At 43.2% G+C, this 56,165-nt stretch overlaps 1 protein-coding gene across 1 annotated transcript; it reads right to left on the bottom strand.

Annotated features, from left to right (window-relative positions):
- Positions 1 to 18,226: 18,226 nt before the first annotated feature.
- On the bottom strand, positions 18,227 to 55,221 carry LOC136718199 (potassium/sodium hyperpolarization-activated cyclic nucleotide-gated channel 2). The gene is made up of 8 exons (XM_066695845.1): positions 54,055 to 55,221; positions 46,074 to 46,497; positions 41,125 to 41,286; positions 36,016 to 36,234; positions 28,168 to 28,314; positions 27,791 to 28,031; positions 23,745 to 23,909; positions 18,227 to 19,785 (listed from the first exon to the last, which is right to left on the bottom strand). The coding sequence occupies exons 1-8, from the start codon at positions 55,197 to 55,199 to the stop codon at positions 18,827 to 18,829; spliced, it is 3,462 nt and encodes a 1,153-aa protein (XP_066551942.1). The 5' UTR covers positions 55,200 to 55,221; the 3' UTR covers positions 18,227 to 18,826.
- Positions 55,222 to 56,165: the final 944 nt, after the last annotated feature.

Below are 56,165 nucleotides of genomic sequence, written 5' to 3'. Positions count from 1 at the left end.
TGTAGGTGTGTATAGGCCATTGAGGTAATAAGAAACAGAATCGATCCTTCCCTTGGATGTTCCTGGTCTTCCTACACAGGCACAGATGAAACGGGCTGCACTGTCCTCTCCCCTGCAGAATTTCAAAGTTCATGTCCCCTCGCTCCAAAATCGCCTTCCTCTCTTTAGGACCAGGACAGACTAGTCTTTTGTGAGAACAGGCTGATGTGTGAATTGCTTTCCTCCATGCTGTGTCTGAGCACACTGTGCGGCTTGTTCAGGCCTGTGTTAAATATCAGGGGAAACCTGTAACAAGAGAGGGTCTTCATTTGGCAAATGCCCAATTAATTAATTAACTCGGTTAATTGGCTAAATTGGTCAAAACTTGAATGTGTTCTATGAGCGATTACTTCACGATCCCTGTAATGTCTGCAGATAATATTTCAATTGTCATTTTAGATTTACTCAGATCCCTACTAAAAGCAATGCGGATGTTAAAATTAATTAATTAGTTAATCAAGCATTAAAGTTTGCCCACTTCATTGATTGGTGGACTCTTACTATTGCCATTAGCTATACTGAAAACTTAAGTGTACAGGATATGTATACAAATATTTAATGTAGTACTTTTATTCAATATAGCGATTTTGCTCCGTATATTAGAGATGTAAGATTATACAATTTAGCTGAGTTTGTAGTTTTTTTTTGTTTTGTTTTTTTATAGTTTTAGTTTATTGAGTTTCAAGATAAGAAAATCAATGTATTATACTGAGAGTATAAGGGTTTAGATTTGGGGTCAAGGATGTGGGCTCATAGACGACTGGAAGAAACACTTTGAGATAGAGTACTCTGTAGAGAGCATTTTGGGGGCTAATTGAGGTCCATTTCCTTGGCAGTGTGCAGCACTTTCTGATGGTTACATTAATGTGCTGTAAGGATCCCGGCAATCCATCCCAGCCTAGCGCAGCTCCCACTGACGCAGTCGAACAGCTCTCGTCATCATCAAGGGAGAGCTATGCAATCAATACGACTGACTCATCCCAGAGCCAGGCAGGCATGTGCTCCTCACCAGCCTTTCATCCTTTGACTTTGATTGGTTGGTTGATACATAAACATAACAAACAGGAGAAAAAGCCATCGGTATTGCAGTTAGTTATTTTTATTTTTGGGGAAGGAGAGAGAGATCAGCAGAGAGTGTCTGAAGTGAAAAGCTGTCCTAACCATTTTGATTAGTTGTCAGGCTGTGCCATTAAAGCCATAGGAGGTGTCAGCACCTCAGGGCACTTCCAGGAAAGGGTTAATAACAAGCCCTGGGCTCAGGGGCCGGTCTGTGATAAGTTGAGTGTGGCGGAGAGTTGGCAGCTCTAATACAGCCTGGCAATAACGCACAGTCAGACCAGAGCTGCCCAAGAGTGAAGTCTGTTGGATGGGCAGAAGACTGTGGTGGCCCAGGATCTTCAACTGGTTTGTCTAGAAGAATTTGAGGAGGCCCTTTTGCTTCTTAGACTTGCAGTCATTATTTTTCCTTGCCAGATTGCTGTAGGTCTTCATCAGCGGGAAATGATAGAGGCTTTGACCTATTATCCAAGGTGTCATTTAGATCAGGGGTTGAACAAAGACCAATGGACTCAAGGCCTGGAGTAGCCCATGGTACCTATTTGGGGAGAAGATAATCCTATCTTTTTCTGTCAGTTGTCCCTTCACGCCATCAGTAAATGTTGTATCACTTGCATGGCTACACAAGCCATCTTGAGTGCAGTGAAGCGCATAATCTGGAAGCTGTGCATTTCTACAGGACCCCAAAGTCGTTATTCTCGGCTCTCCCTGGTGGGGGATAGGGGTGGCTCCCTGAGGGGAAGAAGCTCAATGCTCCAGAAAAACAGGACAACGAATCCAACTGAAGACATCAGAGTGAAGTAAAACCCACAAGACAGAAGTAAATGGTTTTTGTTGTGCATGAGAGCTCAGTTTCTCTCCTGTTTCTCCCAACCCCCCCCCAGTAACAGGACCAGACAGTACCAGCCCGGTTCTGTTGTAAGTTGGGGCTGCTGGTCCTACAGAATCCAGTCAGGAAAGCAAAAATTGGTTAGGAGGGCCTGGCCTGCCTCCTCCCTGAACTGGAGCAGCTGTCCTTCTGCTGACCTCGTCTCAGCGCGACTGCTCTCACACACAGACACCTGATCACTGATTCAGCACAGTGGCTGTCTGCAGACTCCCAGTAGTGAGAAAGATTTGAGAGAGAGAAGATATTTTTGAGACTGGGGCTGGTGTGGTGTGTGTTACCTGTGAGGAATGTGTTTGAGATGCACGTGTGTGAACTTGTGTAAGCTTAGGCAAGTGTTGAGCTTGTGAGGCAAAGCATTCGTAAGAGTTCACGGAGAAAATAAGTGTGCTGAACTGTGTTTGTACCTCCATTGAAATCTATTACTTAAACAAAGAAATCGACAAGAACCAGAAGGAAAGACAAGCAACACCGATTAATATGCCAATACTCTTTTTTTTTTTTTTTTTATTGCACAATGATTACTGCATTTCGTTTTTGTTTTTTTTCCAGGACGTGGTTGATAAGATTACGGTTGATTCGTTGGCTTATTTGAAAGACAGGTGTTGTACCCTGTGGTCGTCTGACCCCCCCGAGGAGTGCAGCCAGACCTAGACATCAGTGCAGACAGCGCAGGGGCTTCACAGTGCAAGTTTTGTGACAGTACTCTGGGTAACAGTACAGTTCTGCAGGGGCAAGAGCAGGAAGTGGACCACAGGGGAATGGGAATGCTGGGATTATGATATTAACAGGTTTACAAAACAACAACCTCTAACTCCACCTTATTGATAAATACTCCCAGCATTTACTTCAAAGTATTGAATTCCAACCCCCACATCTATGATATCCTCTGACACTGTGCTGATTAGGTTTCCCCTGAATCCTGCCACTGCAGAAGAGAGTTTCCCGCCTGCAACCTAATAGCAACCACTATGTCCCTTGTTGGTCGTGCCCCATCCCTCAACTGGAAGAAACACAGCCTCCCATGATGCAGTTCAGCTTTGTTTTTCAAGTGGGTCCCAAAGGGCAGCTAAAGCAAAGGTACAGGTACACGTGACTCAGAACAGACAAGACACCCCGCAAAGGAGGGAGAGAGCTTGAACCGCCAGACTACTAAACACAGTATTAAGACACAGGATTGCAGTACAAAGCCGCTGCTTTTTCTTTTCTTTTTTAACACAGTTTACAGGAACACTATTAGTGACAGCGCTGCCAGGCCCTCTGTGAAGAACCGTCACAACCCTTGGCCGTGAAAATAATCATCCCACAAACATAGAACTATCATATTTATCGCCCAACACAGGACTTATTAGGAAAGCCAGCCAGGAGGGGTTTAGTTCTTGTTCACCCAGCAGGAGAGATTTGGGTGCCAGGATGCCCACAAGATCAGCATGATGCTCCTGCGCAAACTGACTGCCCCCAACTTCTGTGCTGGGTCTCAGTTCCTCCCTTAGGTTTCCATTTTTTTTTTTTTTTTTCAACTGGATCCCACCCCCCACCTTGATACTGCACTGATATCGATACAGACTGCATATACTACACAATGTGCCCCACAAGTGCTGTGTACACCATATCACAGCTGTACTGTCACATTGACACGCCCACACAGAGGATTTTTGTTTTGTTTGGGGTGGGGGGCTCCAAATATCACAGTTTTTGCACATATTGTCTTTAAGCAGATTGCAATCAAAGCTAATTATCAATGTGGATCTGCAGCTTTTTATTTCCTCATCCCCTCACCACAACACAACCCCAGGCACTAGGTATATACAGTACACACAAGTTGGGGCACATTGTAAGAAAAAAAATAAATGTATATATAATATATAAATATATACAGATATGCAAGAAAACCTGATTTACATTTGACAGTGACACCTAAGAAATTGATATATATTGTATACCAGCTGTGCCTTTTCAGTGGATTTACAAACACTACTGGGTGATGGTAGCAGCCAATTGGGGACTCTGTGCTGGTCCCAGAGAGCAACAGTCAGGTTTATAATCACTAAAGACTAATACACAGCGGTACTTTAGCCATTGATTCAGTTAAGCTCAAGTGGGAAATAAAGGAAGTAGCAAAAGACACACAACTCAGGACCATGAGCAGATACAAATCTAGATGTTTTCTCTAGACAACAGAGACCCACTGATATTGCAGATATTGCATTCCTTCCCAAACTACCAATTAATTAATTGAATAAATGATTGGCTTAATTACAATTTCCACACATTCCAATTTTTGTACTGTTATCGTTCTATATAATTCCCTAGAAACTCCTACAGGACTGTGGCTCTCCAGGAGCAGAAGTGAGGACCATCGCACACACAATCACCAATTATATTCAATCACTCATAGAACATGAAACAATACAATCCACATAGCAGCTCAAAGAGGGCAGATTCTCGAAGAAATACATTGAATGAAAAAAAAAAAAAAAAGACGGGCATCCAATCTCGGCATCAATTGACTGACTTTTTACGTCGGTTTTATTAAAGGTGGTTTTGAAAAATGAGCTGGCATTCGCTTTTGTTTTTATTCAACGTGAAAGCCACTGAATCTCGAAGATAAAAGGAGATCAACACATCACAGGATGGTAAGGTAGTTCAGCTTTGGGGGAAGGTACCCTTTGAGGATAAGAGACTTGGGACTTCAATCCTAAAATCTGGATGATGGTACGAGCTGGGAAACCAAGAACTGAATCAAAATCGATAATTAGATGTAAGAGCCCTTTGAATGTTATTTTTTGAAAGTGTTTCTATACTACGTCAATGTGAACAGACATTTTCTCATCCTTATTTTTCTGTTTGTGTAACTGACAAAACAGCACTGAAAGACCGAACTGGTTTCTGATCACATACCTGCAATCACTGGGAAAGATCCATTATGTTGCATTTGACCGATGGGATCCAAGATCTAAGCCTTGCTGGAGTCCAGTCAAATCTCATGCTGCTATGGGACCCTGACTGCCCGAGAGGTCGGTGGGGAACGTGGGGGTATATTTGGGGTAATAAGCATTAGACAGCAGCACTGAAGAGAAAGCAGAGATACAGTGGACTCATTACATTGCTTCAAAAGGACTGTAACCAAAATATATATTTATTAAAAAGAACGAAAAACAAACAAACAAAGGTGTCGGCCACTCAGCATTTTTAAATCACGCTGAAGCCATTAGTCAGTGATTTTTCACCTCAGAAAAGGTTGAAGCCGTTTCCCTCTGTTGCAATTGGTGTCGATTTAGCTCAAGATTGTCTTCACCTTGGATTTCTTTAACAAGATATTTCCTCAAAGTGATCTTTTGTATTTATTTTTTAAGCCAGTGCTCTCCATGAAATAAAAATGAAGTGCATTAGGCACACTGGGCATCCTTGACCCCTTGTGAAGGTGAACGCCTACTTAGCACACGCTGAGCACACAGTTTTGACATTTCTACACCCTATGGACACCTCAGTGCCTGACAGACGTGTGCACATAGATTAACCCTGTACTCGCCAATTAAGGGGAGATTATAAATACAATTCAGCAGCTTTTTGGAAGGTGCTTTGCACGTACAATACACTACTGTGCCCGAATTTAACAGCGTCTACATTTATGTTTAGTTTGTTTTTTGCAGAGCTCAGTTAGAAATGGAAAAAACCAAGGTGGTATGAAAAGCAATATGACTTAATTCAACATACAAACTGCTGACAAGGTGGTTTTCTTAATTAGACACGCTTATAAATAAAAACATGATGGCTACTGGTTATAACTGCAAGGCATTTTCAATGAGGGCTGCTAGTGCAGAGCTCTCACGTACGTTTTGAACATCATCCAAAATCGTAGCTGAAAAATGCTAAACTAAATATGGCCCGTCATTAAATTAAACAAAATTCTTCAGCCTCATAGACAGCACAAAGTTTGTCCTTCCCTCCTTATGAAACAGCAGCCTTGTTGTTGTTCCACCCAAACCTTTTTTTCACATTTATTAAGTTCCTATCGCATCACCTCTGAGAATAACAAGTGCAGTATGGCGTCGTTGTTGTTTTGGGGGCAATACATCTCAATTAATGATACACACGCAAACATCTCTGGGAAAAGATAGCCAAGCTGGAGAAAAATCTCCCCTGTGGTTTGCGGAAGCCGGATCCCAGCTGTCGTGACACTTTAAAGTAAATCGGTGATATTAATGAAAGCATGGGGAGGGTGATGATGTTGATGTTGTTTGGGCACCAGAGAAATAAAAATAAATCCCTCCCCACCCCTCATTAAATTAATAAATATCCCTTTTTAACTTCCACCCATCAAGCTCACTGACAGGAGATGCAGTAGTGAGTAAAACTGGCAAAAACCAGTGTAGATAACTTTGGACAACTGTACAGCTTTGCACACAGGCATCTAACCCCCAAAACTACCACACTGCAATCAAACATCACTTTGTTTCCCCTTTTTAATCAGTTTTACCGTCTGTGTTTGTTTTGAGTTTCATTTACAGTGCATTTTATGTTTTTATTACCAACCATCATCATTTACATACATTCAGCATAAAAAGGCTACAGATATATTGCGATTATAGCTGTAATGGTTATCATAGGTCATTATGAATTTTCTTTTTATCGGTTATATCCCCCCTGCCCCCAATAGCTCCCCACCATTTAAGAGTCTCCAATACAATGACCAGATATAATTAGTATAGCAACAGTTCCATAAAAATACAGTGACATTCCCACTATGGGTTGATAAAGTAGAGCGTCACAATATCATTTAAAGCATTAAAATTCTCCACTTGCTCATCACACATGAACACACAAACCAAATACTACTCAGAGAGATTTCGAACAAATCAACTACTTTTTTTTTTTTTTTTTTTAATAATTTCCCACAGGCGTTCAGCAACCAAAACAAAATTGTAGGCGCCAAACTAAAAACAAATCAGTGTTTACCATTTGCAACAGACAAAACTGTTCTGTAATGTCTATATATCTAAAGGAATCAACTTATTTTCTACTTAATGACATAAAGAAATGTCTACATTATAACCTAAAGAAACAACACATTTCAAATATTGATTGGGAGTGCAAACCTACATCTGTTCCATTAAACGTATTCTCCATGTATTGATTTCAATTCACTCAAGCTATAAAAAAAGGTTTCTTTATTAACTCACTTACAAAAATATACCTATAAAGGCTATAAAATAAGTTTTCGAAATATGAAAGTATTAAAAGAACACAAGATCTACTACGGAGGTGCACGAGGATATAAGGAAAAGCTGGAACTCCCTAAGGATTTAGGAAATGTTAGGATTATTAGATGCACACTCCTTGCTAAACCAAAGCACACAAGACATATTCCTAGTTTAAAGGGGGAAAAAACTGTACAACCTGCTTTTGCACAGCAATGAAGACAATACAGAATTCAGAAACACATAGGCAGCGAAGCCGTGTGTACAGCATGGGAAATTAGTGTGTTATCTTAGTTTGTTTCCTAAAAGCAGACTAAAACAAACTAACAAAAACACTAACCCACCATTTATCAGTGCCACCCCAGATCTGTAACCATTACAAGGATGGGGGGCCTTTAATTTGGGCATATTTAGTGTGTAGGGATTGGCTTTTTCTTGTTCACAAAGCCAACCAAGATGCAGTTTCTTAATGGGAAAATGTCATCTCTCTTTCCCTCCATCACCTGCCTGATGCTCTGCTCCTGGGATAAAAAAGCCCTTTTAAACCACAGCATTTTTTGTGTCTGAACATTTCATTAACCAGGTTCAGGAGCGTTAAATATCGGCTCCAGTCCTGTTCTGGGCTGATTTATTCCACTTGCTTTGACCATTCGTTTTCTCCAAGCAAGCACAACCGGACAGACTGACAAAGGTAAATTATGATCCACAACCTCTTCCCAGCTCCTTCCCTGGAAGCCACATCTCTCACATAGGGCAGGGCTGGCGCTCTAATACCTGAACTGTCAAGAGGAAATAAAACCCAGGAAAGAGGCTATAACCTGGCATAATTCTATTAAATTAAATTAACTACTTCCCTTCTATTTATAGCACTGCAGAAAATAGGTGCCTATGGATGGTAAACTCATAAATGTCTAATATATATATATATATATATATATGTAATTGTAACCCACCACTGCTTTAAGGCTGCAAGGTGAGGTACTCATCAAGGTCTGGGTCCTAAGGAGACTGGAAGGCTCGATCAACAGAATAATTAAATAAATTCTTATTTCATTACTTTATTTTTCCTATTATTAAAACTCACTTTTCACAAAAGGTTCTTCACATTTAATTTCAATTGCTCACAGCAAATATACAGATAAACCTATTGGCCAGCATGTAAAATAATAACAATAATAATAATAATTTAGAGAAGATTAAAGATTTAGAGCATAAAGATTTAGAGAAGACCTGTTCAAAAAGAGGTAAGTGCTAGTAACAAGGGTTTACCAAGTTCCTCGTAACACAATCTGTCTGGCTGTTGTTGCTCTCTGCACTTCTGATTTCAGGGGGCTGACTCTCAAGAACCTCCTTTTCAGGCTCAATCTAAGGTAGGGGTGAGGTAGCAGTATTGACCTCCTGCTCTGGCATTTCAATTATGACATGGTCTTGAGAGAAATTATGTGCAGATTCAAGCACAATTTCAGGAAGACTGGGATTCAAAACATCTGGACCGCATTGTTCACTCCTTGAGATACATTGGGGGGTGACATTCTCTGACCTCCTTTATATGGTATGGCCAGGACGGCCAGTTGAAATTTGTGGAATTGGTCTCGGAAAGTACATTTCCTCATCCTCACTCATATCTGACATTTCTTCATCTTAGTTTCCTTTCCCTTGGAGGATTATTCCTAGCTCCTAGATCTCGCAGTTCCTCCAAAGGTAGGAATCCGCAGGGCAGAAGTAGATCTCTGTGGAGAGTGGGATGTGGGCCTCCACCCTTCTCTTGCTTGATGACATAGACCGGACTATCAGATATTCTTTCCATGACAACATGCACAGCACGCTCCCATCTGTCTGCAAGCTTGTGTTTCCCTCTTATGTTGACATTCTGGACCAAGACACGATCTCCTGGGAGAAGCTCGGCCGCAAGGACATTTACATCGAACCTTGTCTTGTTCCTTCTCCCATCTTCCTGGAATTTTCAGAGGCCAATTCGTAGCTTTCTTGTACTCGCTGTCTGAGGTATTTCACATATTCCGAATGTGTCTTAAATCCATTCCTCTTGGGCTGAACACCAAGAACAAGATCAATGGGCAATGCAGGTCATCTACCAAACATAAGCGCATATGGAGAGTAGCTAGCTGTGTCATTTCTCGTGCAGTTATATGCGTGGACAAGAGGTTTGACAACGTCTCTCCAATGGTAATTATCTTTCTCCTCTAAAGTTCCAAGCATACACAGGAGTGTTCTATTTAATCTTTCGACTGGGTTTCCACGAGGATGGTATGGTGTGGTTCTCACTTTTCCAGCTCCAATTAAACTGCACAACTCCTTGATGGTATGAGATTCGAAATCTCTTCCTTGATCGCTGTGGAGGTGACTAGGAAACCCATAATGCACAATTACATTTTCCCATAGTGCTTTGGCAATGTTTCTAGCTTTTTGGTCCTTGGTTGGGATGGCTACTGCAAATTTTGTAAAATGATCTGTGATTACAAGAATATTCCTAGTATCCCTGTTGTCAGGCTCAAGAGATAGGTAGTCCATACAAACCAGTTTTAGAGAATAGCTGGTAAGGATATTCTCCATCTGAGCCGCTTTCAGTGGATGGGCTTTCCTCCTGACGCACCACTCACAAGTGCGGCATCTCTCCTCAACATCCTGAGCCATTGTAGGCCAACAGAATCGGGCACGAGCAAGAGTGAGAGCACGTTCGGAGCCAAGATGGCCAATCTCAGCATGAGCACCCTGGAGGGCCCTCTCCCTGTACTAACTAATTGATGAATTACCTTTCCACGGTCTGTGCTTCTTCTGAAAAGTACTCCGTCTTTGAGCTCCAATCTTTTCCACTCCCTATTTGACTTCTGGTGAATCTGCAGCCATCTCTTTAAAACTGGGCTTCTTGTTCTTTCCAATGAAATTAAGCACTAATCGAATTTTAACATCTTCTCTTTGAGATTTTATCCAGTCATCATGAGTCATTCCCAGGTGTTTTGACCAGCCCAATTAAATGCTTCTGGAATGGCAGGGTCATCCAGTGCTAAGTACTCTGCAAAGATAGGAAGTTCTGGGCTTTGTAAGCCTCTATCAGTGGATGAAATGACAGAGTGTTGCTGACACAGGGCAGGAAGCATGTCTTCATTGTCCTCTGGGGAGTGACCTTGGGGACGTCTGGACAACCCATCTGCATCTTGATTAGTTTTTCCAGCTCTATACTTGATGTTAAAATGGCAAGTAGACAAGGCCGCAAGCCAGCGGTGCCCCCCTGCATCCAGCTTGATGGTGGTCAACACACAGGTAAGAGGACTGTTATCTGTTAGCACAGTGAATTCAGCACCATAGGGGAAATCATGGAACTTTTCACAAACTGCCCATTTTAGGGCCAAATACTCCAATTTATGGGTCGCATAGTTCTTCTCACTCAGTCCTCTACTGGCATTGGCTATCACCTGAAGTTTTCCATCTTGCTCTTGGTAGAGAGCTGCACCCTTCACAACAGGCATCAGTATGTAAAACATAAAGGAGTTCTGGGTTTGCAAAGGCAAGGATGGGCGCTGACATCAGCTTGTCTATTAGAGTCTTAAAGGCTGTTTTGCACTCTGCTGTCCACTGTGCTCCAAATGGCAAATTGGCATTAAGAGGAGGTGGTGGATGGTCTCTCTTGTAGATCTGTCCCCTCTTCCTGGGTGGAAAGTATCCTGCTGTAAGACAGCTGCTCTTCACACTAGCCTCTTGAGGAGGTTCAGTGGTCAGGAATGGACTGTTGACTTTTTCTTTGTCCTTCTTTGATAAGGACACAACCTGTTTTCACAACTCTGCAATGCCGTTCATGAGCTGTTGGGTCTCATCTGTTTTTTTCTTACTTAAAGAGATGCTTGTTTCCTTGTCATCAGAAGCAATGCCATATACTGTGTGAGCATGTGCAGCAGCCCTAGAGATCCCCGGGTTGTTTCTTCATTTTATCCAAATTTGCCAATCTTCTTCTGTTCTAAGTAGGAGTAACAGCTCTGGAAATGGTGGTGGGCTGCTTTTTGGAGACCAATGATTAATGTCTGATCCCAACATCCACTACAGAACTGTCTCAGGAGGTGCTTGTTTGAGTCTTCAGCAAGAACTCCCCCTCTAGAAATATCTTTGTTTAGAAGAGTCTGTAGTCGTTGCACCTTCTCACCAGCATTTTGATTTGAACTCAGAAAAGTTGCAAACAGTTCTTCTCCGTCTTCTACCACCCCAAAGGCAGATTCAAGCTGGCTCAGATATGCACTGGCTGGTGAGGTCAAGCCAAGCTGCTTGACGATATCAACAGCTGGACTCATCAGACTCTCCAGGATCCTCCTCACCTTCTGAGCATCAGAAACAGCAGTGTCACATATTAGCAGCTCTACCTGTGTGCACCAGGTATCATACTCCACTTCTCCATTGGGATTTGGTGTCCTCCCTGTGAATCTTATTTTGGTGCAGGTGTGGTGTGACAGACTCAATCCTGATAACATGATCCGCAACAACCCTATGCACACATGGGGGATTGAAGACACTCTCATCAGTGTACAATGGGCTAGGATCGAACTGCACTCTTGCAGGGGGAGATCCAAACATGGCAGGGGCCTTCTGAAGACCTGTGGTGATTTAGGGTTCTTGATCTGCATCTGCTTTGGTGTCAAGACTCACTGAGGGGGTCTGAAACGTGGTATGAGGATTAGCATCACTGGTCACCAAGGTGGTCTGGACTATTCTTGAGACAGATCTTTCAGAGACATATTGGATTAAAATCCTACCTCTGGGTTGGTCTGGGTCATCAAGGATCCTGACACATTTGTTAACCTCTCCACTTACTTTGAAGTACTCAAATATTTCTTGATCAGAGTAAAATTGGTTAACCCCTGTCACAATTAAACAGCTATTACTATGCAGGTTTTGACTGTTGCAGAGATCCATTTTCCTTAAAATGTGTTAACTTTTTCTACACAACTAAAATAATCAATTTACTACTGGGGTGAAGTAATAAATTAACAGTATTACAGTATTAAGCCTCACCAATCTCTTGGCTAGCTCACCACAATTAAGTATGTAACCCACCACTGCTTTAAGGCTGCAAGGTGAGCTACTCATCAAGGTTTGAGTCTTAAGGAGACTGGTAGGCTCGATCGACAGAATAAATAAATAAATAAAATTATTATTTCATTACTTTCTTTTTCCTATTATTAAAACTCACTTTTCACAAAAGGTTCATCACATTTCATTTCAATTGCTCAAAACAAATATACAGATAAACCTACTGGCCAGTATGTAAAATAATAACAACAACAACAACAACAACAACAACAACAATAATAATAATAATTGAAGATCTCATTTAAAACGTAATATAAAGTAGCAACAAAAATCTCTTTGAACTGTCCCTGAAAAATGTACCACACATTAGCAGTGATGGTCAACCAGGCAATCGTCCATCCAGCGATGAGATAATGACTGTAGGTGGTCAGCACGTAGTGGACAAGAAGACTAGAGGCATCGTTGTATAGTTCCAGTAGGAGGGGGTACACAAATAAACAGTCTGCACAAAACGTACAGCACAATTAATATCAGTAATTTCACAACTATAACAGCTTTTCTTTTGTTCTTTAACTACTTACATTAAATCAGTCACACTAAACAAATAAATATGTAAACCTAACCAAACACAGTTCTCTCTCTCTCTCTCTCTCTCTCTCTCTCTCTCTCTATATATATATATATATATATATATATATATATATATATATATATATATATAGCTTTAACTGCTCTGTGTATTATATACACCACATTCAAATATCAGTATCCACCTTTGTTAATTAATAACACAGAGCTCATAACTTAATGCAAAGTGCTAGATCAGCTTTTAAGCAAGACACCATTTTACTGTATGTGCGCACACTAGCTCCCTAGATTACTAGCTAGTAAGGTGGCATTTGTTTTCTTACTTCACTCTCAATTCATTAAAAAAAAAATTACACTACAACTCAAGTTTCATAAGGTATATAAAAACCATCTTGACTGGTTTTAACATATGAACTAACAGTACATCAAATAGTCTACATTGAACAATAATCAAATAATGGTGGAGAGCAAAACTGAGATTCTTAACTTATTTTGGGAAGAAAAACAAAGGGAAAAAATATATAATTCTAGCAAAATTAAAATACCACTTTTCCACAAATAATTAACTGTGGAAGATTTAGTAGATAGTTACAATTAATCTATTAATAATAATCTTTTCTTCTCAGTCAATCAGCGACAGTCATGTATTCACCACTCAAGTTAAATAGAGAAAAAACTAAAATGGCTGATCAAAGAAAAACGATGCTTCGCCGTCAAGAGGTCGCCAATTAATTCTAACTCCCCTCGAAAAGTATTAAGCGATTATTAATAAGGAACAATCTAAAAAGTGTAAAAATAACCTGTTACATAATACATATTTTTTATTTATATCTTAAATACAATATAAATGCATCAATGTGTATTGTAAATATGTGAGTTTACCGTTCAGAATACAACTGCTTTGTACACAGTATAAATTGAATGCATGATAAACTTACAACGGTCGCCCCCCCCCCCGATCCCCGGCACGAAATAAATATAGACAAGCACCTACACAGAACTTCCTATATATATATATATATATATATATATATATATATATATATAAAACTGGGTTTTGCCACAGTTTCTGTCCGCAGTCTTTCTGAGTAGTATTGGGGTGTTTTTTGGAGCACACTGTTATTGCCATGACGATAACTCACATGATATGTACAAGATAGAAATCACCTCAAGGGGCTTTTGTTGATTTATCATTTCCCTTTTGTTTTGTTTTTTATAAACATTTTTGATAATATATTGCACTTGAAATATCTGAAGATGCTTAAGAGAAGAAAAAAAAGGAAACAAACTTTAAGCTACGAACCAGAAAATATGAACTAAATTAAATACCACAATTAGCAAACTGCAAGTTCGGCCTGTACTGCAACACAAACAAGTGGATATATATTTTTAAGACGGCCATTGAAAAAGCCGTTCAATTTCATTTGAAGTCACAAATCAGAGTAACTTGGGTTCAATCATTTGAATGGTATTTGTTTTCTTATTACATTTCAGAATTATTTAATTGGCAAGTATCTATCTATTTGTAATGCAAAGCAAATGTATTCACATCAATCCAATTACCGGCTTGAATAAAATTAACTAGCATTGATTCCTCAAAGAAGATAAAAAAGACCACTTGTTTTGTTACATTGCAATTTTAAACTCCATGCCAATAATCAATTTTAATATTGCACCTTCTGTTTTGCTCATGAGATAGATGTACAGTACTGTGTCCTGCAGGCAAGCTATGCATCTGGAAATACAAGAAGCTTTTAAAGCCAGTTCTTCTACCTCCTGTGATTACCAGGGTTTACATCATCCCCGTAGTGCCGTTATTAAGGATTTGAGAAGGATTTCATATTCAGATTTCAATGCAAAACAGCATGCGATAAAAACAACCCTGGCTTGCAATACAGAAGAGATTCAACCTTTCCTTTCCCAGGTAGCTTCACAGCAAGAAAATAAGTTTCCTTACAAGTCAAAGGAAATTGCAGATTGTTTGACAGCACCTCATGTGATCCTAATTCGGTTGTGTCCATCAATTGCCAAGTGTAAATTATTGAGAGCAGGCAATCTATAATATCAACAAATAGCTGGCATTCTCTGTTTTGTCCCGATTAATTCAATATTTCAATATATCCCCCCTACCGCCCATATGAGAGTCAGCTTCAGGATTCTCTATGGTAATCCGCAGGTTATTGCTCTAGTCTTTTGTCTCCTAGGCTCTGAATTTGGTCACCCAGTTGGCAGTAGTTTTGATAATTCAGAGGCAGAATTAGATCTGCCAAGGTGTTCAGATTCACCTGGAACAGATACTGATTATGAGAGAGGAAAGGCTTGCTTGTTTTTCAACCCCAACACAGACGCAAAAAACATTTAAAATAAATACATAAATAAAACACAAATAAATACATAGCAGCTGTTTCAAGAGGTTGAGATGATTTCCAAACATACATAGATCCACCCCTCCCACTCCCACTCCCCCACACCAAAATGCGATTCACCTCTCTGTGGGCATCAAAAGTCCTGGGAGCAGCGGACAGCACGGCAAGTCTCTGAGGGTAAAGATCAGACTCGGGTCCCTTAAAGCGATGCTCAACAGAAGTCAAGAAAAGTCCCAAAAGAAGAAAAGTGCCTGGTTGATGACCTAAACCTGTACCCACCCCTTACAAAATAAAATAAGGAAGAAATACATCATAAGTAAATAAAATCAATGTATACAAATCTGGAGTGGGTTGAGTGCTTCAATTTGAGAGGCAAATGCAAAAGATACAGGCAAAACGATAAATAAAGGCTTACAGGAGTGATGGAGCAATCAGAATTTGGTTGGAGCTAAAGGTCTTAACCGTGACATACACCCCACCACTCACCCCAAGATGCCCAAGTTTCCTCATTTCACGTCTTAAGCTGTTTTGTAAAATATTGTGCTCTGGGGCTACAGCTTGGTAAGACTTTGTTCACAAATACGCAGTTGGGGCAGGTGTTGAGATCTGAATCAGGGCATCTGCCAAGTCACGTTATTGACACACCTAGAGCTGCCCTCTGCTCAGGCCTGCGATCTCCAAAGCTGCTTCTGCTCGACACACCTTCGATTCTCTCTAGAGGACCACAGAAATCACACATACCTATTATAGGCCACTCCACCTTCACCAGTACAGATGCATTCCCACTCGAGTTACAGGCAAGTCCTTCACCCTCTCTAGCTACACACCAGATAGCTAGATCAAGGTTTTTTTTAATACAAGTTGGAAATACTTTGTAAATTAAACTAAATCTTCTGTAATCCTTCTATAAACTGAGCAATGATTAGTATATATTTAAATGCATAATCCTCCAATTCTGTAGTGGTTATTCTTTTGAGATTTTGTTGCATAATTGTATTGCATTCTGCTATCGGTTCCCCTCCATTCTCTAAAAACATCACACAGCAACATCTGGAACGTTTAATTTAACTGGCGTATCATTCATAGAACAGGTTTCCAACTCATTTCCTCACTAATCTTATTCTTCCAAACTGCCTTTTACCTTGTCAACAGTGTGAATGCATCTCGAAACGAGTGAATCGGCCATTCCAGTCCAGCCCACTCCATCATTCAAAGCCTGCTAGAAGTCATTTAACTTTGACCCACTTGCCTGGTTCAAATTGCACACCTGACAGTGGATTGTGTAGATGTTAGAAGAATGGCCATCAAGTATAGGGTCCGTCATTTGAGTCAATCTGGTCAGAATTTTGATTTCATCTATGAAATTAAAACCTAGATTGAATCTCTAGGGCCAGGCCTTTTTCATTTTTTGTCCGGGGCTGTGCGTGATAACGACAGGGATTTGAAGACCAGGTCCGTTTTATGGAAACACCTGGACTGTTTGGAAAGGCTTTGAACCCATGCCCTCCTACGCAACTCAAGGCACAACAACAACAATAACAACAGGGCCCAGAATAAGATACAATAGTTGTTGTCTTTTCACTGAGACTCCAGCAACTCTCCCTTGGCCAAGAACAGAAGCCCTGTGGTGTCAGTAATCGTGACAAGAGAATTACAAGGGTTCATTCATATTTTGCATGTAATTTCCCCATTAGGATTATGGCATGGTTGACAAGTTAGCTTTGGGGATTAGAGACAAGGGAAAACAATCCCTTTGTCAAGAAGAAATGGTAGCCATTGCCTCCACGCAGGTTGAATTCACTGCAGTGGCTTTTGTGCCATCAGGGGATCTGAGCAACCATCACATTTTGCATATAGTTTAAAACCCCTCACAGAAAGCTCAGACCTAAGTGCTTTGGATTGACCTGTGAATATTACCTACAGATAATAGACTACGCAACCAACAGTGACTTATTGTGCCAATTCTTCTGCCAGGACCAGCCATGCTGGGGATAGCACTGTTGACTTGAATAAGTCCCCATTTTCATTGGTTGAATCCATCCTAGGGCGAAAGAGAGCACCCTGCAGCTGTTGACATAGTCTATTGGGGAGAAAGGATGACCTGGACAGAACTAACGGATGAAAAAAGGTGCCCACTTAAGTGAAGATTTGCTTCCAAGTCAGGGTACAGCCACTACATTTTGCAGCAATAAAGGAGCATTTAAATGACACTACATAGGTGACATACAATACAGTTTAAGACTGTGGTCCCTGTTCCAATGAATTGTTGTGATGTATGTTAATGAAAAAAATAAATATATACACTTTATGTATATGTATATACACACACATTTCAAATGAAAAAATAAAATCTATATGGTAAAATCTATACACTTAACGTGTGTGTGTGTGTGTCTGTGTGAGAGAGAGAGACCAAATGAAAACATCTTACTATGACTAAAATAATTTCATCACAGGTGTTGCAGTTTGCATTGCTCAATATTTCCCTTGCAGAAAAGCTGATTTATTTGGCAGGATTTATTTTATTTCTCCCCACAGTATCAGGTCCTGTGCGAGATGGAACTACAGCAACCCAATCACTCACCCTCCACCAATCAATCTGCACTTCTCCCCCCCCCCCTCTCTCTCTCTCTCTCTCTCTCTCTCTAAGGAAAGAAAAGCAACAATCAGGAAATCAAAATAACAAAGTCTGTGCTATCCTTTAGACAGAAACAATTTTTTTTTTAAATGAAGAAGAAAGGGTATTGGCCCAATACAAAAAAAAGGATGAAATCTTCTTTCAAAGCAGTTGATGGAACCACCTAACATACACACTTAAACTAAGAATATGGCTTCTAAAGTTCGAATCAAGGCAGTTAAATCATTTTTTTTGTAGTTTTTTTAGTTGACAAAGACACCTCCGACATTGCGTTCAAGCTCAACTTTGGTCTTGAGAAAATACAACGAAGATTAAACTGACAAAATGTTTTTTTTCCACTTTTTTTTTCTATATTTATATATATATATATATATATTTTTTTTTTGTTTGTTTTGTTTTCTTTATACATATCGATTTAAGATCGACCAGCGGTCTAAAAGACTATTAGCTTGTTTTTTTTCTTTTCTTGTTTTTTTCTAAAACCTTTACTAAGATAAAAGCGTCATAAACAGAACACCTAGTGCTGTCGCTTGTTGATACAGAAAAAGAACACCCACAAATCACTTTGCAAAGCATTTGACTTCATCACTGTCACCTAAAACAGGTCCCTGATTTCCCTTTAGTCCAGCTCACGCTAGTTTGCATTGTTTGTATTCTATACAGTATTTAACTGATACATTATTTATGTTTCTGAAATACACTTTATAGTAAAGAAAGCAAACTAATGAGGGATTTGGAGGCAGGATGTGAGGAAGTGCTATCACTACGTACCTACGAGTGTGGGTTGAGTAGAAACATCCCACCTTTTTTTATGTTTTATTTTTTATTATTTATTATTAATTTTACAGACTTTATATCCTTAATTACAGTCTAAGCGTCCTCTCTCTGTTTTTTTTTTTTTTTTTTTTCTCCTTTTCTTTCGGCACTCACTCCACGTACATTCGGATTTTGATATTCCGGGCCAGGTAGGGTAGGAACCTTAGAAACTCAGAAAGCCCAAGACCTCTTCATCAAACGGTCACAAATTGGAAGATAGCCGAGATTTGGCCGGGTCTGTTTCGGGGAGGCTGACGACTGAATCTTTCTTAGGCGTCCCCGAGTCTGGCTGCCCTACGCCGACCGCCCCCACCAACCCAGACGTGGTGCCGGAGGAGGGAGTGGAAGGGTAGGACCCCATAGACATCTGATGGGGCAACACCACCCTCTGTGGCACAGGGCCCCGAAACCCAGAAGAGACTGGTGTGCCAGGGTGGGTCTGGGGGGGCCCAATGGAGGTGGAGGAGACGCGGGTGGACTGCGGCGGGCTGGGGGCGGCTGGCTGGGCCCCGTCATGGGGGAGGGAGGGCTGGGAGGCAGACAACGCCCTGGCGTCTTGGCTCAAGCTGCCGGTATGCAAGGAGTGGGTGCTTTTGTGGGTGGCAGGGCGCTGTGGGGGGCTTGGAGCTCGCTGCTGTACCAGGGAGAGCTGGGAGCCTGACTGGCCACCCACCGGGCTGGAGCTGTACTGGAAAGTTCGGCCCGTCACCGCCAGCGGACTCTGCACGGGGGGGCTGGAAATGGCCGGGGAGAAAGTGCCACCGGGCATCTGCGGCTGGGCGCCCGACTGGGCCTGCAGGGGGGACATGGACACCGGGCTGGACAGGCTCTGCACCACCTGGAAACGGCGCACCATTCGGGGCGACTGCAGCGCCACTGGGCCAACCAGGGGGCTGGCCACCTGTGGGCAGAAGCTCATGGCCACAGCCTGCTGCAGTGTGGCAATCGCGGAGCTGCAGGGTGGCTGGCCAGGGGGAGCAAACATGCTGCCATGGAGGGGCGGCGTCATGGACATGGCCCGCGGACGCTGCAGTTCCACCTGCTGCACCATCTCCCTGTCGTACTTGACGATCTCCTGGATGATCTCGTTCTCACGGTTGTTGAAGACGCCCGAGTTGAGGTCATGCTGGACCTTGTGCATCAGGATGGAGTTCTTCTTCCCTGTGGAGAGGAACAGGCAGATGAGTGCCGCCACACACTGTCTGACCCAACAGATCGCTGATGAAACACATTGTAGCAGATGGATAGAATGATAAATAAGCAGATGGGAGATGTGTACGATCTTGTCATTGTAGAGTAACAATCTTTAAAGACAATCAATCAAAGAAGGCGTGGATGCACTCGCACTTCAGGGCCCCAGGGACTCTAGCACCAGACCTCTGTGAAATTCTACACCCAACGCATTCACGATCACCACCTACAGCCCTGTTGTGCCATGGCAGGAAAGAGGAGATATTGTCCTTCATTTCTCCCAGCCTGGCTGTTGATTAATTGAAAACGCTGCTAGTAACTGTGCTAGTGCTGTGTAGGCTAGCTCTAAGCCTTCCTGGGGAGTGGGCGGCGGTTGAGGATACTACACTTCTCAAGGACAGATCGCCGGCATCTCAATTATTGTCTCCCCTCGCCCCGTCACCAGTGCTGATTTCTCCAGGGGGCCTTCAGCCTTGCTTTGCCAAGTCTCGTTAAAAGCAGTGGTGATGGGAGGGTCACATGATGCCACGTGCCAGCTGTGTGGCCATGCTGCTTGACTGGCTGGCAGACTGGCTGTCACACAGCTATGTAAACACACAGCCTCTGCTGAGAGAAACCAATTTGCGTCTAAAATTGCCTCATCCTCGGAGCTCGGAGCTGTAGGGAGTCGAGTCGTTAGCTGAGGAGAGGTCTGAGACTCCAGCCCTGGGCCCTGTTCCCAGTCTCAAGTGCATCTTGAGAGTCTTTCAAATCATGCAAATAAAAATGTAAAAACAGCAGTCTGGACACACACACAGAGCATGGCAAACAACACCAGGCACTAAACCGAGCCCACTCAAACTCAGTGGCGTTTGCAAGCTCAGTCTTCCTACTGAAAGCACCGCCTCAGGAGAAAAGGACGAGTCCAATACTTTTGAGGGATTGTTCTTTAAATGCGGAATGTCTCTCTTTCTTTCTCTCTGCCCCTCTCTATTATATTAATACACAGATCTCATTCATATTCATATTTTAGGCTGTGGCCAGTTCTAATATAATATTCAATTCAGTCTGTTCCCTGTAAGTCATTGCCAAAAATGTAACACTTGTTACATCATTTTGTTACCATCAGAATTTAATCAGTAATAATTTTGGCTGGACAGCTTTAAAACTCTAAGCAGAGATGATTTACCATTCAACAGCAGGTTCCCTTGGCAAAAAAGACACCGACCAAAAGATGGCAGCCACAGTTCGGGGAGGCTTTGCTGCAGCGACAAGGTCAGCTCTATTGTTTACATGAGCGTTAAACTGGATCCAACACAGCGGCACGGGCTGAAAGTCAATCTAGTCAATCAAACACTCTGGAGAGCCAGGGCAAACAAACAGACAGATGAGAAGGTGAGGGGGGAGGCACACGATCTGTTCTGCCAAGAGAAGGTTTCATTTGAAATTGGCAGTTTCTTGACTCTTGGATTGGAAGTCACCAGTTGGGTCTGTTTCAGACCACCACTATATACTTTTGTAGATTTGATTACTGAAATACAGTAATTAAACATACAATAAAACAAACAAATTATTAACTAAACTAAATTCTCTGGGAATCCTGACTGTCTGAAAAGAAATCTGAAAACTTACCAGCAATGCTTGAAGAAGGGTAGTCCACATCTTTGATCATACATCAGCAATGTCTAATCTTATCTTTAAGACACATCAGGTATTTCTTACCCTTCAATACCACTTTGAAATTAATGCAACAGGAAACTTGGCCCTTGAGTCAAAGTCGAACTATGCATCTATCCTAAGTGAAATAAACAGACTAATCTGTCTTTAATGTTAGAGCCTTTCCCACTAACCCCATTATGGATGCGTTACCCTTATCAGCGCAGCCTGCCTGACAACTCCACTAATTATCAGGGGTAAAGCAAAGATCAACACATTAAACCGGCCCCATTATTCGAGGTCTAATTAAGGGAATAACAATAATTAAGTTTACAATTACAGCGGTAGACATCCATGCTGCGTCTTGTCAAAGTGGGGTACCAGTCTGAATCGTTTACAGGGAGCTAAGAGCACAAGGTCTTTTTTTCCTGAATTATTTGCATTATTTATTTATTAATTATGATATACACTGATCAGCCATAACATTATGACCAACTGCCTAATATTATGTAGGTCCCACTTTTGCCGCCAAAACAGCCCTGACCCGTCGAGGCATGGACTCCACTAGACCTCTGAAGGTGTGCTGTGGTATCTGGCACCAAGACGTTAGCAGCAGATCCTTTAAGTCCTGAAAGTTGCGAGGTGGGGCCACCATGGGTCGGACTTGTTTGTCCAGCACATCCCGCAGATGCTCGATTGGATTGAGAGCTGGGGAAATTGGAGGCCAAGTCAACACCTTGAACTCGTGATTCATCAGACCAGGCCACCTTCTTCCATTGCTCCGTGGTCCAGTTTTGATGCTCACGTGCCCATTGTAGGCGCTTTCGGCAGTGGAAATGGGTCAGCTGTGGCTCCCTGACTGGTCTGCGGCTACGCAGCCCCATACGCAACAAACTGCGATGCACTGTGTGTTCTGACACCTTTCTATCAGAACCAGCATTAACTTTTTCAGCTACAGTAGCTCGTCTGTTGGATCGGACCACACGGGCCAGCCTTCGCTCTCCACGTGCATCAATGAGCCTTGGCCGCCCATGACCCTGTCACCGGTTGACTGCTTTTCCTTCCTTGGACCACTTTTGATAGGTACTGACCACTGCAGACCGGGAACACCACACAAGAGCTGCAGTTTTGGAGATGCTCTGACCCAGTCGACTAGCCATCACAATTTGGCCCTTGTCAAAGTCGCTCAGATCCTTACGCTTGCCCATTTTTCCTGCGTCTAACACATCAACTTTGAGGACAAAACGTTCACTTGCTGCCTAATATATCCCACCCACTGACAGGTGCCATGATAATGAGATTATCAGTGTTATTCACTTCACCTATCAGTGGTCATAATGTTATGGCTGATCGGTGTATTTCTTGGCCCTTATACAGGGCGACTTACAGCTTACACAATAAGGAATTTAACCATTAGAAAAGTGCAGTAGTACAATCAATACAAAATTAAAAGGAAGCATTACAAAAGTGCAGTAGTGCAATCGATACAATCAATGCGGTAACAAGTGCATGCACTGAAGGCTACTGAAATCTCTGAGCACCAGCTGTAAAAGTGTCTGTCCTTTGTCTGTGCTATGGGACTGTCTAGCTCAGTAGAGGTTCTACAACACCGAACAGATCCTGGCAGATCTAGAACGCAGAATTATGAAAGAAAATTGAACTTCAGACCAAGACAGCCAACATTTTGTGCTTTCTAATTAGTCAAAATAAATTCGAGTGCCACCTTAAAAAGCCTTCTATATCTCTGCATTTGCTGCATCTTGAATCAGTATTACATAATGAAAAGTACCAACAGCTCAGCTGCACAGCAGACCAGGTGGAGTGAGCCAGAGATTAGTCAGCCAATTAACTAGATGGGGGAAATTTAGGTCGACCAGATTGTCAAAGCCCCTGTCGGAGTTTAGCCACGATGGAGGGGTCAGCACCCCTATTACTGAGAACAGAGCCATGGCATCCTTTAATGACCAGCAGCGGTAATGTCTAATTTGAGTATTTGAATAATTTAATAAATGACAGAAACAGGAGATGAACTGCTTGCTGACACATGGCCAGCATAATCTCACTACCCTCTGACGTCAAAGGTGGCAAGACTGATCTGAGGGATACCAGGTCCCGATTCAATGAAAAACTTTGACCCACCTGCCGATTATGAAATGCCCACCCTGGGGTAAACGTGATGGTGAGTGTATGATTCTACGGTTGGGGGTTGGGGGTGGATAGTTGCAAAAGCTTGTAATTTAATCACAGCCTTTATTCTGGTAAGGGGATTAGCTGGGCACGGAAGGGAGGCCTACCTATGCGATCCAGCCGGTCGATGGCCACCGTCTCGAAGGCTCTCCTCATCATGGGATACTCCTCCAGGACCTCGTTGAAGTTGTCCACTGAGAGGGAGTACAGACGGCAGTAGGTGTCAGCCCGGACACTCGCCGTCCGCCGCCCCCGGGTCAACAGGCAGATCTCTGGAGAAAGAGAGCGCGTCACCGAGGCAGGGTGTATGACCGGAAGGACAGTCAGAGAGATGGGGAAAGGACCAGGGCAGGTAGAGGAATAGAAAAACAACAGAAAGAGAGAGGTATGACAGAAAGGGGGACATTAAGGAAGTCATGGGAAGAGAAAGGGAGACGGACGGAGAGACGGATTATGAGCGAGCAAGAGAGAGAGGCAGGGAGGGAAATGCAAAGGAGAGAGAGAGAGAGAGAGCACACAAAGGGAAAACCGTTGTTTATTTAAAAATTCTTGAACCGCGAAAATAACCTTATAAGATCAGACTTCTCATTTCCCTCAGAGTCCTACAGGCGACACAGAGGAGCTGGCGAAGAGCCTGCCCGCTCTGTGACCAAAGCAGCTGCAGTGCACTCAGTTGGACAACACGACTGCCCTATTAGTTAGTGTCACTTCTGTGTCAGCGTCTGTTCACATAGAGCCCTGTATCACGGGCTACAGACGAGCGCCAAGAAAACACCGTGAGTGAGAGTTTCACATCGCAAGGAGAGATCTTATTGAGGATCTAAAACACCTTCAGTCCTGAGAAAGACATATGGGGGGAAAACTTCACTTAAGTGGTTTTATTCAACTGCCCACAGGCCTGGGCAAAACAGTCCGAGTATAATTAACAGCTGTTGACAGAGCTGTTTAGACTCCAAACCTCTGCATGGAATTCCATTCCCTCAGGGGGCGGCCGAAACAAAATCAATCTGCATTGAGCCAGGCCCTATCCTCGGCCCTCCTCGCTCTCCCAGAGGGGATCAGGCAAGGCGTCTTGATAATGTTCCCTAGTGGCTGAGTGAGATCAGTGACCCCACAGTAGCTGCCTCCCCCCACCACCACCACCACAGAGTGTCGGAAATCAATCTGGCGAGGCCCGAAAGACGATCAGCCTTATCCCAGAGAGAGCGCTCAGCCACTTAAAGGCCCCTGGCTTTGATGTAGCTACCGGGAAAGTAATCTCAATTTTTTTTTCAATTAAGTTAAACTGGGACTCAATAAACCTCACCTTTGTTGAACCCCCAGTGGTATGTACTGAATAGCTGTCGTGTAAAAACTCCCCCCCCCACACACACACACACACAAAACTTTCAACAATCACTTCACACCTCTAAGGGGAAAGGATGGGTCATTCTTGAGATATTTCTGTGTCATGGCTAACCTCTTTCTTCATCATGTTGACAATAGGCGACCATTGCTGATAACTATCCTGGTGTTCACAGTGACAGATATTTGGTGCAGGTCAAAAAGCTAAGAATACGAGTCATTCTTTAACATGACATAACAACAAACTGCAATAGCATGAAAAAGGGGGGAAAAAACAGACACTATTCATAATATTTATTATTAATATTTAATATAATATATATCTATATAAAACAATAATAAATAGCATCTCTCCCTCAGTCTAACACATGAACATGAGACACATGAAGTTCTCTTTAATTGTGTTTGATAAAAATAAGACACTTGACTTCCTGTTTTTAAAGCACTGCAGATGCTACTCACATTAACAGCCTGACGATCCTTCAGAAAGAGGATTAGGATTTGACCTTGAATCTCACAGCAGGATTTATTTTTTTATTTTATATTTTTGCCTGGTTCTGTTTCAGCTGCAATCTTAAAGCAGAGCGAGGCACGCACACTGCTTGGAGAGACAAAATAACACACCGTCCTGATTTCTAAATGCACTGGATTACTCCCAGGTGTAACCATGGCACGTTCCAGAGTGTTGGGCAAACTGCAAAATGTGACACAAACTGCAACAGTGAAAACTGCAGTGTTTTTTGTTTTATGTATCAAACAGGGACCACAAAATGTATAAAAAGACTGCACAATTATGTACAGTTAGGTCCATAAATATTTGGACAGTGACACAATTGTCATAATTTTGGCTCTGTATGCCACCACAATGGATTTGAAAGGAAACAATCAAGATGTGCTTTAAGTGCAGACTTTCATCTTGAATTTCAGGGTAGTTACATCCAAATTGGGAGAACGGTGTAGGAAACACACATTTTTATATGTGGTCCCTCCAGTTTTAGGGGCTGAAAAGTATTTGGACAACCTAACATAATCATAAATTAAATTGTGAGTTTCAATACTTGGTTGCAAATCCTTTGCAGTCAATTTTGCATTCAGCAAGTTAAATGCTGCTCAAATGGATTCAGGTCAGGTGATTGACTTGGCCATTGCAGAACATTCCACTTCTTCGCCTTAAAAAGTCTTGGGTTGCTTTCACATGCACATGTCAAAAGGTCTGGAAATGTCTCTGATTGCACATGAGATTAAGTAAATACGTACGAGTTTTGCCATCATATTCTCGATACTCTTACACATTGGTCGGGTTCTGTGCACGACCAAAAGCAACATGAGCAAGATTAGATGAGGTCACAGGGTAAAAAAAGCGCACGGGTTAGGACATAAATTGTTGAGATGAATTTCTTAATCTAATTCGACATGTTTGCAAAAGGTCAGCCTTCTGGTCTCAGCTCACACATACATACACATACTGATGTGGCACAAGAAAAATTAAACTCGCATTCCAGAACACATTACCAGCGCTGTCCAACACAGTTTATTGTGTATTAGCAAATTAAACGCTCCCTTTATTCACGAGTCCAGTGCTACAGCATCACTGCTTCTCTGCCGTTGACAAACTCTGAACTCTGCTCTTCTGTAGCAGATGCTGAAGTGGAAATAGCCGAGAATTGCCTCGGAGTATCTGGTTGAATCAGTGGCTCTTTCAGGGTCATTGGGTCATTAGGTACTTCTGGGTTCCCGATCAAACTCTGAAGGGATGCTTTCAAACCAGGGGGAATCTCTTGCAGAAAGGGACAGAGGCGGTGAGGCAGGCGAGGGAACTACTTACAAATGAAACCGAGATCGGCTCTGTTTAACATTGCGGTGATTGTTTTGTTTATAATTTTCTGCCGTATTGTAGACAGGTGATAAGAGGTGATAAGGTGACATCTTGGGACTTAGATGGTGCTCAGTGGTTCAATCGAACCAGTAGGGGGAGATTAATTTGTATAACAGGGTATCCCTGCTTTCTGCAGTGGCATACTTTTTTCTTTAAAAATGCAGTGAAGATGGGAAACCACAGAGGGCAGTTGGAGGACTTCTGTGGTCCGTTGAGCAAGTCTTAAACATTTGTCAACTTAAAGTGAAATTTCTTTAGCTTCCTCATTGTTTTTTTTTATTAACAAAAGCCCCCTAAATGTTGACAGCAAATTCGGTTTCAGTAATTCCTGAGAGTGGTAAATCTGTTTGGATATATGTTCCGAAATCAGTCAGGATGGTCAGGATGGTGAGCTCTCCTTGAATACCATCTCCTTCCCTTTTGTGTTGTCCTTGAAACATTTTTGCACCTGCCACTATGAAGGAAGGGATTATAAAATTGCTAGAATGGAGGGGTAGCAGTGAAATAAAAAGCCAAACATTACGAGAAATTAAGCAGAGAAGGACACATTTGAAAGAAAACAATAAGAAACAAACCAAAAGATGTGCGACTCTAGTAACCTTCGGCACAGAGTACAACAACACAACCACAACCACAACCACACAACTCTGTCACCCTTTGCTACCCTGCAAGGCTGCAAACTTGTGGTTGCTCTACATATACCATCATTTTGCCTTTTGTACTTCAGTTATTGTGATCTCCTGCAACTCTGCGACAACCAAACTTACCTACTATCCCCGACATAAAAGCATTGTATTATGATCCTTCTAAACCCAGCAGACTGCCTTGGAGTAAACTGAAAAACACTGAAATAAGAACAGCAGCTCCTGGTTAGGCAGCAGCAGTACAACCACTGGACAGGAGCATCCCAGACAGGCCAGAATATCAGCGTACCTCCGAAGTAGGAGCCGTCGGAGAGCTTCATGCCCATGGTGCCCTTGGTCAGCACGCTCACCACCCCGTGCTGGATGAAGTACATCTTCTTGCCGATGGTTCCCTCGCGGACAATGTAATCTCCAGGCTGGAACACCTCGAAGCGCAGCTTGGTAAGCATGGCCGTCACAAAGTTGGGATCAGCATTGGCGAACAGGGGCATGGAGGCCACCAGCTTCCTACAGTTAAAATTTACGATTTCCTGACAGACAGAAGGACAAGAAGAAGCGAGTGAAAGAGATGGCGCAGGAGGAGGCAGTACTACAATACTATAAAAGTCCCCAAATGTTAACTCTTCATGGCCATTAAGGAAGCAATGGCATTGGGTGCCTTCTCACCTCTCTCAGCGGCTCGTTCAGCTCTCCCAGAATGCTCTCCTCATCAAACATCTTGCCCTGGTACCTGTGCTCGTAGTAGTCATGGATCTTCTGCCGGAAATCTGCGGGCAGTTTGTGGAAAGACATGTACTGCTCCACTTGCTTGTACTGCAGGGGAGAGAGAGAGAGAGAGAGAGAGAGAGAGGCAGAGCGCATGAGACACTGAGCGTCCGCCACTCCAGCCCGACAAGTTCTCGAAGCAACAGCGGAATGCAGAACGGAATATTGAAATCAATCATGGGGAGGTTAGACAAAAGTTTGCCCCTTTTCAAAAGCTTGCATGAACCATGGGATGGTGGGCAGCAGTATGTATCTATATACTGCAATAGGTTAGCCACTGTAGAAACCCTGCAAGAGCGTTTTGTTTATCCTCTCCTGTGCTTTGGCCTGTGAATACGCCGTGCCTTATGAATGCAGACATACATCAGGCGCCTGGCACTGTAAAGGGAAAGCTCCATTTAAGGAGAGAACTGAGTGTGTCCAGATACGCGTTGATGTGCCTGTGTGTTTCACTGCGATTGAGCGATGTTGTGAATATATAAGGTACTGCTATCCAATTCCTGTAAGTCACCTTGGGGAAACAGAACACTAATTCTAATAATTACATCAACAAACCAATATGTGTATGTGAAGAAACTTTTTATTGATTGATTATTTAATTTATTTGTTTGCTTATTGATCGCCCTTAGTATTATATAACACATATGATGTAAAAAGAAACCAAAATGGAGAGAGAGAGAAATTAAACTCAAGAGCAGATATTAAAATTCTGTCATTTCGCCACATTGCCTCCTGGATTACAAAACCAGACTGCGCTATCTCCAGAGATTGCCTTTAGGCCTAATTTAAAGCCAAATTATCATATTAATTGTGTGAAATATTAATCGGGGCTGATTCGAGGGATTTTGTCAATCGTATATTAGGGGTCAACCGACTGACTTGAATAATGCAGGATTCTGATTAAATAATCTAGTCAGAGCAAACAAACATGAAACCACGGCTCGGGAGGCAAGACATCGTCCACTGAAGCAGAAGGACGTTCCCTTCTCACCCAAGATAGGCGTAATTCAACAAAGATGAATTTATGTAATGATACATTAAATAAAAAAGAAGAAAAAAAAGAGTACACATGCTGGACAGGATGTTTCCCCTTTGCAGAGCTAAGTTAATTTTAGCATCGCTGAACCATGTGTGGATTTTCACTGCATGGTTTATTTAAAAAAGTCTTCTGTTTATCTGTATGAATAAAATACATTTTGGGGAAAAAAAAACCCTCCTTGCCTCCTTAAGGAATAAAAAAAGAAACCCAAATTTTCAAGAACAGATTTGCAAGAACCCACACACCATTTGACTTTTAAACACACGCAACCGCACACTGACACACTGGAAAAATAACCGTCCCTTCAATTAATCATGTGAGGAAGTTTGGTGAATGAGACCAATTACACACACACACAAAAAAAACAGTCTCTCTCTCTCTCCGTCTCTGACCTTCAGAGTACAATTTTATCCATGGCAGACATGAACAACACAGACAGGTAGATACATATATAAATAGACAGATAGATAGACAGATAGAGAGAGAGAGAGAGAGAGAGATACATAGCACAAGAGCAGGAACCCAGAGAGCTATAGTGAATAATTTACAGGCCACATGGACAGATAATGGTGTGCCTGTGAGCTCCCAGAGGACGGAAAATCATGCTCCTTAACTTGGGAAGAGGCTTACATAAGGAGACGGAGGGGCTGAGCAGCGAGGGGACTCTGCTGACTGCTAATGGCCCGGTGCAGCGCAGCTGTGAGTCAGCGCTGCGGCAGAGCACCGGACTGAGCGTGCTCACGGCACGGGGCGCCTCCACGAACTTATTACCCATTCGAATGCATTTATTTTATCCTTAAACTCCTCAGCTCTCAGCAGTGGCACTGTGCAGGGGTGGATATGGACCTGGTCGGCAGGGTTCGCGTGAGCAGAAAACTAAAATCCATTGACAAGCCAGGAGTTTTTAAGTCGTTTTTTATTTTATTTTATCAAACAGGCAGGAAGAAAATCGACCAGGCGTCCACAAACAACTGTACAAAATACAGACAGCTGAGCAGGCTGCAGGGACCTGCCCTCCACAGCTCCCAGAGACAACAGTGTGACACTGTTTGATGTCCTTGGGGAGGCCTGTTGCACTGAAGATATCTTGTGGGAGTCAATCAAGACATTCAAACTTCTCTGAAAACCTTCTCTGGTCTCTTCCTCAATTTCCATGAGGCACCACCCCTCACTGCAGGAGCCACATCAAGAAGGGTCTAGAGAAGTCCAGCAAGGGGTTAAAATCACACGCTTCCACTGCCAGAGCTTACGTTATGGACTCCCCAACATCCAAATGATCTGATAGCCCATCTGCGACTCCACACACACACACACTCGCCTGCATGGCATGAAACACGTCTCAGGATAATTTTAATAAATGTTTTATCGCTTTCATGGCAGGAAACTGTGCATGTTTTTTCCTGGAAGGTGCGCTGCTTTGCGTCATGCCCCCTGTATCACGCCAATATTGTTAACATTTTGAGATCATGATACATCATTTCTGAGACCTCATGAACCTTACTAGGAAGTTAGCAGTAGTAGTAATAGCAGTAGTAGTAGTTTGAGTTAGCTAAGGAGTTTCCATTCATTTTTCCATTTCTATCTCAGGCAGAATGAAAGATAATTCACAGGTGCACTCACTCTAGCACCCCCCGTCACAGAGATTACCAGGAATATCACCTTTCCCCTCGCTGCTCTGTAATTACGCCTCCAAGCGCAACCAGCGGCAGATGCTGGGCTGGATTTTTAATCAATATTTAAATGCATGACAAAATCATAATAATTGCTCTGCTAGATTATCCGCATTCAAGGAAAATCAGTTCAGAAATGCCTCGGCTCATTCACAAATGCCACACACAGGGATTTTTGCCATCCTGTCATGTGGGTACAAGGGAACAACAGCATCCCAAAAGGTTAATCTACATCTCAGGCTCTGAAAGATTAAAAAGCTTTCTCTTGCCCCACCACCATGGAAAGTTACAGAATATGAACGGTTTCATGCAGCTGCTCAGTATACAGGTAGGCTGCTTATATAAAGATGGTGAGGGGCTATGAAATGCCAGTTAATGCCATTAGGAAATATACACCTTGGTCACTGGCTCAGATAATGTAACGAGCATTAAGTCAAAACATTTACCATAATTACCTGCGCATTAAAGGAGCTTCCTCACACAGTTAATCCAATCCCTCGTCCAGAATAATCTGGATTAATCCTAATCTGAATCTTAATTAATTGCAATGTGGCGGCACTTTGTAGCCCAAATCATTTAAGTGGCCTTCGTAGCCGCTGACGCATCTGTGTAAGTTTTGTGTTTTCTTCAGTATACGTATTTATTTGTTGATGTTTTTTTAAATTATGTGATTCATCCTGTCATTGAAGGTGCCGCCGACCAGCCTTGGTGAAAACATTAACCGAGTCGACTTCAATGGTACTCTTCTGTTCTGACAAATAGATGAATTCACAGGCTTTGGCACTGCGAAGGCCTTGAAGTCTACTGGAGTGTTTGCCGTGAGATCTGACGGGGAGTAACAGCGACCTTGGAATTAACTAGAATCCATGAAGATCACACAGGTATCGTGGAATTCAACTGATGAGCTGCGACAAGACAGCACAGCTAATTTGCTACATTTTCATCACAATCATTTTGATCTCTGGGGGAGTTGGAGGGAAATACTGAGGTATATTCCACCTGTACCCTTTAGGAAGATATGTGGGTTGGTTTTCCCACCACCAAAACAAACGCGCGCCTGCACACACACACCAAAACGTAAAAAAAAAAACAGAGTGATGCTTATTCAGACCATTTCAAATCCGATATCAGTAGACGGCTGGTAAAATGGGACTGAAGTCAACAAATAATTTATTCCCTAGACTGCTACACTTGACAGGGACGCGGAGGGGGTGGGGGGTGGCGTGTCTTGATGTATTGGTGTTGCACAGCGCAAAACTACAAACTGATCTGGGATGAAGCCTTTAAAAAGAGCAAATAGCGGCGGGGATGGAAGCTGACATCTTGGAAGCGATTGCATTAGACTTCTGACATTAATGTTAAAAGAAAAAAAAATAGTCTGGGTGTGCGCAAGAATGAGAGAGAAAAATACTTGAATGTGTTGTTGCAACAGGAAGTGGTGTAAAAAACATTTTTAAGATACCTCATCTCTTCTTTTGCGGTCATTTTCTATTCTGAGCGAGTTAAAGAGTCCCAGTAAATGAAGGAATGAATTAACTGATGAATGCAAATGATATATTTAAAGCGGAAAGCTCTGGGTATAGGCCTTTCAGGAAGATAAACACAACAGGCCTGGCTCCTATGGCGCTATCAGACAGCCAGAGTCCAGCTGTCTGCTTATAACTGCACGTTGTCAGGGCCGATGAAGTGTATCTGTCCCTGACACACTCCTGCGCGCACACAGCAGACCAGCGCCTTGCTCGGCAGCGGATGCAGAGGTTATAAGCAGATATTATAGAACGACTAAATCTCCTACCTGTACAAACTCCGGAAGAGATCTGTCTCGAGCAGCCGAGCTTTATATTCATTTAACTCTGCTCTGAAAGGAAGCTGCTGGGGTGTGTGTGAGAGAGGCAGCTGCAATGGGGTTTAAATAGATGCCATTTCAGCGTGTATTTTTGTCAGGGAAATAGATTTACTCGTTCTTTCCAACCTGTTTTGAGCTTGACACCCCAGAGTTACAATTCTGTCAGGCGTTTCAGTTTCCATAAAAGAAAGTCTAATTGTGAAGAGAAAGTCTAATTGTGAACCCTTCATCTTTGTGTATTGTTGCTTTTTTAAACAGAATTATAATTACAAAAAAATATATAATTGAGACATATTGCGCTTTCTGCGATTGACAATGAGTTGACAATGGTTGTGTAAGATGCGCATAGGAGGGAAGTAGAGAGCGGGTACAGGATGTGGGGAGGAGAGGGAGTGAAAAAGATTCTGTACATCGCAATTTATATTTCTTGGAGGAATAATAGATGGGGACTGCACTGTATCAACAGCAAAGGCCCAGGAATAAATCAATGTGGAGAGATGCAGGGGCTATGGACGACAAATGGCTGTTGAGATACTGCAGCAACAACAATAACAACAAACAGAAAGAAACAGAAAGTTCTCTAGCACTCAAAGGTGTACTTCTAGCACTTCCTTTGCCAGGGCCAGACTGGCTTTGTCTCCCAGTGTAATGATCTGCTCGCTTTACCAATTGGAGAGCGGAGACTTTGACTTCTGACGGCTTCCTGATACGGGGACGAGAATTAGACAGAGGTGTCTGGCAGTTTCAGAGGACTTCCTCAGTGGAAAATGTTAGGCCTACCTGTATGCAGACTCAAAACCCCAACCATAAGTGTCTCAGTTTGACGCAGGTAATAATCACTAGATTTCAGAGGCTTTGCTTTTGCCTTTTTTTTTTTTCTTGGACCAAAGGTGATATGAAGGATTCGTACAAATTGTCTGAATGAAAATCCTACTCTATCCATCCTATAATACCCAAGGAGAACAGTACATTTTCCTTACATGACAGTAATTATCTGGATCAAGCTTTATCTCGCGGGGCTGTCCCACGGATCACACATCTGTCCGAGATTAATATTAAACACTAAATCACCTATATGAGAAAATAAATAATCTCTCTCTCTCTCTCTCTCTCTCTATTTGTTTATATAAAAAGCTCCTGCCACTGTCCAATGAAGAGCAATTGAGATAAGTGGCCACAGACCGCTTTCATAAGTGAGACATACTGCACAGAAGTCTGCAAACTGGCTCTGCTGAGCTCAGCATAGTAAAACTGCATCTCTCCGAGTTGCGACAGAGGAAGCTCAATCACTGCACTAAGTTTTATAGATTCAAATCTGCCTTCTCTTTGCACTTAATTATGATGTATACTGGGGTTTCCACGGATGGCCTTACACCCACGCTTTTCCTGAGTGTGCTCGCTATGCACTGCCGACAACAACTACCGTGCAAGGAAGAGAGGGAGAAAAATGAAATGAAAATCTAGATTAAATATGTAAGGGGCGCTCGGGGGCACATGTCCGGGTCACTGGCCTTTTACCTGTTTGTTCATGCCCCTCCGGAGCACTAAACAAGTGCAGCGCGCAACATCTTTGCAGTTCCCTATCCTCAGGGGGCCGTATGAAAGAGCAGAAACCAGGGATTGATTGATTGATTGATGGACACAGAGGCCAAGCTGCCCATCACCCCAGTCAATCGCTCTGGACCCCGGAGGAAGGGGCTCAAATGAAAGGGGTCAGTATGGGGTGTGCCTAGTGGGACTCAATATGTTGTACACATTAAAGGAGAGTTTTGGAGGTTTTTTCACATATTAACTATGAAAATTAAAAATTTCAAAACATTAAAAAAAATAAAGGTTACACACTGGAATGGGTCATTGAGTCCACCTTGCTAATTTTGCTCGCTCACCAATTTAGTGACCAGTGAATCAGCTGACACAACATCCTGGAGAAACGTGTCCCAACACACATAGGAATGAGCCGCAACCTGTCCACACACACACATACACACACACACAAATAAATATAAGCCTGGGTGAGCTATCTTCCCAACTGAAGCGAGCGTATATCCAGTGCAGTCGGCAGTGTGGGCTCTCTGTGCGTGGAGCAGGTGAGGTATGACATAAGAGATGATAACAGATGCCCCTTCCCTCTCTGCTCCCATCTTCCTCCTCCACAAGTGGCCTAACCGTCAGCGCTCAAGGACAGCGGAGTCACAAGCGAGAGATGGGCTCTGTCACCTTGGAGAGGATGCTGTGGGGACGGTTATCTGCTGGGTAATCAATTTCCTCTTCTCTACAGAGAGATACTCCACTAAATCATACCTCCTCCCTGTGGCACCTCACCTGCACCTAGGTGATCTGCGCACACATACACACACACACACACACACACACACACTACACTTTCCATTGGTACGTCTGGGAGTTCACATCACGCTGCAAACAATGTTAGGGTATATAGTCAAAAGTGTAGAATTTAAAACACAAGGGAATTCATGTTCAGACTGTACAATGCACTAGTTAGAGCTCATCTGGATACTGTGTGCAGTTCTGGGCTCCACACTTCAAGAAAGATATCGCTGCTCTAGAGGCAGTTCAGAGGAGAGCAACCAGACTTATTCCAGGTCTGAAGGGAATGTCCTACTGAGAGACTGAGGACCTGAACCTTTTCACCTGGAACAGAGGAGACTACGTGGGGACTTGATTCAAGTCTTCAAAATCATGAAAGGCATCGACCACATCAAACCAGAGGAGCTTTTCCAGATCAGCAGGGACACACACACCCGGGGACACAAATGGAAATTGGGCTTCAAGGCATTCAAGACGGAAAACAGGAGACACTTCTTCACACAGAGAGGCGTCACAATCTGGAACAAACTCCCCAGCGATGTGGTTGAAGCCGATAATTTGGGAACATTAAAAACAGACTGGATAGGATCCTTGGATCACTTGGATCACCCAAGTTGAGTCCAAAATGTAGCCCTAGTTCCATTCCTAAACTCAATTAATATGTCAAAGTTAGGCAAAACATTACTACAGGAGCAAGCATGTGAGTGTGACTCCATAGAAACCCATCCTAGACTCCAATGGCCATCTGAGCCAGGACCCCTGCCCCTGAGACCAATCCATGAAAAAAATAACCCAACATATTGGCACTCTGTGAAAAAGAGGTCAAGTGAAATAAACACATACAAGACTGCGGCAGGGAGCCCTACCTTCTCCTGGTACTGGCGGCGCGACGAGTCCAGCGACTGGATGAGGGCGGTGGCATGGCCGATGAACATGGCGTAGCAGGTGGCGCCCACGATCATACTGAGCATGGTGAGCCAGATATCGGACATGCTCTCCGGGGCCTGCCGCCCATACCCAATGCACAGCATGTGGCTCATGGCCTTGAACAGGGCGAAGGAATACAGCTCACTCCACGTGTTGTTCTGCAAAGAGACGGAGGAATGAAAAAAGACCATCAAATATTTGTTTCCTTGATAGGAGCTTCGGCATGGGCTGTGCAATTTTCTCTCACTCCAGTATAGCCAAGTGACTTTTAAATATCTCTCTGAAGCGGGGCAGGGCAGAAGATCCGAATTCGGGGAAAAAATCAGAAATTTGGAAATGTCAAAAAAGCGCACTGAAAGCACTGGTGCCAAAGCACAGATGTGACCAGTGTCCTTGTGTAGCCCTGTAGGCTCAGAGCTGCCAGGGCCTCCTAGCCAGAGGAGCATGGGGGTAGGTTCAATCTCTCATTGCCCCGTCAGACTGACAACACTGCAGGGCTGCTGGTCAAACAAAAAGAAAACAACAATGAAAAATGGAAAATAGCAAGCCTTCGAAAAGCAGAAGAGTCTCCGCACTCCTTTACATAACAACGCAGGGCAGGGGTGAGCGGTGACATGCCACAGTGCGTTTGCATGTGGGCCCCGCGAACAAACAGAGAGCAAAACGGAGAGCTGGACTGCTCTCTGCTTCCCTGCCATGCTGAGCATTTGTTCCCTCGAGCATTAGTTATAGAAAAAAATTCAAATGCACAGTAACTGGAGAAACCTCTGTTAATGCGTTTAGTTAGAGTGTTTGTTGTTAGGGGTGGTGGTGGTGGTTTGTTTGTTTTTGTGCGATTGTTATCCCTGTCTTTAGCATGCCCATATGTCCCTGCTGCCCATCACTTTTAAATTATAGGTGCACAAACACCTCAGTGAAATAACGGACATCTGCAGGTGACAAAAAAAAAGGATAAGCTGTACAAATATTACCAGATAAAGTTCCCCTGTAATAAATCTGACAGATAGCCATTTCCGCTTTTGTAATATGCATTTACTGTGGCTTATCAGAATTTACAATGTTCACCCAGGCTTTTACCTTGTTAGGAAGCTTGACTGCACAGTGATTAAAAAGCAGTTTGCAGCTGTAATAAACATTTTTAATCTCAGTATGGATGAGTGAACAGAGGTTCTGGGAGAACAGTGTAATATTTATCAACTATGGCAGCATTTTGATTTGGCGAGGATTTGTTAACGGACCTGGCTTATATACGTGTGGGGGGGGTTGGGAGAGGACACAGTTCTTTGCTCACAGCACAGATATTTGAGATCCCTCGGTTTGGTGATTAACGCAAGGTCATCTGTGCCACACAGAGATGCTTTGACCCCACCCACATCGTTAAAACTCACTTGTTATGATAATGAGACCCCTTTTCTCATTTCAGTCCTTCATCTAACGAAACGTTGCTGCAGACTTTTAAAAGTGTATAGACAGGCAGATAGGAAGAGAGTAGGAGAATGGGGGCGCTAAGTGTTCGCTAACAGTGAGAAGCCATTCTCTGGCTGTCTCTCATTGTTGCCACCGTACCCGGTGATGTGGCGCTGTGATGCCGGCGCGAGAGCCACAGTCATTACGATCCTCTGAAAAGAGCATTAGCTCTCGCTCTGCCTCTCCGTCTCTGTCTCTGTTAAGGAAATAAAAGCCTTAATGCCTTATTGTATATAATCCATTTACAGAGCGCTTGACAACAGCTAACATCGAGACCTTGCATGATGTACGACCGCACAGGCCCGGCTAATTAAAGATTAACGCATATGTGCTCCGAGATCTTGGGAAGTAGGATGCTGGGTTGGCATGTGAAGGGGGGCGTCTGAGCTGTTTTGTGCATCTCATCTGCATGTCGCCGTGGAGATTTAAGTCTTGCATGCCCCTCCCTCCCCCCTCATGGCTGGCGTTGCAGAAGACAATAAGAAGCAACATCTGAAATGTCAAGGCTGTCTGCATCTTCAGCAAGCTGGGCTGACTTGGAATAGCTCAGAGGTCCGCAGAGATGATACTGCAGCACAGAAGCATGGGCCAGGACGGGCTCTGGACCACGGGGGACGGTGGTGGTGGGGGAAACATAATCATGAAGCAGCGGGTTACAGACGGGAATATGTGGAACTAAACCCCTGCACGTCTGAGTCAAGTGGGATAAGGTTTCTGCGATGCCAGGCAAGGGAGTTGTGGCAAAGGACACAGAACCTATATGTGATTAAGCCTGCAATTATCCCTCTTAAACAGGTACTTTATACACTCTGCCATGCCTCCCCTGATGCTGTAAACCCAGTATTAATCCCAGTTTGAGGCTTATCCTCCCAGGGAGTCTGCCGCTTTTAATAGACGCCTTTCTTTATGGAATTAATGCCAATGACTCTAAAAGGTTGGGTTTTTATTTTTCAATAACGGTTTAACCGCCTATTAATTGCAGAGGATAGCTAGCATTAGTGAACCGAGCTAATACCCTAAGGGCTGGTTTCTCAAAACCAGATTAGCACGAGTCATGCCAATCAAGGTTTGTGACATCAGCTGAAAGAGAACAGGCAAGTGGCATCACAAGGACGCCCAGGTAAGTTGGCCTTGGCCCCCTAATGGGAGCAGCAAAGGACTATGGGGTCTTACTGTGGGTTCCCTTTATGTATCGTGGGGGTGATTTCTCTCCCTCTCTTGGACTGCCAATATCTGATGTTTCTCTCCATCCACTCTGCTCGCTTGCAAAGCTGCAATTAGTACTGCTAAACAATGCCTGCTTCTTAATTAAATCTTAGATATCTGATGCCAACTGAAGGTGCTCATATTTTTCCTGCTACAGGCACTCCTTAAAGAATAGAAATCTTGTGTTCACATTTGCCTGGAGGAGGAGGGATTTACCACCCAACGCTCGTCTCTTATTATAGAGGTGTCCTGTCAGCAGGCACAGATACTGTACGGTCCTCCATAGGTAAGACACAAAACACAGAAACGGCAGTAGGAGAGGTGTGAGGGTTTGCGTTGAAGAGGAGTACTATATTCTACAGCAGGCAAAGACAGTCAATAAGCTTGTCAGAGCGGTGAACTTGTCAAGAGCAATCAACCTGTACGTCAGTCATAAGTATGCAGATTTCTGACTGCAGGTTTCAGGCTAGCGTGCGTCTCCCCTTTCCTCTGACCTCTAGAAGACTAGCTGCTCGGAAAAAGACCTGCTTCAGATTTTTATTTGTATTATTACCATTATTATTCCCTGATGATATTAAATGTCGCCAAACAGCTCGAGAGCCTTTGGCAGTGTGGGCTGAATGACACTTCTTGGAATCAACAGTGTTAGAGACATTATTGAGACCCTATCTGGCAGATTAAGGGAGATAAATGAAAAGCCTATTGAAGGGAATGGGTAACGAGACAGCGAGCTGAGGACGGAGGGAAATATATAAACGCATAATCAAATCACAATAAATCAAAACCGGGATGTGTGGTAAATATAGTTATTAATCCGAGCGGCAGTGCACTCTGCGTTGTCCTCAACTGTCAGAAGCAGCTGTGTGTCTCCGACTAATCCAGTGGAGTGTGATCTGGACTTAGGACCTCTCTCAGAAGACCTTATGAGGGAGATTTATGAAGGACTAGTTTATGGGTTTGGGTATGACATGCATGAAACTCACAAAGACCTTCCGGAGTGATTAAGATGGGAAACCGTGTAAATGCCAGAGTGGGAGGCATGCATTCAGGGTGGACTGTAAAAGACAGTGCAAGAGTTCGGTGCCTTTAATTATCTGCCATTGTTTTCAGGGCTGGAGTCAAAATTACGCATTGATTGGAGGTGAAAAGGCCTCCATTTAGTTCCCATGCAGAGCGTATTATGAGCGTGTGCTGCCGTCCTCTCATCATTCTCTCAATTCCCTGGCTATGAGGGCCCTGCAGGTGCACACAGATCCCTCTGGAGGCTCTTGGTGTTGAAGGTTGAGGGAGGGATAGGCTCATAACACAGGATTGTCCTCACAATCGCAGTCTATCGCCCTTCCCAAATTTCAATCAAATCACATCGGCGCAGGAAGATGTTTTGAGCAGGGGGTGCGGACGACCGAAAGTAAAATCATGATGCCATTTTGAATTATTAATTGCTTCATCAATTTGTTTGTTCGTTTGTGTACTTTGCAGGGAGGAGCTTAAGAATAGACAGTCGCATAATACACATACACCAAACACACACATACGGTCACATAACCATGAGAAAAAAACAGATTAATAATACAACTACTAGAGGATTATAGTTAGTCAACCCAAAACGCCCATGTATGTAACTGAATAGCTTTCTTGCAAACAGAACAGTAAAGATGCCTATTTATTAATGATGGCTACACTCGATCGTATCTATCTTACCAGCTTCACACAGCAAAGTGTAAAAATCAGCTGCACATTAAAAACATTGTGCAGGGCGGCAGTGTTGAAAAAAAACAAGTCCTACCTAAAACTATATTGCTCTCCGCTAAAGGCCCCGCAGTTGCTTCTATTATGTAATTTTTTTTGTTATCGATGTTGCTGATACTCTCCTCACAATTAGTAGGAATAAATTAGTATTTTTAGTAGAACTGTTTGGTTCTGCCTATTTTCCATTTTGTATGCCAATTGTATCTGAGCGCTTTTCTCTTCCTCTGTCACACCAGCAAGCACGGTGATGATTGGCTGTTGTTAAAATGAAAAGGCTATTTATTGTTTTCCCTCAACCAATCACGATACACTATTATTCTGCCCACCCTTTTCCCTGCTGTTTCAACCAATTACGCCAGTCTCAGGGTGAGCAATGAATTTATAAAAATCGTATATATATTGCAAATGTAACGAACCAAGCTATATTAACACTGAATTAGATCAGTTCTTTTCCACAAGTACACTTAGTCTTTGGCACAATGTAGATGCCAGACAGTATCGGGTTATTGTGACCTGATGTTAACCTATTCTGCGTTGCAATGAATTTCTAAATGCAATCTGCGTTCCCTAATATATAGTGTTACCAGAACAGGAAGGAGGGAAGGGAACCAAGACAGAGGACTTACCACCATCTTGTTCAAAGACACCCAGCAGTCACTGGGGAAGTCCTGCAGCATGGGCACCAGGAACTGGAGACAGCCATCCCAGTGGCACAGCAGCAGCATCATGCCGATCAGGTTGATGATGCGCATCACAGCACTGGCCAGGTCGTAGGTCATGTGGAAGATCTGTCAGGTGACATAACAGAATTTAAACTCCCTACACTGTACTCCCTTTAATTGCCCTGCAGAGAGATTTTACATTGCACATAAAAACTTAAAATGCTTACAAAAAAAAAAAGTGCGGCTGCATTCACAAGAGAAAAAATCACACAATTCAATTGGACTGGACATGGGGGTGGAGGGTTAACATCAGCCTGTTACATTATTCTACATTGTGCTATTCATGTACACAATACATCCCAAAGAGATATCAGAAAACACAACTATGAAAATAATGATTTTCTCTTGAGTTACTGCCATGCTTTCACTTACAGGATTCAAAATTGAACAGAAGAAATAGACAGACATACAGACAGGGTTTCTTTGGAAACAGTGCTCCACCAAGGAGGGTAAAAGTCAATTGCTTGGCCATACAGTGCCTGCCATGTATATTTGCTGGATCAGTGACTAGGCCAGAACTAATCCAAGCCTGGCAGGTTTAGGTTTCCAGGAAATCTGAGTGTCTCATCTCCCCTCGACCAATGAGCAGGCCGGGGCTGAGCAGCGCCGACTACAGAGGGAAGAGGAGCTTTCTAACACTGCCAATTATTCATTATTCAGAGGCTTCTGGGTCTCCAAGGGGTACAATCTGTCCCAAGCTTAATGCACTGTGCTGCATCCCAGAGGCCCTCCAGAGACAGATTTGTTATTTCAGCAGAATAAAACACTGCAATAAAACACTGCAACTCCAACAAGACTGTTCCTAGATTTGCAGTTCTCCTCCTCTTCCAAGCCTTTCTTTTTTAATAGTGTTTTATTAGAAGACAATTTATTTATTGGAAAGTCTATTTATGAATGTATCTGCCACACTAGTAACATTCCTCAGTATGTATTTAAGTGCGAGGCCATGAGGTGTGGAGTAATTTCAGCATTGCACACAGTGAGCTGCAAAGGATTGCATAACTCTAATTTACTTCTCTGTGCGCACTTCTTTGACAGGTGTTTATTAGGCTATTTTGGCACTACACAGAATACTGAAAGCAATAATATATAGTTTACTCAATGGCTTCAAAACCATCAAATTAGTATTGCTGCATTTTGCCCGGGATATATGCTTGAGTCTTGTTGGTCATGGATTTAGAGTATCTGTGAATGAAATGCTACTGAAAGAAAAAATGAGAAGCATTCAAGGATTTCCTCTGAGACAAATTAAAAGAAAACGTTGAAGCCAGAGCAGTCACAGTCTCCGAAGAACAGGGTGAAGAACACTACACAGTCAGCCATACCTGCAGGCTAAACTTCCTGAAAGCATCTGTGCTCATTCCTCCTTGTGCAAGGATTCCACAGATCGAGCTGTACATTTCCTGGCCCCGACCCAACCTCCCCCGACGTCTGCAAGAGTGAGGGCTGGCAGGAGAGAGAGTGGCGCTCACAGCACAGCGCAGCTCGTTTAAATACAAAAACAAAGCGTCGCCGCACCTGAGACAAGCTGCCTGCCTGAAATAGAATCTAGGCCAGAAACGTTCCCCTTTGAAGATGCCGTGGATAGGAATTTGTTGCCAGGGATCAGCTGCAAATGAAGACAAGCGCGATTGTTTGTGTGTGCGTGTGTAAGTGTGTGTGCTTGTGTTTTGAATTCTCACTCCAAATCACGTTCTGCTTTGCTTTCCCATCCTTCACATGAGCCGCAAAACCTGATGTCCATTTCTTGAAGTAGGTCTGATAGCGGTTGATGTCTAGTTGGCATCTTGTCCTGGGTTACAGTCTGTTTGGGTCACGCATAGTCGCAATCAGTGATAATACTTTCACACACGTTCCCATCAAAACCTGTACTACAGAACAATCATGACAAGCACGTAAACAAAGAAAGGTAAAAATAACTAGAGGGTGAATCAGGAAGCGAGTGAAGACACCAGTGGATCCACACCTTAAGGAGTCATGCCCAGCTGTCTTTCAGCATTAAACTCTCATCCCAGTATTGCCGGTGAGTTTGGTAATTGTCCCAGAACAAGAGCGGGAAGAAAGCAGCAGCAAGCTTTAGACCCCACAACACCCTCAAGACATGCAAATCTTACAAAGGCCTCACAAAGGGACCAGGGAAAAGGTGTCCTTGTTGGAGATCAGGCAGGCGGTAGAGAGTGCTGTGCATTTCCGACATCATTGTGGAGCACAGTGCGGCTGCCCTGTGGATTCTGCGAGGTGGATTAAATAATTTCGGTTGGCGCTATGCAAGGGGAAGGGCTCCACAATCAGGAGACAATAGGGCCCCTTTAGCGGAGCAGCACAAAGCGTACGATCAAGTCATCACACTCGAGGCCGAGACGTACGCCAACATTTTTAATTTGATTTAACGGGGGTGGAAACTGCTGCTGGCTGCTGACACCCAGATCCTGAGTTCACCCTCAATCATGTGGCTGCTTATGTATCTGTTTGTTTGTTTGTCTATGTATTTAGTAAGTTAGTTAGTTAATAATACATTTATTTATTTAAGGCCCTAACATGCTTACTAAGAGGAAACAATCTATACCTCTTAGAGCTACAAGATTTCAAATTATTAAGAGAGGCTCTTAATAAGGCTCTTTGACTTCTTTTTAAAATATTAGCCGCTTAGGAAATTTGTCTTTAGTTGGTCATGATGACATAGTGTAATGTAAAGCTTTCTCTGGTGTTTGGAGGGATCAGAGCAGAAAACACGCTTCCAAAACCATCCAGTCTTTCGGAATGATTTCTCACACTTAGGCTCGGCATTAAACTTCTCCTCCGTGGAGCATTTGACTGTCACCAGAGCAATTAGCACTCTTGGCTCTGCGGCACTATTAACTCTACGATTCACACTGCTATCGCCACCTTCGTTCCTCTCCTATAACTGCACCCCTTCAAAATTGGCACTCCAGAACTAGACCGCTACCCCTGCCCCTGCCATACGGGGCCCGAGAAACACAACCTGCAGGTTATTAATGAGCTCACTGCAGCAGCGGGCCACTCCAGGGCTAAAGCTGCGCACGCCATGAGGGTTAAAGCAATTAACAGATCTAAGACAGAAGAGGAGAGCAGAGCTGCGCATTAGTCGAGCTATGGGAGCGAGGTAGAGAGAGGCAAGATTCTGGCGTTTCTCCTCTATGGACTGGAGTAACAAGGATCCAGCAGCTTGAAACTCTGCAAAGGAATCCGAAAGAGGCGAAATGTGACAGGAGGAATACATTTTGATCAATGGGCAAGCAACAATCGCTCCCTTAAAGAACAGAAATTTGCTCCCACCTGACCAGAATTTTGCAGCAAGACCGGTTTCATTCATCAACAGCGAGACACAGTAAACAAAAGGCAATGAACTGGGAAACACGTCTATTACAAAGCAAGGCATGACATTTAATCTGAAACGGGCTGTGATTAAAACACAAAAATCGATCCATGGATTTGGAATATTTCTTTCACACGTCTCTCCCCCTCCACACACACTCATCCACCCTGGTAGGTGTAAGAACTCAGAGAGAGCAGGAGGAAGTGGGCGGAGTTGAGCACGGTTTGTGAAGGGCATCTTGTGAAAAAGCACTGGATAAAAAAACATTGCAATTATAACCCTGTCTGCATGCATCACTCTATATGTTCTTGGGTAATCACAATGCATTAGCAAACAGGGACCACCTACCACATAAAAAATTTAAAGAGCAAGTAGTGGGGTTCAGGAATATGTCATATTACACAAACAACCAGAGGTGTTACAGTACACTGTACACTATCCACACCATATGTCATAGCAACATGACATTACACCAATAGGATACTTTCTTTCCAAACCCTATCAGTAGCCACAACCCCTATACTAACCAGTGAGCAAAATTTGAAGCTACGCCAAATTCACAGCTCATCCAGTCTTAGTTTACCTATCAGGAAACCCAACCCTAACCCTCCTGGAAGTCTAACATCACTGGGTAACTGAACACTAACCCCCAGCACAAATACTAAGCTTAGTTGTGGTCTAAGATCTAGTGCAAAATGTATCTTAACTGGTGAAAATAGCCACAGCGGTCCCAGATCCCCCAAAGACAACACACTCAGCAAGAGATGGAAATTCTCCACTGAACCTTAGCTATAGAGGGAGAAAATGGCAGGACTGCAAGGAGTTGGGACTAATTGATTGTAGGCAAATGATTCATTAGTAAGACTTAATCAGAGTTTATGCAGCCCCGATATTGCCACCAGCCTTCTTGGCACTTTTTAATTGAGAAAATGGGTTTGCTCTTTTCTCCATATCTACTTGTAAAAACAGCTATGAAGATTTGCAAGTCAAATAAGCTACACAGTCATCAGTCTGGTAACTGCAATCAAATCAGATTGAAGTGGAGGCAGGGAAAAAATGAACACGCTTTGCACAATCATGGTTGCACTGGGGGCAAATATACCTGCTGCACATCAGTTGACTTTACTGCTCACCTCTTGAGTTGTTGTTTTTTCTATCACACCCTTTAAAATACTGTTTCAAGACAACAAAAAACACACACATCCCTTAGAGAAGGGGTTGGGACTCTTCAGAAACAACAGGAAAAAGCTTTCATCAAACAATAAAACAAAACCTTCTGCTTTACATATAAACCATCTTGAATTGTTTCACTGGGAGTAGAATACTGCTCAGTTCATATTTCTAAAGGTTCTAAAAAACAACTGATATATTCCAAACAGAATCTGCTGACAGCTCATCATTGTTAGCCAAAACCCTGCATATCTTTAAACCAGGGAAAGAAACCCCCCAAAAGAGTTAGACACCCAAAAAGTTGTGTGTCCTGTTCCACATAAGAGCTTATCCCAGGCCAGCCTACCTCTTCCCACTGATGAATGTAGCGGATGAGCCTGGAGAGCCGGAGTAGCCGGAGCAAGCTGAGGATTTTGGTGAAGCGCACGATCCGCAGGGCCCTGGCAGTCTTGTAGACCTCCGAGTCGATCCCCTTCTCCACGATCAAAAATATATAATCCACAGGGATGGAGGAGACGAAGTCCACCAAGAACCAGGTCTTCAGGTACTTCTTCTTGATCTTCTTGGGGTCCAGGATGATCTCCGTGTTGTCCTCGATGACGATGCCTGTGCGGAAGTTCAGCACCAAATCCATGAGGAAGAAGGTGTCCGACACCACGTTGAAGATAATCCAGGGCGTGGTCGTCTCGTCCTTGAAGAAGGTGATTCCCACCGGGATGATGATCAGGTTGCCCACCATGAACAACAGCATCGTGAAATCCCAATAGAACCTGCAAATCGGGGGAGAGAGACAGACAGAGAAGAGGAGAGAGAGAGGGAGAGATGAAACAAGCCAACGGTTTGGCACGCACAGTTGTATTTATATCAGCTAATGATATGCTTGCTGATCTTCTCTTCACCTTTGGCACGGATGTCACAGGAACGCAGGATGTGGCTGCAGTGTGGAAAAAGTCTAAAACATTTCCCTTTCAAAGTCAAGGAAGGCACTGTCATGACAAATACAGACATTTGTTTTTTCTCATGCGTTTTATTTGTATGGATCTGTGGATGTGGTTTAATTTTTACATGGTGTCCGTGTTTAAAGTCTCATTCTTGCTGAATCACTGAATGATCAAGCATCTTTTAACAGCTTTTAAAAAACTCAATTTGGCAAGATGGTTGTGGAAATGTTGCCAACACCAAACTGACAAGTATAAATTAGAAAAACAAAGAATGTCTGGCAAGTTTTGCTGAAAAAGATCATAAAGCGTAAATCCACCATGACATGATCAGCTGCTCATCGACTAATTTAAACCCAAGGAGGAAATCAAGGCTGTCTCAACACTGATACAGATGTCTCCTTATTAACGAGGAAGAGGGAGGGAGCTGTAGTGTCTAGACCAGACTGTATCAATGCACAGAAAGATCCACGGTTCAAGATATCGCCGCTTCACCTGCATCACGTATAATTGCAGGATCTTGAGATTTATTTAACTGGGCTAATGGTCCTGTTTTTACAGACTACAGATAAAAAGAATAACACTTAAAACCATCATCATCATTACCCTAACTGACCTGCCTATACCAGATCCATCCAGTGCATTTGAATTAACATTCAATCCCCAATCAGGAAAAGAGATCAAGTTGTTTATGCTGAAGAATGATCTAGAACTAATTGTTTTGTACTATTCTTACTCAGATTGTGCATTTAAGCTTTAATGCAGTTAAATGCATTAAACAGCAGCATGTTGGTTAATTTAGCTGAAATTATAAAAGTGTAGGCCTACCACCCTCCTAATCCTTCTTAGTATTGTTATTATTATTACACATATATACACAGTATGAAGCTGCTCTGTACCAAAAAAGTGGCAACCCAGACAGATGAATGTAGGTCTAGAGCTGTAATCTGTATATTACAGACACCCACCCGGGACAGCATTGCCTTTACAGGGCCACTGCAAGCACAGATTCAATCCGTATGTGAGCAACAAACCCAAACGCAAACGTGGGAAAACACTCTTTATTAGCCAAGACGGAAACAAAACTCCAACGCAAGATCCAACAGAAATCATATTAAAAACACTCCACTTTTATTACGTTGGAAAAGATACTTTTAAAGTTTAAATTGTAAAACCAAACTGAATGGCAAAATAACAACCAAAAGAGCCCACTTACAGTGAGACATGTTGTTCTCCAAGACGTCCGATACAATCGCTTTTCACACAATACCATCACTGCCACCTTCACACGCAAACTAAATGGGGCTCAGTGAAGTTGGCCATGAAGCAAAGATACTAAGGGTTTTACTGAAAATGTTATATATTAAGAAACTACCCGCCATGTTTGTCCCTCACTGCCCTGATTGGCTCGCACCTGCGCCGCTGACGTCACCGCGCTCTGCCCACAGTATGACGTCAGAGCCGCCTGTGCTACTGTCCGACAGGGTGCGCCAATTAGAGTCTGATGAGCCAATTAGAGTCTGATGAGCCAATTAGAGTCTGATGAGACTATTTTCGTCTTATTAAGGCGAGTTTGACGCGGGAAAGAGGCGCGTCTCTCTCTGCTGGCGTGGTGGCTCAGCGGGCTACGCGTAGCTTCAACCCCAGGGCTCGCAGTTAGAGCCTCTAGTCCCTGTGGCCCCTGGCCTCTCCATGAGAATCCAGATCGAGGCCCAGGCGGGGGTCTGGCTTCTGATGGGGCGAGTTTCGGTGGCGGTCGTTCTCTGCCACGTCGGCTGATTTTGGGGGATCGCCGTTTTCGGGCGGTTCCCCAAAAGCTGGGCTTCAAATGGGTTTTCAAAAGTGGGTTCAACAAAATCTAAACGATGAATTGTAAAAACTGGCGCCTTTTATCACTGGGGAACTAGATGACCGCTACTGTCAGGAAAGAGAATGAATCTGTCAACAGAGGTGAGGACTGCATGAGATAGCATTGTATTATAATCAAATGTAACTTAAAAAAAAAAATCTGTAATGTTATCAGAGCTGAGATTCACCGGGGGAGCCTCGGAGCTGTGCTGTTTAAGGGGCGAGGGGCGCATAAATGAATTTAAAGTTTATTATTATTATTTTAACAACGATATGAAGTAAATAAAAAAATAAAAATGAAAAGCAACGAACTTATTTACAGAGGTATTACGGAGCCACAGCACAGTACGAATACACTATATTGGCTTATACTACTAAGTCGGCTACAGGCTCCATACAGCCACTTCATATATAACGTCATATTATTCATATATTATTCCCAGTTATTTCATTGTATTTAATAAAAGCTTTCAACAGACAATTTGTACACGTTATTTATTTTGTTTGTATTTTATTTTAACTGGGGTGTCAATTGTATCCATGTTCACCAGAGCATTTGGCGCTTTTCATAAATTACACGTATGTTGTCAATGTCAAAAACAAAAAACTACTTTTTATATGTTAAAATATATATATGTGATTATGAATAGTTCAGTTCACTGGTGCAGGCCACTGGGGGGAGGGGGTGCTGACGTTGGGCGAGATGATGATGATGATGATGATGAACAACTGCCTCGCTTGGAGTCTCTCTGTTAACCTGCAAATGCACTTGATTTAGAGCAAGGACACACACATACATCCACACACTCACACACAAAGACACACACACTTACACAAACTCATCCACACACATCCACACAACGACACACACACAAAGACAGAGACACACAATCAACACACGTCCACAAAATGACACACAGACTCTCTCACACAAAGACACTATGCACGGCAGCTGTGTGCGTCTCTGTGGTTTTCCAATCCGACTCCAGGCCGGGCAGCGGCTCTGACCGTGCGCAAGGTCAACGCAAGGACAACGCAAGGACATTGTAAACGGGGCGAAACATGAAACCGGAGCCGCCTAGCCAATGCACTGATTCTCGTTTCGAGTAAAAACCTTCTGAAGAAAAGAAGAAAGGAATAGAATGACAATAACAATAGCGTCTGCCTTCCAGCTATATCGCGGATAGAGGGTATTTAAATAAGGGGAATCGAGGCTGGAGTAGCTGATACTGGGGATAGGCGGTAGAGATCTAATCAAATGAGATTTAAAAAGCAGAAAAGCAAGATCATACTGGATTAAAGAAGTGGTGTCGGGAAAATGTTAGGTATAGAAAACCAAATCATGTGTCATATCTGATAGCGCATAAGGGAACGCTGACAATTTCTTACACATGAATAAAGAGACCTGCGTTTTTCTTTAGAAATCTGTGCTGGAGTCAGGGGTTCAATGCTACTTTTTTGTGTGGCTCTTGAAAAGAAAGTCTTGGAGAGGGATGTGAAGTCTAAATTGCACTTTAAACAGTCTGTGTGGGTGAAAGGGTTGGTTTTCCAGCACACGAGTGGTAGGAACCAATTTCTCTCGGTTCATTTCACTATACAGATAGGAGAATCCCTCCGGTGTGAGAGCTGCGTTTTCTGGGGCGTTTGTGGCAATTTCTGTGGGCTATATACTAATATAGGTTACAAACAGACAGGGAGAAGGTTTACCATTTCACAGAGTTTATTTATTTGCTATTGTATTTAAAATAGCAATCGTGTTCATATTTTAGTACCATCTGAATGCCTTCTTCTTTAAATTGCATCCTGTCTGCATTGAAAAGTGTCACGTGTAGTCAGCCAGTCCTGGAAATCTGTTACTTTTTTTGCATATCTTTAAATAGCTGTATTGCCATTATCGTGGAGATAGGATATGGCTCATTCATCTCCTGTGTCTGTGTTTTGTAGGCGGACAATCTGACGCTCTAAACTTTATATAGATTAATGCATTTAAAATGAAGCCCTTAGAAGCCATAACTTTTCCCGTGTAGAAACGTTCTTGACGCAGTATGTTGTTGAATAATTTTTATTTATTAAAAAAAAAAAAACAATATGCATTTGGTGTTACATGCTTTTGTGGTTAAATCAACGATCTGTGTTACTGTGTTTTCCCAACTACAATAATGTGACATGAATTTATCTTGAGTTGGATTGAGCTAGCTGGTATTATAGTCTATTGGAAGGCCCCATCGTTAGACACTGAAAACATGTTGTGTATTGATTTTAAACTCCGCAGGGAAATGCGTTTCGGGGATTTTTTTGGGTGTGTGTTATTGTTCTTCCATCCGCACCGATATACCTCATATACGTACAAATCTGTAGAGTAAATGAGAAGAAGGAAGGCCGCATTTTGACAGGTTTGTGGAGAGATGGATGGACCGGCAGCAAGAGAAATAGACACCTCCAGGTCCTCGTCTGTTTAGTGCAACGTTATGAATGGTGTTTAACTCTCCTCCTACAACTCGTGTAGTAAGGGATTTCGCTGATTTTATTAAGCTATTGATTTGAAAAGAAAATGTGAAGTTCTATTACACCGTATAGTTTTCAAACAACTTCTCAGTCAGTATTTTTTTTAAGCTGACTGCTTGTTATGAATATAATATAATATGTATATATATATATATATATATATATATATATATATATATATATATATATATATATGTAACATATATGCAGTGTCTGACCCACACAAACCCAGAGCGCCCCGGCCCTGGCTCTGCAGTGGGAGCTGTCCGTGGTGCTGAAAACGCATTTGCAGCCAACTGTGCCTCCCAGGCGGGCGCAGCGCCCTCCGTAGAAACATCTGTATTGACCCAATGTGGAGTTGTTTTAGAGTTAAAGGGGCTTTCAGTAACTTCATACACTGTACAGGAATGAGCTTGACAAAGAGAAATACTGTAATCATACGTGTCAGGACCTTTGATTGATTTCATTTGTTTTAAAAAAAATGCAAACTTAATATTTCAAAGCTCTCTTTGACGTCACTGCCTGTGCAATTTTACCCGCCTTCAGGATGGAGCCACAGCGGTTCGTCGCTATAAAAAGAAAGCCGCCGCCGCCGCCTTTTAATATTTAACAAAGTCAAAAACCGCCAGGCCATCACAGCCAACCGAGTTAATGTGCCTTGTGTGATTTTATAACAGAAAGCTGTTGTATTCTGCTGTTTTACAGCGTGAGTTCTCGTGAAATATGGCAAGCGCTTCACTGACAACATAAGAGGCGATTTATACCAGCTCTATTAATATCACTCAGAATCTGTCTATTTTTATATATGATTTTAATTCCCCCCTCCTTTCAATATAGTTTTTTTCCCTAATGGTGAAACAAAGAAAGTCGAATAAGGTCTACAGAAATTATTCATTGTATTTTGACTTTGGTGTGATACTTTGTTTATGTCTGTTCTAGTTTGCACAAGATAAGATGCATCATCATCAGCACACTGTAAAGCCACAACTCAAACAAACCCTTCAGAGACACCACTGAAGAAAGCATGGGAGCCTACAAAACAACTGATGTCATTCGTTGGGTTCGATCAAAGGCCCGGGAATAGGGAAAGGAAGAAAGAAATAACATGCATTCTCTTCGTTTTTTTTCAATTCAAATCCAGAACATCTCTCTACAACTGCCACCGCCCAGAGCATGACAAATGCATCACCTCCAGCTTTAACAACATGGCCCTGACAGACGACTGAAAAACACTCGGTCACGAACAAATAAAGTCAATCTGTTAAAAATAAAGTCAATATAATGATAATTAACGCAATATGGGACGTGGATGACGAATCAAAGGCATAAGCATGGTCTTAACGGTGGAAATGCCTCTCCATGAGCTGCTGCTTCTGTTGGCAACATGGGGTGTCAAGGTGATCTTACAGTAACGACTCTGTCCGACGTGGCAGCTCGTTGAAATCTGTTCGGCATCTCTTATCCAGTCAGACCCAATCAAAACCAGACAGCACTGTTTCTTAGCCCCAATGCATTACATATGTTATTTTTAGCGATGTGGCTTTCACAAACCGAAAAGGCCTACTTAATTGTGTATAATGTATAATATATATATATATATATATATATATATATATATATATATAGTTATCACTAGTGTAAAACCCTACAGCTTTCCCATTAAATACTATTTCAAGAAGCCTCCAATAAAACAGCGTTCACTTTACAAACAAACGCCCTGACTCTGCAAACGCTATCACTGTTTAATTGTTTAATTGAACACATACACATATACTGTATGATTTCCAAAGCACAGCAGTGTGTGGCTGTTCGTTTTTCCTTGTAAAACTTTCCATTGTATTCGTAACACTTGTAACTGCAGTGGATGCCCACAAGCAGATATATAGATACGTGTGTGTCTGTGTGTAACACATGCAGTGGAAATGTATGCCATTGATAGCTTGTATTTATAGCAGCGGGTCTGTAATAGTCTTATTAAAACACACCTCTGTCGTGATGTTTCTAAAATGGCTCTTTGCGCTTCATTCAGAGGCTGCATGAATAGCTCGCTTCATGACGCCTGCCGTACTCATTGAAATGATCATGCAATGTACACAATCCAAATGTGAGGTGGGTTGGGTGCAGTTGTAGATTGTCTTATACTGTTGGGATGGTATTATCACACTGATTGTCATACGTTTCGGCCATTAGGCCAAGGCAATACTAGAAACCTTCACTAATAAATGGTTTGTCGAAACCAGTAGTGTAACACATAGAAGACATTTAATTTTCCTAATTTACAGAAATGATGTGAATATGTAATCATATAAAAGGTTAATTTCACTTCCATATCATTGCAGAGTTCTGTAACAAGGCATGCGCTTTCATTGCCATCTATTTTGACGCACAGTGTACGAGATTGTTACCAGGCCTATAGCATCAACAAAACACCACCAACACGTAATAATGATCACAACTATAGTAACAACCATCTTTTTGGACTTCCATAAGCACTCTCCTTGCGCTTCTCGAGATTTGCAATATGTATACTCAGATATATATTTAAAAACAACTAGAGGTCTGTTATCTTCATATATCTAGCTCGAATCCCCTCTCCGCCATGTGTACAGTTTAAACAAATTGACCATTTCAAAACCAAAGTTAGGAAAACTATAGCTATTCAGATACAAGAGCAGTTCTGAGCTTGCAATGTGGCAAGGACTGCCAAGTGCACTCTCGATCTTGAGTTAAAATGGGTTCTTCTAAGTTACTTCAGATAACTTAGTTGCTATCACAGACAGACAGAGACAGAGTGAGGAGATCAGTCAGAAAGCAGGAACCTATTGGTAACTAGTCAACAACTAACCTGCAAGGTAAAAGAAGGGAAACTAACCTACACTCGGTATCTAGTTGTACACGTCCATGCACCTTGACATGGCGTGAGCTGGACAGGCAAGCAAAACTATATTTTAAGCATCTAGTCATGTATATGCTGGTTCTATGGATCACAGGACACCAACACCATGCAACCGTCCCAAGTGCATCTTAACCCCTTACCTGAAGTCGCTGTAAGGGTGGATAATCCAATTGCCTGCAGATTTAACCCGTTCTTGTTCCTTTTCTACCGCTTTCTGGCTCCCAAACATACGCAGAGAAAATTTGTTCACTCCGGGTTGGAGCATGGAACTGAACTGGCGCTGCAAGAAACTGGCCTGGCTGCCCCCCTGTTCCCCATCCTCGGACACGATTTGTGTCCCATCCTCCGATTTCACAAACTGGACCGAACTCCTGGGCTGCTGGGACTGGCTGGGACCCTGGCCGAACACCGAGGAAGATGCTTTCCGGCTCGGCGCGTTGGAGAAGGACACCCTGGAGTCCTTTTTCTCCGAGACCCCGGGGGCAGACGTCTCGCTGCCGTGCCCCTGTTTTAGGGACCCCGCCGGGGTGGTCGTCCCGTCCATGCTGGCAGTCGTGGAGCAGGAGGCACCACGCTTTCTCCCGTCTTCAGCTGCGCCTCCTCCCGCTCCTCCACCCTGCTTAGAGATGATGGAAGAGAGACTCCCAGTCGTGGCGCCGTCCCTCCTGCAGTCTCCGTTTTTGTTGCATTTCATGCCTGTGCTGTTGCCGGCAACACTAGTGGCTGCCCCGGTCACCGCTACTGTCGTGGCTAAGTCCCCTCCTGCCCCTCGACCGCTGCCGCCACGTCCCGCACCATCTCCCTTGCCGGTCAAAGCAGAGGCTGTTGTGGTGGCAGCTGTAGCAGCAGCAGGAGAAGGAGAAGCGAGTGCAGCCCCCTCGCCTTGAGGGAGGCGCAGATCATTATTGTTGGAGTTCTTGCTCGCTGCTGACGCGGCTCCCCCTCCTGGTGTGAAATTCTTCATCCTGATGCTGCCTCCTCCTCCTCCTCCTCCTCCTCCACCGCTACTGCAACTTCCACCGGTCCGGCGCAGGCGAGGCTGCTGAAATGTGGGGTCCTCCTCCCCGTCTTCCGCTTCGTCCATGACGGCGCTTCCTCCTCCCGCACCGGGTTTCGGACCCGAAGCCGGCTGGGCGGCGGCAGACACGAAGGCGAAGCAGCCCTTGGCACTGCCACCACTGGCACCCCCACTGCCAGCCCCGGCTCCGGTGGCGTTGCTATGGCTGCTGCCGTTGCCGGTCCCTTTCTTTTTCATGGTCCCCGCAGAAGCCTCTTTTTTGTCCATGACATTGGGAAGATCAGATTGTGGCTCCAATGATCTTGAGAGAAAAGCAAGAGAGAGAGAGAGAGAGAGAGGGAGAGAGAGAGAGAGAGAGAGAGAGAGAGAGGGAGAGGGAGAGGGAGAGGGAGAGGGAGGGAGGGAGACAGAGAGAGGGAGAGGAAAAAAAATAGAAATATACGTGACTTTTTTGCAAACTACGATCCTTTCCACAGAGCCTGTCCTTAGCTGGTGGAGTCCACAAGGTTAGGGGGGTTAGGGGCGCGCTGTACTGTCTGACAGCCACAATCTGTGTCCCCGTTTTCTTGACGTGCTGATATGATTTTGCATTTGAGAAAGAAAAACATTCATACCTCGAAATTCATGTCATTGGAAAAATAAAAAGATACCTCACTATCTGTGCATGCATCCTTACAAAATCACATTTGTGCACACATTTGCACAAAGCAAAACATTGATGGATCATTTATTTATCGGCAGGCCTGTTGTTCGCTTCATTTTCAGCCTACATAATTGACACACACACACAAATCAATCAATCATAACTGTTCTGACAACACACCTATTCATGACGTCGCAGTGTGTTACAATTAGAAGCATATATGACAGAATACGTGATGCTATTAAATATATATGTATGCATACATGTGGTTTGATGTGAGAATGACATCACTTCTAGAAGGTGTTTACAATGCCAACTTAAAAAGATACCCACTTGTGTGATGCAAGGGCTCGTATATGATTGTCTACCGCCCTCTGGCGACGAGTAGGAATAATTGCAACTGTGGGGGCCTTATCCTTTGATCCAGAAGGTGACAAATAATGAGTGTGAACTGCGGTGAGGTCACCCAGTGTCACCCATAGACCTGTCCCTGCATCGAGTTACTGTGCATATTGAATAGAGTAAATGTGTTTCTATTATTAAATATAACAAAAACAACAATAATAATTTCTTACCCAAGAGCCATAACA

This window comes from Amia ocellicauda, chromosome 22, assembly GCF_036373705.1.
Source record: "Amia ocellicauda isolate fAmiCal2 chromosome 22, fAmiCal2.hap1, whole genome shotgun sequence".
Classification (NCBI taxonomy): Eukaryota; Metazoa; Chordata; class Actinopteri; order Amiiformes; family Amiidae; genus Amia; species Amia ocellicauda.
The sequence above is the reverse complement of the archived record's forward strand: the minus strand, read 5'-3'. Positions and strand labels throughout refer to the sequence as shown.

Coding starts and splice junctions, on each gene's coding strand:
- LOC136718199 (XM_066695845.1), bottom strand. CDS start 55,199: ATGGACAAAAAAGAGGCTTCTGCGGGGACCATGAAAAAGAAAGGGACC. Junction 23,910..27,790: donor CGACGGCTCCTACTTCGGAG/GTACGCTGATAT, acceptor CTCTTTCTCCAG/AGATCTGCCTGTTGACCCGG. Junction 19,786..23,744: donor CGACCGGCTGGATCGCATAG/GTAGGCCTCCCT, acceptor TCCTCTCCACAG/GGAAGAAGAACTCCATCCTG.